This window comes from Henckelia pumila, chromosome 1 (assembly GCF_033568475.1).
Source record: "Henckelia pumila isolate YLH828 chromosome 1, ASM3356847v2, whole genome shotgun sequence".
NCBI classification, from domain to species: domain Eukaryota; kingdom Viridiplantae; phylum Streptophyta; class Magnoliopsida; order Lamiales; family Gesneriaceae; genus Henckelia; species Henckelia pumila.
This window is the reverse complement of record NC_133120.1, coordinates 139,214,876-139,286,964: the sequence shown is the minus strand read 5'-3', so window position 1 is coordinate 139,286,964 and position 72,089 is coordinate 139,214,876. Positions and strand designations below refer to the sequence as shown.

The following is a 72,089-nucleotide window of genomic DNA, read 5'->3' as shown; positions in this document are numbered from 1 at the left end:
TTACGTCAAAACGACGCCCTCTTTGCGGTGATCGTGAATCTCAACTCGGAATAAAAATCTAACGGTCGGATTGTGCGAATCAGGCGGAAGAAAAGCTTGAAATGTCGTTGGCCATGGCTTCTCTCGATTCTGTACGTACGAAATGGAGAAGGAAGGAGGAGAGGGAGTGATGTTATGGTGAGGGCAAGTTGCAAGGATAATATATAAAAATCCAACTTTTTCATTTTAGTCCCTCAACTCTTCAAAGTTTGCAGAATGACCCCCTGCAAAATATCAAAACGGACCTCAACTACTGAAAACTCTGATTATTTCAATTAAACTCAATTATAATAAAATCAGGGCATTACAGGTTTGTTCATGCTTTCATGTGACTCTTCAGAAGAATAATTTCCATACGACCCGGAGATAGAAAGAACTTTTCATAGGCGAAGGAGAAAAGCTCGTAAGAGACTAGAAGAGGACGAGCGCGTGGTTGAAGATCTGACAAGAGCAATGGCTGACAACGCCAATCTGAGTTTGAGACAATTGGTCACTCTTGATCCAACCAGCAGCCTTTATGCATTACTTTTCCTACTCTAGAAAATAATGCTACTTTTGAGCTTAAATCTGGACTAATACATTTGTTGCCTGCTTTTCATTGTCTTGCAGGTGAGGATCCCCACAAGCACTTAATGGAATTCCATGTGGTGTGCACAAGAATGAAACCACATGGAGTAACAGAGGAGCAAATTCAATTAAGAGCCTTTCCTTTTTCTTTATAGAATGCTGCTAAGGATTGACTATACTACCTACTTTCTGGATCCATTACCTCCTGGACAGAGATGAAGAGGATCTTCTTAGAGAAGTACTTTCCAGCTTCAAGAGCAGCAAATATCAGAAAGGAGATCTATGGCATTAAACAGTATACAGGAGAGTCACTTCACGAGTATTGGGAGCGGTTCAAGAAGCTTTGTGCTAGCTGCCCGCAACACCAGATAAGTGAAAATCTCTTAATCCAATATTTCTATGAAGGTTTGTTGCCTCATGACAAGAGTATATTAGATGCGGCCAGTGGAGGAGTTTTTGTTGATAAAACTCCAGCGCAAGCAAGTAATTTAATTGAGATCATGGCTGCAAATTCTCAGCAATTTGGTACCAACAGGAGTGATCATGCGCCCAGACGGGGCAATGAGGTAAATGTTTCTTCCCTTGAACAACAATTGATTGAACTGACAAATTTTATGCGTCAAATGGCTATAGGGAATGGAAAAACTGTAAGAGCATGTGGAGTTTGTGCTAAAGTGGGACATGAAACTGACATGTGTCCCACTCTTCAAGAGGGATCTGCTGAGCAAGTAAATGCAGCAGGAGGATTTCCCGGACCACCACAACAGAAGTATGATCCTTATTCCAACACATACAATCCAGGTTGGAAGGATCATCTCAATCTCAGATACGGAAACTCTCCGGTACAACAACCGCACCATCAAGCTTATAGGCCACCGTATCCTCCACAACCACAACGTCCTCAAGTTCCAACGCCTGGTGAGTTTCTAGAAAAGATTGTTAAGGATCTTGCTACTAATACTGTAACTTTTCAACAGGAAACTCGAGCAAGTATCCAACACTTGAACACTCAGGTGGGGCAGTTGGCAACAACAATAAACAGGTTGGAGGCACAAAATTCTAGCAGCTTACCATCACAGACAGTGGTGAATCCAAAGGAGAATGTGAGTGCAATCACCTTGAGGAGTGGAAGAGAGTTGAAGGTCCATGAGGAGGAGGTACAAACACCGATAAAGAATGAACATGAGGAGAAATCTGAGGTAGAGGAGGAAGAAATAATTCAAGAAGCACCAAAAGTTAAGTTTCCCCCCTTTCTGAGTATAAACTGGTAGCCCCTTTTCCCTTAGCATTGAAATTGTCTAGAAAGGATGAAGGAATTAAGGGATTGTATGAAGTTTTCCGTAGATGTGAGGTCAATATTCCCTTGTTAGATGCTATTAAGCAAGTACCTCGTTATGATAAATTTTTAAAAGAGTTGTGTACTGTGAAGAGAAAACACAAACTGAAGGGGTGTCAGTGAGTTGAATTGGGATAACAGGTTTCTACTGTGATACAAAGAAAAATACCTACAAAATGCAAGGATCCAGGTATGTTTTCTATTCCTTGTAGGATAGGAGATATTCAGCTTGATACGGCCATGTTATATTTAGGAGCATCGATTAATATTATGTCATACTCTGTTTATGCTTCCTTAAACTTAGGGCCTTTGACTGAAACTGCAATTGTTATCCAGATGGCTGATAGATCTACTATTCATCCTAGGGGTGTGTTAGAGGATGTTCTTGTGCAAGTTGATAAATTGGTTTTTCCTGCTGATTTCTATGTGCTTGATATGAAAAATAATGATATGAATAGCCCAATTTTGCTAGGAAGACCATTTCTGAAAACTTCGAAGTTTATCATAGATGTTAACAATGGCACTCTCACTATGGAGTTTGATGGGGAGATTGTTAAGATTCATATTTTTGACACCCTGAAAATTCCTGGCTGTGAAAGTGTTGTTAATAATATTGATATCAATGATCACTTGTCACAAGAACACAAGACATTTGTGAAGAAGAGTAATTTGAAGGAAGTTATTGCACAACCTGCTAAAAATTCTATTGCTGAAATTTTTCTCTCTGATTTGCAGGTACCTAAAACTGAGCCAAAACCTCCTCCAGATAGAGCAAAAGGAATGTCTAAGAAAAAAGGAAGAAATCATCAAGAGACGGGGATAGGCAATAAATCCAAGAAGTCCAAGGAGAGAAAGAATGGACAGAAAATAACTGGAAAACTGTTCAAATGGGTGAAGGTGGACAAGGAAACCAGATATGAACCACAATGATGAACTGAAGCATACAGTTGGGCCGACGACTGTAAACAGAGGCGCTGCTTGGGAGCAACACAAGGGGAGTTTTTTCTTTCATTCTTAGTTTTTCTTTATTTTTGTTTTTCATTTTTTTCTTACATTGGGGACAATGTAAGATTTTAAGTATTGGGGAGAGGACTTAGCCAGTCATTGAGTGAATTTAGCCATTTTTTTGAATTTTTTTTTTTTTTGAGCTCATAGTTTGTGATGAATTTGACTGTTGAAATTCACTAGCCCATGATGAATTCTAATTGATGACATGCATGCTTTTGAAAATAGATGATTTGCTAACCTTGGAACACTTTGATCTTCAATGCAAATTAGACTTTGATATGGTTGTTGAATATTTTTTAAGCACGCATGAGTCATGGCTTGTGAATTGTATATGACATAGTGAAGGTCGTGTGAGCCTTGTGATAGTCTTAGGAAGTCGCTAGCCTATCAACCTCCCTTTTGAGCTTAGTCGAAAAAAGAAAAGAAAAAGAGTAAAGAATGGAGTTAGTAAGGTGAGGGGAGGCATGAGGATTGAGATTCTAGTCCTATAAATTCTAAGAGCTAAATATGGAGGAGAATGTACGGAGTTGAGGATAACCGGGTTCAATTACTCGGAAAAGTGAAAAGACTATAAAATTTCTCAATGGTTTAATTTGATTTGTTGGTGTGCAACTTGAGCTATTGTGGGGTTTTATATTGAATGGATCTGTGAAGTGTGCATGACACTAGCTAATGACCATACACACACACACGTTCGGGGTTATATCTCGAGTTGAAATGTTTGGATATTGAACTTGTTCCGCTGTTAGCATTTTAACGCCTTTCTTAATCATGCATTGAGTTTATTCCCGAGGCACAAATGTGAAGATCATGGTTATTTTTGTTATGGATTATGAGTTCGAACTTATTTTTGGTTTTGTGTTGCTCGAGGGAGAGCAAAGATTAAGTAGGGGGAGTTTGATGTGATGGTATTTTCCTATGTTTGATTGAGTTAATTTGTGATGATTAGGTGTATTTTGATTGGCTAAATTCATGTTATAGTTCCTAATAATTGTATGTGATTTGATATAGAAAAAGAAAAGAAATGAAGCTAAAGATGGAAGGAAAGAGTTAGATAAGAGAAGAATTACGAAGCAGCAATGGTCAGAAAATCATTTTTAATTTTAGGAAACCCAAATCCAATCTTCACCGTTCATAATAAAGTTCAAGATGTTTTGAAGTAGCTGTCCAAATTTCAGCTCAATCCGACGGCTATATCTCTGGATATGAATTTTTCAAAATTATTGCTCGCGGAATAAAAGTCGCGCTCGATCCATCCAACTCAACGGATCGAGCGCGAGAAATAATTTGCAAACAGTAAGTTGGATATTTTTGTGCGCTCTATCCATCCAACTCAACGGATCGAGCGCGCCCATGAGAACGTGCAGGCAGTAGGCTCGTATATTTTCTGGCGATCGAGCGCGACGACTTTTCCGGGAAATTTTAGTAAATTAGGAAACTTATTTCTTTAGGACTCTTGTCATATTTAAGGGTTTTTATCTCGACCCCTCTCTCCTCTTTTTTGCTCATTGAATAGATTTATTTCTATTGGTATTGGTTTTAACCGGATTGGTATCAGAAAAAAAGGGGAATGGCTCGGCTATCCCACCTAGCCAAGCCAGAAAAAATAGAAAAAATTTTTTCGAGAATTCTGAATCAGATTAGACGGCTTAGAAGGCAGAGAACACTCTTGGTGGCTAGGTTTCTTCTCTCTTTTCTTAGATTTAATTTTTCTTTCATGAATTTTGATGTAAAATTCATGAATCGTTGTGGCTAGTTTTTAGTACTTGGTTGAGGAAGACGAACCCTTGAGTTATTTTATTTGTGAGATTTAGTTTTCTATTGTTTAATTCCAAATTTTGTATCAAGAGTTGTTTTGGATTGATTGTCATGCTTGTATGTGAGATTTTAGGATTGATCACCTTAGAATTTTGCTATACAATCTATTGATAAATTAGAATTCAAATCCGTAATTGTTTGAATCATCTGATTTTTGAAGCAACTATGATTAATATTTTCCGTTGGAGGATTTGTTAAATCGTATGAACAACAATTAACTAGATTAAATACAATCGTTGGTATTGTGTTGTCTAGATTCATCAGTTTTACTCATTTGAATGCTACCGTGGATTTAAATCTAATCGCTGGTATTGGGTTAATTTATGGGGTAAGGGTTAATTTAGAACGTTGGTGTCTAGTTAACTAAAATTAAGGTAAAACGGGAATTAAATTTCCAATTATGAATATTCAATGTGAATTAATTATTTTTATGGAATCGATGATCGAATGAATAATTTCAAGGGTGTAGTCGACCGATACCAAGTCTCGTTAGTTTATTAATCTTTCTTATTTTAATTCTTGCATAGTAGTTAGTAAAATCTCAAAAACCCCTTTATTTTATTTTAGAACACTTTTAAATTTCACTTTCCTCGTGGGAACGATCCATACTCATACTACTGCATATTTTTTTATCTGATTTGAGTTGGGTAATTTGGGCATGATAAGACTTAGCGCTACCAACTATGCACTTTTTCACCAACTTGCCCATGACCTCTAGACAATGTGATGCTATCTGGGTCGTTGTGGATCGATTGACTAAATCTGCACACTTTATTCCTTACAATCGCGAGTACTCATTTGATCGCGTGGCACATTTATACATCCACAAAATTGCAAGATTCCATGGTGTTCCATTGAGCATTGTCAGTGATAGGGACCCGTGTTTTACCTTACGTTTTTGGGGCAGTTTCCAACAAGCATTAGGCACCACTCTGATTATGAGTACAACATATCATCCTGAGACGGATGGATAGTCAGAGAGGAAAATACGCACTCTCAAGGACATTCTACGAACTTCTGTTATGGACTTTGGTTTGTATTGGCAAGATCATTTAACTCTGGTTGAGTTTGCCTATAATAACAGTTATCACCACAGCATTGGTATGACACCCTTTGAGGCATTGTATGTCCATTGTTGTTGCACACCTCTTTTCTAGGATGAGGTTGGTGAATGACTGGTGGAGGGACCTGAACTGGTGCAACAATTTGCAGATAAGGTGGACTTGATCAAGAGACGAATTAAAGCTACCCAAGACAGACAAGAAAGTTACGCCAACACTCATCGAATGCCATTGCAGTTCGAGCCTGGAGAACATGAGTTTCTCGAGTATCACCCTTTCGGAAAGTGATGCGATTTGGTTTGAAAGGAAAGTTATCAACCCGGTATATTGGACCATTTGAAATACTGGAAAAGATAGGAGATGCGACTTATCTCTTGGCTTTACCACCATATCTATCTGGTATCCATAATGCCTTTCACGTGTCATTGCTTCAGCAATATATAGACGAGTTGCATGTGATATATCCGAGTGATGTGCAGCTTGAACCTGATTTGTCATACGTGGAACGACTACACAATATTCTTGATAGAAAAGATAAGGTCCTCAAAAACAAGCGTATACCATTGGTTATGGTAAAGTTGCAACGTCGAGGCATTGAAGAGGCAACTTGGAAACTTGAGAGCCAGATGCAAACAGAATATCCCAGTTGTTTGCTTTATATTCTGTCCATATGTATGGAATGTATAGTATCTTTTGATGAAATAAACTTAAGTGTTCTTGTGTAACATAAGTGTTTTTGGTTCTTGATTTATTACCCATACTTAAATTTTGAGGACAAAATTTCTTAAGTTGGAGAGAATGTAGTAACCCGTACTCTGTTTGAGGTACTTAAATATTAAACATGATTAAGGTTACTAAAGAAATAAATCGACGGATTAAAAAGAATTAAAATTATGAATTCTGGAATTTGGAAATATCGGGAAATTCGGAAGATCCAAACTTGATACTCTTTGGGAGCAGCGAAGTAACCAAGGTCAACTTTGGAAGCAAGAGTGCAGTTCGGAACGACTGAACTGAGGATGGGAACGTCCGAACTCCTGCAGCCAAGTTGTCAATGAATAGTCACGAGGTGAACTGACACGTGGCACAGATCGGACCATCCAAAGTGACAGATCGGACCATCCGATGACATGGAACGATGACTAAGAAATGAAACTAGACACGTGTGAATTCAAGCAGAGATCGGAACCACTGAAGTCATGATCGGAACGTCCGAACACTAGCGTTCGGAAATGTGGCGAGCATGCAGAGATCGGAAGATTCGAACCCTAGTTCAAAAATATCGATCTCCGTCTATAAATAAGGGACTTTAGATGAGAATGTAGGAATAATTCACAAGTTTCCTTTCTTAAATTCAGTTCATGGTTGAGGGCCCGACGATATAAGTGAGGTGCTTTGATAATAGCATCCAGCTGAGAGTAGAAACTAGGTTATCAACATCAACGGACTAACGACGGATGAAGGTATGGTTCAAGAATCCTATTTAAATTATAGGAGTATATATTAGCTGAGTTAAGACTTTTAGAACATGATTAGTGATACGATGAATCTTTGACTGTATGCTTTGAACCTAGACTCTGCTATGATTGATCTACTAATACTATAAGTACGTAAATACTGACTCAAATTGTCATCTGAGTATGCATACTTATTTGTTGCATTTATGTGCCATGATACATGCTTACTGCTTCATATACATATTGCATGTGCACATACACGTTGAGTCATATCTCCTTCGAGATAGTCTTTTTCGTAGGTCGGTCAACCCTACATTAGATTATGCTGTCTGACACCGGGAGTTACCGCACTGAGCAGAGACATATTCAAATGCTTATAACAAAAACACATACTACATCAATCTTAATACAAATCTTACAATCTGACTAATTGCGGAAATCTTGCATTCCGTCTACTGATCTTGAACGTGGGCTTTTCGTCTGTATCTAGTCAAAAGTTCACATAGACTGCTGTCGGACCCTTTTCCTAACAAGATCTAAAAGATCTTACTAATCTACCGGATCTTTCCAATATTGTAGGGTTCCTTATCTGGTATATGAGGCAAGATCTTCATGAAAATATCTTCAACTACTTGTGGATAATCTTCAGGGATACCTTCCTTGGTCAAAGCTGGATGGAATACAGCATCCCATGCGCTCCAACCAATCGTCTGAAGTACCTGGAGTTCAAAAATGGATCATCCATTCCAGCTCAATCTTGTTGGAATCCATATAAGGTGAATCTCTGATGCAAATCTTGGTGATGACAATCTCTGGAAAGCCTAGATGCTTTGCTATCCCAACTCCCATCGTTGCTATCATCATCGAATCCAACTCTTAATTTAAAAGGATAACCTATGTATCAATACTATGTCCCAAAGAATTCAATTGCATGCTCTGATACTATAAATGTAGTGACCCGCTCCGTGATCACCTACTAATCAAATATTTAAACATGCATTTAAACTTAATTAAGCAAAATCAGAGTAACTGCGAAATTAAACCAAAATACTGAACTGGCAGAATACAACCGGTAATAAATCCAAATAATACAGCACAATCGAATTAACTTAATACAAATGAAATACAACCTAGCGGCTAAACCTGCAATCCTGCCTTGGTCACCGCTTAATCTCAAATCTCTGAGTGAACTACCTGAAACTGTCCCGTCGAATTGGGGTGTCCAAGAAACATAGAAACATGAACGTGAGCAAACTACGCTCAGTACAAGAGTATGAGTATACAAATACTATATGAGCATGAATGCAAGTGTACGGGTTATCAAGACTCAAGGTCAAGAATACTATTCAAAAGACTCGGGCCCAAGGTATGTAGCACTCTGTGTCTTCGCACCAGGAGGTGGCTCACACACCCTACTGTGGATATCGGTGACCTGATCACGAGTACACGTGTCCAACCATCCACTAACACATTAAAGTAACCACCCTAATACAGGCTATTTCAAGGATAAAAGCTCCATATGATAATGCGTGAAGCATAATATCGTTTCATAATATATGCAGATAAAATCATGTCATATAAATAACGCTACGCATAATACATGCATACTCAGTCAGGATATTTCGAACAGTACTTTCGTACCTCAAAAATAGTCTTAGATGTTCAGGCATCTACAGTCCATCTCTACATTCCAAAATAATAATACATCACTAAAAATCATCTAAAATCCTTAACTAAACTAATAGATACTCCTAATTATTTCTAAAGGTCTCGGACTATAGCTGTGTAACGTCCGAAAATTTGCTACGTAAATCCGCATGCATAACTAGGGGATTTAATAATTTTAAAATAAATAAAAAGGTGTTAAATGACTTTTATGTGTTATTATGTGAATTACGTGATTTATCTGCATTTTTAAATGTTATTACGACATTTAACCCGTTTTTTTTATAAACTCTCTAACGATGAAATAATAAATATAAATATATATATATGCCCATACATATATATATCATACTTAAAAATGACTTTACTTAATTTAGAATACATAAACACAATAAGTACAATAAAAGTACAATAAAAAAAAGTACAATAAAAGTACAAGCATGCAATTAAATACTTAAAATTAATTACTAAATAATAATTTATAAAAAATTCCATAATAAAATTCATAAATAATAATTATACACAAAAATCCATGCAAACTTAAAAAATTATTACTTAAATCTAAAATCCATGCATACTCTCAAAAATCTAAAATAATGAAATGTGTGCGGAAATACGTAATTTAAATCTCAACATAAATATCATAATAGAGCGATGGTCACGGGTACTAGCCGCTTAGATACTCATACGTCCTCGCCGCCAGTCGGAAACACATTAACTTCATTAACATTATGCTCACCTGCACCATTTAAATCTAGTGAGCCTAGAGGCTCAGCACGTTCTATTTTTACATAACAAAATGAAATCACACACAAGCACACATCATATAAAATACGTGAATATAAATATACGTGCATGACCTTAAAAAAAACACATGCATATAAACATAAATAAATAATTATATTGCATCATCATCATGTTAAACATAAACATCATATTTAATGAATCTCATAAAATTACTTATCATGATTTCTTAGTTCTCAATAGGTCGTATCCATGTCGGTGGTCTCATACTAAGCGATTGATCAATCTTAAACCAACGTACGAGGCGATGGGGTTTCCACCTCTGTGCTGCCACTTCACCAGCCCTCTCAGCTGGATCCATAAGCTCATCATACATAAACATCATTAGGAAGGTCACCGGACCCAGGTATCCCGGCCTCCAACCATATCACTTTCCACCTTCACTTCAACTTTCATAAAAATATATTTTTCTTAACATGCATTTAAACTTATCATAAAAATTCTTGCATGATGCATGAACTTGAAAATTCTCACTTATTTCTTTATTTTCATGAAAATTTTCCCAACAACATACATATACATTATCATGCACATCATAAAAATCATTCATGATCTTATTTTTTTCATAAAATATTGCCCGTAAACATATATTTAATTATTTAATAATAAATGTAAAAATAATACTTTTTCATACTTAAATTATTCATGCAATAATTAAATATATATTTACGGACCATGCATAATTTTCATGGATTGGTTCAGGCTGCTGACTCCTTAGACTTAAGCCCATTAACTTTTAGACTGGCCCAATAACTTAACTTAAGCCCATTAAATTATATTTAAGCCTAAATAATTAATTCAAGCCCAATAAGACACATCTGGCCCAATAACCAAGCCCAAAACCATTAATCACCTAGACTGGCCCAATGGGCCCAATATCCCAAAAACCGACCCAATAAATTCTACGGACTCTAGGCCCATAAAAATTATTGGACTTACTTAAATAATTATTTAAACCCAATTTATTCAACTCATGAAGCCCAATTAATTAATTAACCAAAAATAGGCCCATAATCTCACTTAAACTATTAATTAAATTAAAAATAAAATGCCCGAGCCCAACTAACATAACCCAAACCCGGACCCATCTAACTCAACCCATGACATAACCGACCCGGCCCGGACCCGTGATGACCCAAAACTGAGCCCATCCCGAAACGTGCCCAAAAAAATAGTACTTTCCCTCTCCTAGCTTCGGCCGGCGGCCGCCCTTCTCCGGCCACCACCGGCCGGAGCACCCATACCTACACCTAGCCCACTTCCAGACGTTTCCAACAAGTCAAAAACCAGACCAAACCATCGACTATGGAGTGAGAACGAAGCTCTGCAAACCCGACCATCTGCAGCTCACGCGCAAACGCGAGCAATTGCAGCGTTTTCTCTCGTGCCGATTACTCAGACCACCAATGACCATGAAATCACTTCCTAGACCTAGCAAACATCCATGAGGTTCTAACCCTTCAACCCTTACTCCAAGTCGTGGCCTGAGGAAGGAGAATGAACCCCTCTTTCCCAAAACCCTAACCTGCACGACTTTGGGGCATAGCCAAACCAGCTTCGTTTCTAGCCCATCCCAGACTCTAACGACCTCATGGCTCAACCCTAGGGACCCTATTACACTCCTTAACCATGAGCCAGCAGTCCCTGATCAAACCATGCCAGAAAACATGAAGAAAACTCATGAAGGAAGCATGAAAAATGTGAATAGCTTATGCATACATGAAAATTCATCATAAAAACCGAACACACATGCTAGATCAATGGATATCATGCAAGATCAGAATATAAAACTTAAATGGTGGCCAAGGAGAGAATTCAAACGTGCCTTGATGAATATTTAGATGAAACGACGCAAACGACGCGTATCGGGCTCGTCGGGACGAACGGATCTTCCAAAAACTCCAAAAACTTTAACGATCGGCTATGGGGTGGGTTTTCTGTTGAAGGAACGATGAAGGGAGTGGGAGAAGATTGAGGAGGCGGCTAGCAACAAGAAAACGTGAATGGAGGTAGGAGGATTAGGGTAGATTTTTAAGATAATCTAGGTTTAATAAATAAATAGATAATTAGGATAATTAAATACTCAAATTTTAAACTTTAAAATACATTCTAATTTGCTAAAACTAAGTAAATCCCGAAATTATAATTAATTGGATTTTTAAAACTTAATAAAAGTCATTAAAATGACTTATTTTGGGTAAAAACGGACATATAAATATACATATATATAAATACCATAATTTTCTTCAAATTATACCTTAAAATAATATTTTAAGGCTCCTAAAAATTTCATAAAATATTTTGAGTGAAAACAAACATCTAGTTCTGTCACGCCCTGGCCCTCATCCGACTATGCGCGACTGCACACAATGGGCACCTATAGCAACAACTTCGTATTCGTCCTCGCTTTACGAAAATGATTAACCCAAGTTGATATAGAAGTCCATTGTAGCCCATTATAAACTCATTTTAAATCCTTCATTTTTCCCATGTGGGACAGGAGTATCACAATCACCCCTCCTCGCAAGCGCGACTGCACAATGGGCTCTATAGCAACTACTTCATATTCGTCCTTGCTTTACAAAAATGATTAACCCAAGTTGCTATAGAAGTCCATTGTAGCTCATTTTGAATCATTTTAAATCCTTGATTTTTCCCATGTGGGATAGGGGTGTCACAAGCTGCATCCGTCGTCAGCCCGTTGATGTCGAAGGCCCTAACTCTTGGGCCAGCTCCGCTATGACCCTGACAGCGCCTCGCTATCTCCCGGCCCTCGGCTATAGGCTAGAAAATGCCCCAAGAAACACCATAATATGAGAGGTAATACTTGTAACTTGGCAAAAAATGAGGCTCTCGGACCTCATATTTATAGGTGGATATCGGACGATCCGATCTCCACTTTGGACGATCAGATCTCTCATGCAGGCCACGTTGCAGCAATGCACAGTTCGGAAGTTCCGATCCCATCTTCAGACGATCCGAACTCCTGCGTGTCCAAACAGCTATGACACCTCAAAAAATGCATGGCCTAACTTCGATCGGACAATCTGAACTCGTTCGTAGCTTCCGAACTGATTCGTTGCCTCCGATCTCTACAGGGCTTGAGTTCGGACCATCCGAACTACCCGAGCCCAAATGAGCCCATTAACCATTTTTGGACATTCTGGATCCGATTTCTTGATCTGTTTGATCATATAAAAATCCCATAACCATGTTTTAAGTAATTAAACATGTTTAAATCATTTAATCTTGTAAAATGAGACTGAGTTACTACATTCTCCTCTGATTAATAGATTTCGTCCTCGAAATCAAATCTTAAGTACTTAAACACAGAATAAAACGTTCTTTTATTACATCTGAACATTTTACAAGATACAATACTGAAACTTAAAAGAAAAATCCAAATAATTCAAGATGTTCTAAATGCTCATGACTTTTTAATTCGTAAGTGGTTTCTTCAGTGCCTCAGCGCTGCCACTGAACTAAAACCAAAAGGAAAGATATTATTCCTCAATAGTAAAATCTACTTTTACTCTATTATTAAAACTGAATACAGTCTATCTAGAATTACCTAACTGTATTCCAAAAGTTGTTATGAGATCTTATCATTTTTCTATGATAAGAATTACAAACTCTGTTGGCCAAGCCACAAAATTCAATCATCAAATCTTCTAATCATCCAGATGAATTCAAATGACAGTCTAATAACTCCAATATCTAGCAGATACTCAAAATTTGAGTCATTTCTGAATCCTAATAAATCATACTGAAGTTACATCGAACTAACAAGCAAAATCTGAAAATCCACAAGATTCTCACCAAATATCACTGTCAACTCATTAAGTGATTTTCCTGAAATCGTAACAGATCTCCAAGAACTGTCAATTTATCACAATAGTTGTTATCTTTCTATTTGAGATTCCTCTGATATCTAATCCATACATAAATAATCAACAATGGTACAATCTCATCCATTCTTTGCCAACTATGGCTAAACATTGTTTCTTAGCATCTTTAGATAATACAGGTAGTGTCTTTAAACTACTCACTAGTTATTCCCTCATACTGGGAAATTAACACTGGCTTGCATATCTTTGAGCTAATTGTTGTTCTTCCAACAACTAACTACTTCTCGTAGATATACTCGATACAACTCCATTGTATCACTAATCTATTCTGTCATTAATCACTATATTCCCAATGTCAAATCACAATTGACACCGTCTACAATATATTGACAAGCCATACCAAAATTCAATTCAATCAATTCCAAAAGAGAAAATCAAAATTTCCCTTATTGTTAAAGGTTAAATCTTTATATCCGAAAGGATACTATTAATTCAAAAATATCCAAATCTCTACTACTTCCTAGTCTTGTAACAATGTCATTGTTCACAATACTTGTCTTCCAGGAATATTTAATTTAATACTTGAGAAATAAATTTCCAACCTATTGTACACTCAGTTTGATTAATACCACTCTTGGTGCTAATAATCTGGATTAAACAATTACATTACCAAATGAAATTCAATGATTTAATTTAATACTTGAGAACCAAATTTCCAAATTTTTGGACACTCAGTTTGATTAATACCACTCTTGGTGCTAATAATATGGATTAAACAATTACATTACCAAAATGAAATTCAATGATGTTGATTATCATCTCGCTGATAGAAATAAACCTTCATCGAATCCTGACTAACTGGTCCTGAGAAACATAAACCCAGTCACTCGAAATTGCAAAGTCTTATTACCCTGCTCGAATTGAATCTATCTATTTATTATTACAAATGATCTAACGCATCCTAAAGACACCCCGGTAAAATCAGTGACATATATCACGTCAGACCCGAAAACTATAAGTCTCAACTACTATCCTTTTCCCATATGCAATCACTTGATACTATCCTGCTAGATCAAAGTCTGTCAATGATAATCCCAAAAAGACTGTAGATATTCCTGAGTACCATGTTTAATATACTATTCTTTGAAACTAACACTCTAAGATAAACTCGTAACACTTATCTAGTCTAGTCTCAGATCATTGAGTTAACAACCTCTAGTACCAAGCTAGGTACAAAATCAAGTCTGCTTTTACCTGATAAGGAATACTTACCTTAACCATTACTGGATTCCAATTATCTGTAATAATAACAGATCTATACAAAAATATTTCCTGACTGAACCATATCCATGGTAAAATAACTTCAAACTGTTTGATCCAAAAGTCTTGACCGTACTGATCTGTTCATCTTATTGTTGACCAGGGTTAACATTGCCAACACTATAGAAAACCAGGGTTAAAATTTTTATGTTAACAAAAGTTGAATCTCAATTATTCTCCTTAGCTAGAAGACAATTCTGAAATCTTTGGCATAAGAATTTATGATAGATTATCATTGTTTCAGAAATTTTGAATGTCAACAATCCATGTGAATCTAAATATCCTTTTGAGATATCATCATCTGATTAAGTCCCTAAGCATGACAGGCTTACAGTACTATCCCAATTTACCTCGGGATTCACAATCTCCCATTACCGAACTACAAGTCGATGCTCATCATACTAAACGGTATTATCTATTGGAATTGATCCATTGTGACATCACAATTATCCTGGAATGAACAATCAATTAAGGCAGCCATTTATTGGTTCTTGATCACTAAAACTTTACACTGCTGATCAACAAACTCCGATCTCTATGTTACAACTTCTCAAGAAGTCATCTAATCCCAAAACACTTGGAATCACAGAATTTCCAATACCTAGAAGATTGAGACATTCATTTGATCTTATGAAAATTAATTAGGTATGTTTATTTATTTTGTTAGCAGCTAGTCTTGCTTATCATTTTTAACAATGTCATATGCTTATGGTGAAAGAATATGTACAATTAATTCATAATATTATTTTTTTTAAAAAAATGGCTCTAATGACATCACAATTATCCTGGAAAGAACAATCAATTAAGGCAGCCATTTATTGGTTCTTGATCACTAAAACTTTACACTGCTGATCAACAAACTCCGATCTATGTGTTACAACTTCTCAAGAAGTCATCTAATCTCAAAACACTTGGAATCATAACTCCGATCTATGTGTTACAACTTCTCAAGAAGTCATCTAATCCCAAAACACTTGGAATCACAGAATTTCCAATACCTAGAAGATTGAGACATTCATTTGATCTTATGAAAATTAATTAGGTCTGTTTATTTATTTTGTTAGCAGCTAGCCTTGCTTATCATTTTTAACAATGTCATATGCGCATATTAGAGCCAATTTCTTTTTTAAAAAATAATACTATGGATTAATTGTACATATTCTTTCACCATAAGCACCTACCATTTCTCCTTTGTTGTACGAGGCTACAACATCAGTGAAGGTAAAAGTTTTCATGATTCATTATTTGAGTTTGCAATGGATCGGAGTGATTAGTGAAGGTAAAAGTATTCTTTTTCATTCCAAATTTGGGTAAGACAATATTAAATTCAAATTTTCTTCTTCTATGCAAGTTCAAATTCATTTTTGTGAGCATAAGCAGATCCAGGATTTTATGTTTGGGACTTCTAAGTGACGAGGCTGTGCGACAGTGACAAAGCTTCCAATTTCCAATGAGAGTAGCCAATTTAGCTCTTCAAACTTTTTTTTGTTCATTAGTTTCTTGAAACTTAGTATTAGAGTGTGAGAAATATAGAAATAAAAAAAATTTAAAAACTAGAGGACACAAACCTTGAGGCGAAATGTAAAAGAAGAAGTTATTCAACACCAATAAATAAATATTAGAGTGTCAATAATAAATATGTATATATATACATGTTTTTTGTATACCAATAAAGTTTTAAAAATTTTCGAGTAGATCCGTCAATATTAGCGAAATCAAAATTTAACTTAAATAAAAACATTGGTGTATCTTACACTTTATATTCAAATTAATTTAAAATCCATTAAGTATTTTTTTTACTAATTTTAAAAATAATTTTATATATAAAAGAGAGAGAAAAAAATTAGCTAGGTTTTGATTTTATAGGAGATGTTAGGCAGCCACACGTAATGTCACCTAAGAAAAGACCCAATTTGAGTTCAATAATATAGATTGAAATTGATGTGATTGAAAAAATTATAGACATAGCAATTAACCTAATAAGTCCAACAGAGATAAATAAGTTCAACCAAAGCACATTTATTCTAGTGTACGAACAATCTATAAGTGCACAAAAAACTCAGCTATATCACCAATTATAATTTTCTTCTTAACTTGTTTATTAATAAATATTAGATGAACAAAAAAAAATATAAATTTGTAAAATAATTTTGATTATTTATTAATTTTCAAATATATTTTTCTTATTGTGTAGTGACTAAAATTTTAAAAAATTATCGGGTCTAATCAAGGGTGGTTCCTCTATTTGGCCAAATCTGTGCGGCTGACAAGCATCCCTACTCACACACGAGAGCAACTAGTAGAAAATAACAAAGACTCGAGGGTGCAACTGTATTTATATTATTCAGCTGATTCAATTGAGTAATTTTTCAATCCAACACGTCATTTTCTAACTTGTAGTTTTAAATTACTGTATATTATTTCAATTTCAATATCACGCATGCAATGCAACAGATGGAATAATTTGAATTTTTTCACCATATTAAATCATATATAATTTATATTTTATTAATTTAAAGAAAACTATCGACCAAGTTAGAATTCAACGACCACCACATTTCCTCCACCACCACCTTGTATATATACACATAATTTGAACAATTGTATATATATACAAGATTATAATGCACGAGGGTGTTAGAGTAACCATTTTTGGTCATTTTAATGGTTGTACCAAATTACCCTTACTATTATTAACTAAATATAGCATATAACTACGCCACTTTCTCACATTCTTCCCCATATTTTTTCTTAACCACTTTTTTGTAATAGTGGAAAATAAACCATGTTAATATATATATATAAATTTGAAGATTTGGAAGGGGGAGGATTTGAAGGGAAGAATACGAATGCTTTGTCTACATAAATTTGTCCCAATTTGGGCCCAATTTTTTTAATGGGGAGGATTTGAAGGGAAGAATACGAATGCTTTGTCTACATAAATTTGTCCCAATTTGGGCCCAATTTTTTTAATAAAAAATTAAAAAAAAAAAGAAAAATGATGTGGGCGCCTTCTAACTAATAAAATTTCAATTAATTGGTGAAGCTTGATTTAAAATTACCATTATCTCTTAACTTAATTTTTAATAAAACCAAAATTATTGGGTAAAATAGTCATTTTTACGGTTTTCTCTTTTCTACCCATTAAAAGCTCACTTTGTGTCATTTGATATTATTTTATTTATAAAAATGACAATCATTTTATAAGATATATATATATATATATTGTGAATATTTGTTTAGAAAAACGTTATATTTTTATTATTTTTTAATTTTACAATTTATTATTTATTTTCTTTGTTAAAAAAATAAAGTGTACGAGCACGCAACTCGTGCAGAGAAATACTAATATATATATATGTATGTATGTGTAAGATTTATATATTATATCACACACTTAAAGCGTGTGCTTGGATGCTAGTATATATAAAAATTAATAAGAGTATACATAATCTTGACCCTTTAATTAATGAAAACATTAGACCAGCTTTCAGGGTTGCAGCACAAGATTTGAAATCAATGAGGTAATTACACACAATTTATATATATTAATTAAGGATGATATATTAATGCGAAATTCTACAAATAAATCCAAGTTTGTTGACGTTAATGACAATGGGGCCAGAAATAAATCTTAATTCAGTTAGTCTTTTATAAGTAACCAGAAATATTATTCAGTGTTGTATGAATTACAAGAGCAATATGAATTGGGATCTAACAAATCTCGTTCAACAGCTGTTCCAAATCCAGTTTATCCCAACTCTCCGACTTCGAAATTCCGTTTCCCTCATTCATCAACTTTTCCAATTCCAACTCATCCCAAGTCTCCAACCTCGAAACGTCGTTTTCTTGATTTGTTGGGACAGAGTATTCCAACGGAGCTGTATGATTCTGCTGTTGCTGATGTAGGAGATGGTGTTCATGTTGTGGCGGTAGAATCTGTTGCTGCTGCACTGGAAGATTGTATCGTTCCTCGAGTTCATATCTTGCATGTTTGTGGGTTGCATAATGATCTTCAGGGCACTTGACAGCTTCTCGTTCCTCTGTTATTTGACAATTAGAAACAGAATGGTTTGAAGCCCCGCGGGTTCTCTTGTAAATTCGGCACAAGACACAATCATCAAGCTGCAAGAAACACATGCATGAATTTAATAACAAAAATTCATACTGCAAAAAGTTGATCGAAACATATTATATATAATATATTACCAACATGCCCACATGTTGTCCTACTCCAGAAGATGGCTGGTTAACTACGTACTCGTGCATGATCCAATCTGTCTTTTTGCTTTTAAGAAACTGTCCTTGGCAGAAGACTAAAGTTTTCTTAAATCCAATGCGCACATGAATATGAATGTCGTCATATATGGGTTTATCAGCTATGGTGGCCTTCCAATACACATTACCAGCTGCTCTATTCGGGCGCTTGCCGTTTTTTATACTTGCGATCTCCTGGGGGTAAAGAAGTATCATACATTCTGATCTCCAGAACTCGGATAAAGATCTTCACATGCATTCATTCAATAATATATATGATTAACAAAGGATTTAAAAAGAAACAATTAACCGAAGGCAGGGGATCGAATCGAAGTACGTACCAGCCAACTCCTCATGCGGACTATATATGATTGTAAATATTGACATAGGGGATGAAATCGTATGCGATGGGTTGTTTGTTGAGCTTTTTCTTCAAGTAATGTTGAATGAGTTCTTGGTCCGTCGGAGGAAGCCATACCCCAAAGGAAAATCACCAAGCGGTTCCATGGAATTGAAAGTAGCAAGGGAAAACTAATTACTTTTCGAATTGTTCTGAAAAGAAGGCCGCAAGTGAGTGAGGGAGAGTGATAGATCGTAAACTTATGTAGAATTGTATGTGTTTTCAGAAAACAAGGCCGCTCTACGTATTTATATGTATAATCTTCAGGCGTAATATTCATGGTTGCAATCAAGAAAATATCAAGAAACACGCGCATTATCCTATATAATCTGCTGTTTAATTTTGTTTTTTATTCTATTTTTATTTTGTTAATTGGTTAAATTTTTATCTATATATATATATATATTAGATATTATCATAATTATATATCATGCAATCAAGGGTATAATATCGATGCTGGCATGTGGGTACTACCCATAAGCCAGATCCAACGGCCTGTTTTTTTATGCAAGCGAGATGTTCATGTGAACATCTCGCTTGCATTAAATCTGGGCTATTGGATATCCCATTGGGCACTACCCCAATGAAATAGCATCGACACAATCGCAATCAAGAAATCAATATGCACGCGTTTTATACATTCTATCTTGCGTAATATTCATTGTTATTATAGTTTCCGCAAACTATTTTGTAATTTGAGAAAAAAATAATAATATTTTTTGATTATCAAAAAATAAACCATTACACCAAGTTAGTTATTATGGTTGTCTCTAACTTTAAAAACTAAGTATATGGAAGAAAGATTATTACTGACGCATGCATATTCTAAAGTATTCTAAACAGGTACCCATAGAAAAATTCTAAATGAATATATGATTGCTTAGTTTACACAAAAAAAAATACTTGAAAATATATATAAAAACATTAAGTAGTTACGCTTGAAAAAATTGTGCAATCCAACGTTTAAATGGTTTGGAGGATGCAGAGGAGGGATTTCTCAATATTTTAAATCATAAATCACAGTTTACTATTAATTCACCAAGTCATGAGTTACAACTTTGTATAGCATTCAAAAACATTGAGTTTCTTTTTGTATGCAAACTTCAATTAATGATTAAAAAAAATACTATTTTCACTTGAGTAGACATGGTTTTCATAATTAGCGTAATTAATAAAAAAAATTGACTGAAATTAAAACAAAAAAAAATTGATTTAATTATGGTTAGTTCATCATAAACAAAGGATTTAGATATCCGAAACAAATTAATGATAGATAAGAAATGACCACTGGCAGAACCTGCAGCATAGCTGTCCACATTGGGCCCAAAAAAATAGAGTATATATATTTGTATTTATATATATATATATATATATATATATATACATATAGTTTGTATGTCCAAAATTTTAATTTTAATTTTTTATTATTACATGTTTAGTTGTCTATATTGGACCCAAAAAAAACAACAATTTTTCCTATTATAATTTTTACCCTGAAATTTGGGCTTAAATTTTTACATGTAATTACTATATGGCATATGTGTACATTTTATAACTTTTTGTACAGTATTTTCTCCTCACGAGTCATGAATGTCATACACTTTGATTAACAATCATTTTAATTCATAGTAATTATTGTTTCATGTTCCACATTCTCTACAAAATCCAGAATTTTACCAAATTTTAAGTTCATTTTTTCTTTAAATGTTTGTCGATTATTCAATTGTTTCAAAATTTTGTGCCTTTTTGGTAATCGGGAATGATATCATTCTTATTTTTCGAATGTAGAGTTTATTTTTTCTATTAGATTTTGTTTTTAATTTCGGATTCTGTAAGCGCTATTTTTCGTCATTGTTCCTATGTTTTTCCATTAATTAACATGTGCTACTAGTTGTGCTTATATTCGAACCTTAGGACACATATTATTTCTAGCTGTTGATTAACAAATATCGTTTTTATGCTTTATTAATTATAGTATATTGTTGCCTACACTAAAACCAAATCCCAACTCCGCCCCTGGAAATGACTATCAATTTAAATTAGTATGATCAATATAAGTATTGTAATGACCCTGCATTGAATCACCTACTAACTGGTAATTATGACATGCATTAATCTTAAATAAAACATAATTACTTAACAGAGTAAAACATGCGGAAACATAACCCGTAAATTACATATCAAACTTAATACATTAGTTCAAAGCTTAAACTTAGTAGTGATACAACAATATCGAAAAAACTTAAAATAGAACTGTCTGAAATATTATACAGATATATCGAATCCTGCTGTATAAAATATCCACTCATAGTTTCTGTCACCTAGTCCTGCCTCGAACTCTCAGCTCCATCCATCCTTCGACCTGCCCTGTGGAATGGGGTGTCCAAGATAATAACTAGGACGTGAGAAACTAACACTCAGTACATAAACATGAGTAAATATATGTATATGATGCATGCAATCGTGATGACGGGTAATAAGTCATCTGAAAGTCATGCTAATAACCGGCGTCAATGAGTGCTATGACCGCTCGGATCAAACCTCTGGGTAGAACCACACTTGCCTAGAACCCCCACTATAACGGTACATCCGGTTCTAGAATATCTCCTAGAACCCCCCCGCTATAATGGTACATCCGGCTCTAGACTAAATACAGGTATATCAAAGGAATAAGCTCAACGTGTATGCACACATGATATATGATTATGGAAAGCAATAAACCATACATCATGCCACATAATAATGCCACAGAAATGCAACATATAAACATATATACTTGCTGAAAATCTCAGTCAATGTGTACGTACCTCTAAGCTTGTTCAAGTCTAGTAGGATCTAAGTTCCAAGCCTATATTCAAAAGTTCACCGTATCCGTACACAAGTTTTATAAGCCTTAACTAAGCTAGTAAATACTCCCAAACTTAATAATATTTCCGGACCATACCTTTGTCCGTAGTAAGCCCTTTGGATTCGCTTGTTTTGGAGGACTATAACAACATCTTTGTTATTCCAAAACCTCTCTATTAATCGATAGGGTCCTCAAGTGTATACCTTACACTATATATATAACTGAAGAATGAAACTCGGGAATTCGATATGAAATTCTGGATCGAATGTCCCCTATTTATAGGCCAAGGTTTGGCCACGTTCGGAGCCTTTGTTCCGGGTTCGGAGCGTCCTAATTCTGCATGCATGACACGTGACGATCGGACCGTCCGATCTGCTGACTCTTGGACACATGTCAAAAATCATGGCTTAGTCATCATGTATTGTTGGCAGAGGGAGTTCGGAGCGTCCGATCTTGCGTTCCATCCGAAGTAATCGATTCAAAATCGGAGCTTCCGATCATGCCGGGTTCGAACCGTCCGATCAGACCCAAACTTTGGAAGTCCAGTTCTTACTTATGAAGCCCGATTAAGCCCTTGAATTGGTTAAATACTAACTCTTAATCATGTTTATCATATTATTATCTTAAAACGGACTTTGGGTTACTACATTCTCCCCAACTTTAGATATTTCGTCCACGAAATAATTCTAAAGTAACGATCAAGATAATAATAAAAATAAAACCATGTTTTATTACAACAAGCTGTAATTATACTGATACTTGATAATCAATAATACAAAGCAAACAGCTCAGGATATTCTGCTCGCATATGGCTTTTCGTTTCCCAAGTTGCTTCTTCAACGCCTCGGCGCTTCCATTGTACTATCACAAGTGGTATAGTCTTATTCCAAAGCACTTTCTCCTTCTTGTCAAGGATACGGAGTGGTCGTTCAACATAAGATAGATCTGGTTCTAGCAGAACGTCAGTAGGATGGATAATATGTGACCCATCAGCTATATACTGTCGAAGTAACGAGACTGAAAAACATCATGTATACTGGAAAGATATGGCGGTAACGCCAAATGATAAGCAATGTCTCTAATATTCTCCAGTATCTGGAAAGGCCCAATAAAACGAGGTGATAACTTTATTTTCAAACCAAATCTCATCACTTTCATGAAAGGTGATACTCGAAGGAATACATATCCACCAGACTCGAACGAAAGTGGCCTGCGGTGAATATTTTCATAACTGACTTGCCGATCTTGAGCAGCTTTGATCCTTCGCTTGATCAAATCTACTTTTTCTACAATCTGCTACACCAATTCCGGGCCCTCTACCTGTCGTTCTCTCACCTCATCCCAGAATAATGGAGTACGACATCGGTGACCATAATGCCTCGAAGGGTGCCATATCAATACAGCGATGATAACTGTTATTGTAGGCAAATTCGATCAAAGATAACTGATCCTACCAAGTCAAGCCAAAGTCCATCGAAGAAGCACGCAACATATCTTCAAGTGTACGTATCGTCCGTTCCGACTGGCCATCAGTCTCCGAATAATATGCAGTGATCAAACTCAGAGTGGTATCCAAAACCTGCTGAAAACTACCCCAAAAACGTGAGGTAAACCGCGGATCTCTGTCACTGACTATGCTCACCAAAATCCCATGTAATCGCACTATCTCCTGAATATATAAGTGTGTCATGCGATCATAAGAATAATCTCTGTTGTAAGGAATAAAGTGTGATGATTTCGTCAAACGTTCAACAATGACCCAAATAGCATCACACTGACGTAAAGTCATAGGCAAGTGGGTGACAAAATTCATAGTCACATGCTCCCAATTCCATTCGAGAATCTCAAGATTCTGTAGTAATCCACATGGTCATCGGTGTTCAGCCTTGACATGTTGACAAACAAGACATCTAAAAACAAATTGATAGACACTCCGCTTCATCCCATTCAACCAGAATCTAGTTCGCAGGTTCTTATACATTTTCATTCTTCCAGGATGAACTGACAATCGACTCCTGTGAGCTTGAGATAGAATATCATTCCTGAGCTCCGCATCATCAGGTACAACCACTTAATTCGATAAGCATAATAAACCATTTGTCTGATAATGGAATCCAGATGTATTAACTCCATTGGCTAGATATGCCAAAAGCTGAGTCTTAACATCAGATATCTGAGCTTCTCTGATCCGAGAGTATAATGCTGGCTCAGATAGAACAGTATACAAACGAATTCCATTTCTTCCTTTCTTGTGCTTGAGTGTAAAACTCAGTGAACAGCATTCCTGAATCATATGAGATAAATCACTAGTCTGAAGTGCAAAAAGTATCACCTGCCGACTCAGGGCATCAACAGTAAGGTTGGCAGAACTTGGATGATACTTAATCTCGCAGTCATAATCTTTTAGTAAATTCATCCAGCGTCTCTGTCTCATATTCAACTCCGCTTGAGTAAATAAATATTTTAGACTCTTGTGATCCGTAAATATCTCAAACTTCTCACTATATAGATAATGCCTCCAAATCTTGAGCGCAAGTACAATGACGGCCAACTCGAGATCATGCACTGGATAATTCGTCTCATGCGTCTTCAACTATCGAAAAGCATAGGCAATAACATGTCCATGCTGTGTCAAAACACATCCTAGCCCCTGAAGCTCGTGAAATGATTCCTCACAATCCGAGGACTATGTGAAGGTAACATCTTTCCGTGTAAGCTATGTCAAAGGTCTGGCCAACTGTGCAAAATTCTCGATGAACTGACGGTAATAACTAGCTAGACCCAAGAAATTTTGAATCTCAGCAACCGTTGTCGGACGAGACCATTTCAGCACTGCCTCGATCTTACTTGGATTCACAGATATTCCTTCACTAAAAATCACATGACCGAGAAACGCGACCCGATCAAGCCAAAACTCACACTTGCTCACCTTCGCATATAACTGCTTTTTTCCCGTTACGTCTGTAAAATAATTTTTAGATGTTGTGCATGCTCATCCCTGTCGTGCGAATATACAAGAATATCACCAATGAAGACGATGAAAAATCTATCCAGATATTCTCGAAATACTTGATTCATCAGATTCATAAAGACTGCCGGTGCATTCGTCAAATCGAATGACATCACCAAAAATTCATCATGCTCGTATCTGGTTCTGAAAGCATTCGTAACAATATCTGAGTCTCGTACCCGCATATGATGGTATCCTGATCTCAGATCTAACTTGGAATAAACAGAAGTACCCTGTAATTGATCGAACAGATAATCAATTAGTTGCAAAGGATACTTATTCTTGATGGTGAAACAATTCAACTGCCTGTAATCAATATATAATCACATTGATCTATCCTTCTTCTTGACAAACAAAACAGGTGCTTCCCCCGGAGAAACACTCGGGCGTATATATCCATTTTCAAGCAGATCCTGCAACTGCTGTTTCAATTCCCTCATCTCTGATGGTGCCAGACGACAGGGTGCTCGGGATATAGGTGTTGTTCCTGGTACTAGATCAATACCAAATTCAACCTCTCGAATCGAAGGAAAACCAGGAATCTCGTCAGGAAATACATCATGAAATTTTCTGACCACAGGTAACTGATCAATATGCTGACTACTCGTGGACATATCAACTGCATATATGAGGTATCCCTCCCCACCTTACTCTAAGACATGACATGCCTTCAGAGCCGACACAAATGGCATCGGAGGTCGTGCTCCCTCACCATAGAAGTACCAGCTATCACCCTCATCTGGGTGAAACTGTACCAGACGCTGATAAAAATCCACAGTAGCGTGATATAAAGTCAGAAAATCTATTCCTTAAATACAATCAAAATCTGTCATCGCTAGAATCATCAGATTAGCAGACAACACATGACCCTCAAACTCTAGAAGGAAACCCATCACTAAATGCTTAGTTACTACCTCCTGCTCCAGCGGAGTAGATACAAATAAATTCAGGTTTAATGATACATAAGATAATCTATGTCTCTTAACAAAACGGTTAGAAATAAAGGAATGTGATCTCCAGTATCAATTAAAATAAGTGCAGGAATACCACATAATAAAAAAGTACCTGCTAACATGTGATCGCTTCCCTCTGTAGCCTGCTCCTGAGAAAGAGCAAATACCTGCCCTTGAGTACGTGGGCAAAGACTGGAAGAACTAGGTGGTGCTGGTGGCTGACATGGATAAGTAGAAGCCTGTGATCTAGCCTGTGATCCAGATCCACTAGCAGCTCCCATATGAGTAGGACAATCTCTCCGTAGATGCCCTTGCTCGCCACAAATAAAACATGCACCAGATGCCCTTCGACAGGCTACAGTAGGATGCTTCCCACCACAATGATTACAATGTTCATTCTTCTTCTTATTCCCAAATTGTAACATGCCTCAAGAACCAAAAGAAGTAGTAGAAGAAGAAGACGTAGTACCTGATTGCACAATAGATTGAGCCCTTGGCCCAAGAGATCCACTAGGCTATCCTGACATCATCAGTTGTGCCCGTCTATTGCTGTTCTCCACTTGACGGCACCGATTAACCAGAGTCTCATATGATGTCGGATCATAACAAACAACCACCTGTGAATAAAAATCCTGATTGAGGCCTTGCAAAAATATATCATACTTGGACGCATCACTCTCATTGATATGGGGACTGTAAGGTATCAAATCAATGAATCGCTGCTGATACTCATCAATAGTCATGGATCCCTGCCTCAGTGTAAGAAACTCCATCAATCGTGTCTGGCGGACTGTTGGAGGAAAATAAAGTTTCTGAAACTGCTGATGGAAATCCTCCCAAGTCACCCGTCCTCTCTCAGTACGCGCATGAGCAGCCTTGGAGTCCCACCATAAGCATGCTCGTCCATCGAGAACAAAATCAAGAACTTCCAGCTTCTGCTCCTCAGTACAATTGAAAGCTCGAAAAGCAATTTCGATCATGGCCATCCAGTTTCTTGCCTCCTCAGGATTCTCGCCTCCCATCAAGGGTTCCGGTCCTACTTGTAGAAATTTATTGATAGAATAGAGACGTCTACCCTCGTGGTGATGATGACGACGATGATGGCCTCCTTCTTGACCAACACTGCCATGGCTCTCGTCACCTGTTTCAGCCATATCTGAAAAATATTTTCACATTTAAATCCCAAATGCGCAATAATTATTTAAGACTAGACTAAATCCCAAAGTCTATGCATGCTCTGATGTAGTAACCCGTATCCGTGATTAACGATTAATGAGTAATTAATCATGTAATCATATTTGGGTTAAGTAAAACATGATTAAGAAAATTCTAGGAGGATTAACGGAGCCTAAAAATGGATCCAGGACACTCGAAATTGGTTTAGAGGGTTCCAAGACTCGAGTGGGATCAGAAGCAATGATCTAGGATCGGAGCGTCCGATCGACGATCGGAACGTCCGATCAAGAACGGAGCTTCCGATGGCTTTCGGTGACAGGTGTGTGGTTGCATGTGGATCGAATTGACACGTGGCGAACGGAGCGTCCGATCGAGGAACAGAGCTTCCGATCTGTCGGAACGGAACATCCGATCGAGGAACGAAACTTCCGATCGACGTCTATAAATATAGGGTCCGAGCTCCTCATTTCTTGCCAATTCCGAATTCCTCTCCTTCGCCCTAGTAGCTCAATTTTGGGCTTTGGGTACTTTTATTTTAGAGTTGGAGTAGGAAATATATTTTAGTATAGTCAGACAGTGTCTGACATAGTAGCGGGGCAGTGCTCGTGTAGCGGGGCAGTGCTCGTGTAGCGGAGCAGTGCTCGAAGCTGTGAAGCTGCAGCAGGGGTGTGCCCCTAGTTGCGGGATAGTCGCCATCAGTGGGCTGACAACGGACGCAGGTATAGCTATGGTCTCCTTAAATTATTTAGGAGTATGCAATAGCTTAGTTAAGGCTTTTAGAGCTTATTGAATGATGCATGAATATTTGCATTGTAGAGTTGATGATAGGCTTGGAACCTAGAGTGGGACTGCTAGGATTTGCCTGTAGTGAGGTACGTAAGTACTGACTGAGATAGCCAGCATGATATATATTATATGTGTTGCATGAGTATGTGCTATATGTTTTACCATGTTTTACTGTTTTAGCACATGCATATGTTTTTACGGAGACTGCATCGAGATGATGTGAGTCATGACAGTTTCCATCAGTCAAGGCGATTCTTCCTGAGGATTCGTGTCTTGGGAATATACGAGTACCATGCGGAGTCGCACTCTAGCCCGGTACTGTGTATTCCAGGCGCCCAGAGAAAGTGATTTAACCCTGATTTTTAAAGTCACTTATGTGTTGCATATATATATATCATTGCTTTCGTATTGAGCTTAGAGCTCACGTCCAGTGTTTCTGTATGTCTGGACACCCCATTCGACGGGGCAGTTGTAGGTGCATAGTTGGGCACCAGGAGCTTGGAGTAGCCAATGACCAGTGAAGACAGCAGGATTTAGCTGTAGGTTTTGCCTTTAGGGTTATTTATTCGATTGGGTTGTATAAATCGAATTTATTTATCCGATTGTATTCTGCCGGTCTGTTTTAATTTAAGTATTCCGCAACGATTTATTTAATGCATGTTTAATTATGCTCCTAAACTCTGATTAGGTAGTGGATCCGCTTTGGGTCGCTACATCTGATACCACAACTATAGTGATTCTGCATTGAATCACCTACTAACTGGTAACTATAACATGCATTAATCTTAATTAAAACATAATTACTTAACAGAGTAAAACATGCGGAAACATAACCCTTAATTTACATATCAAACTTAATACATTAGTTCAAAGCTTAAACTTAGTAGTGATACAACCATATCGAAAAGGAATAAAATAAAACTGTCTGAAATATTATATAGCTATATCGAATCCCGCTGTATAAAATACTCACCGATAGTTCATGTCACCTAGTCCTGCCTCGAACTCCCAGCTCCGTCCATCCTGCGACTTGCCCCGTGGAATGGGGTGTCTAAGATAATAACTAGGACATGAGCGATTAACGCACAGTACATAAACATGAGTAAACATATGTATATGATGCATGTAATCATGATGACGGGTAATAAGTCATCTGAAAGTCATGCTAATAATCGGCGCCAATGAGTGTTGTGACCGGTCAGATCAAACCTCTGGGTACAACCACACTCGCCTAAAACCACCCACTATAACGGTACATCCGGTTCTAGAATATCTCCTAGAACCCTGATATGAATCTTGATGTGTAAGATTAGCAAACACGATTACAATTTGAATCGCACTCTCTAATCAATAAACAAAAGATCCAAAGCTTTGCCCGATCTTTGAAACAAGTAAAATTGATAGGATTTTGGATTTTCACCTTTAATCGACGGTATTATTAACAACAGAAATCACGACAATTGAAACCAATAAAACCTTCACATAATTTGTATCTGACAATATTCAGTGAGAAATCAATTGACAAACGCTTCCAAGTAATTAAACTAAAAAAGTTTGATTTGAAGAACAAAGCAAAGCTTTGAATAAAATTCTTGAGAGAATTTCAATAATTTGTGTATAAACTGAATCTGAATTATTATTAATGAAATAAACAAAAGTATTTATACTTTACAATAAAAGATAAAAGATAATGCAAAATATAGCCTAAAGATATCAAATATATAGTTCCAAAGCTATATTCAAAAGTTTACCGTATCACTACACAAGTTCTATAAGACTTAACTAAGCTAGTAAATACTTGCAAAACTTAATAAGATTCTCAGAACATACCTTCGTCCGTAGTAAGCCCTTAGAGTCACTTGTTCTGGAGGACTATAACAACACCTTTGTTATTTCAGAACCTCTCTATTAACCGATAGGGCCCTCAAGTATATACCTCAAATTATATATATAACTGAAGAAGGAAACTTGGGAATTCGATATGAAATTCTGAATCAAATGACCCCTATTTATAAGTCAAAGTTCGGCCATGTTCGGAGCCTCCGTTCTGGGTTCGTAGTGTCCGAACTCTGCATGCATGACATTTGACGATCGGAGCGTCCGAACTCGGGATCGGACCGTCCGATCTGCTGACTCTTGGACACATGTCAAAACTCGTGGCTTAGTCATCGTGCATTGTTGGCTGAGGGAGTTCGGAGCATCCGATCCTATATCGGAGCGTCCGATCTTGCCTTCCCTCCGAAGTAATCAAGTCAAAATCGGAGCTTCCGATAATGCCGGGTTCGGACCGTTCGATCAGACCCAAACTTTGGAAGTTAAATTCTTAATTATGAATCCCGATTAAGCCCTTGAATTGGTTTAATACTCACCCTTAATCATGTTTATCATATTATTATCTTAAAATGGACTTTGAGTTACTACAAGTATGAAAACTAATTAACTAAAATGGTTTTGATAATAGACGCGTGTTATTGATTTTGTCATCAAGATGAGACAATAAATATTTAAATCTTAAATCTTGGCAAAATGATTTATCAAAGAAATTACACATATTGATTAAATAAATAATTAGTGAAGTCAAATAATATGACCAAGTGATTTAGTCAATTGTGAGGAGATATATCTGATAAGGATTTTAGTTTTGGTGATGAATATTGCACCTGTAGATCGAAACAAAGCAGTAGAGAAAGTCACAGAACTTTAGAAAATACGCTTAGTCTAAAAACAGTAGACTAGAACAGAATCAGTAAAACAAAACCAGTAGAACATGAACATATTAGAACCAGTAGAATGAAGATATTCAGTAAGAAATGTTCAACACGATATATAGTTGTTCCAATATGATGAGATGTTACATTTAATGCATCGTACCAAGCAATGAATGTGCATTTATTGCACGTCCCTTTTAGAACACATACATCTGATACAAATATTTTGTGTTGCAGGGATAATCATTAAAAAGCAAATAAAGCCGTTTATGGACGTTGGAACCAACAACTATAAAAAGATGATCAGACACTTCAAAAATAGAGAGCCAAGAATCAGAGAGACAACAAGAAAAGGCTTACCAGTAACATTCTACTGCTTTCCAAGAAATACACTCAAGTTTCCACTCGAAAAGATACTCTCGCACACACACTCATCGATATATCAGATATTTAGGATCAATATTGTGTGTCAATCCTTGTAAGCTCTTGTGAGTATCTAGTTCTGAGAAGTGTAAACTTTTGAACGAAGTCGATTCAAAAGATAGACTGTGTGAATTACTAGGAGTTTCAGTGGGCAGTAGATAAGTCCTGCTGAAATGGGTTTGTATTAAAAAAAGTGTACAAATCAAAGCTTCTAGTGGATACCTTCTGGAAACAGAAGAAGGAGAGACGTAAAAGGTTTTATCCTTCGAACTTACATAAAAAAATTTGGTGTCACTCTCCTTGTAATATTTAAGCTTCAGTAGGTGATCAGTAGTCCGTTTCCGCACTAATTTATTAGACTACTGCTTCTACTTCGATAGACAGGATACACTTGGTTCGCTGCTAACTCCAGCTCCTTGCAAAAATTGTTGAATAATTTGGAGTGTTCATTCAACCCCCCCCCCCCCCCCCCAATCTAAACACTCCACCGATTTTAACAAGTGGTATCAGAGCGGGTTTATCCTGTCTCTGAGAATCACACATCTATCGCATCCTTTAGTAAGATTCCTATTTTCTCTCGAGAAAACTTCGATGACTGGAAGATCATAATGAAAGCCCATATTGCTGCACAAGATGATGATATGTGGTACGTGATTACTGATGGACCACTCAAAATCATGAAAGCCAACACGACAGTAGCTATATCAGATGTCGCTCCACAAATGATTGAAAAACCTAGGAGCGAATGGACAAATGAAGACAAGAAAAAGGCAAATCTGGACAACGTTGCAAAAGATATTCTATACAAGACACTGGACAAGACGACATTCAGCAAAATAAAGATGTGTAACACTGCCAAATAAATTTGGGAGAAGCTGATCCAACTCTATGAAGGAAATGAGCAAACTAAAGAGAACAAACTTTCAGTAGATATTCAAAAATTCAAAAGAATCAAAATTAAGACTGGCGAATCCATGAGCGACTCTGGAGAAAGATTCAGCAACCTAGTTAATGAACTCAATGCTCTTGGAAAAGAATACAACAATGAGGAGACAACTCTGAAAGTAATGCGAGCACTGCCAAAGGAATGAGATGTCAAGACCATATAGCCATGCGAGAGGCGAAGGACATGAACAAGATAGAGGTACATGACCTATTTGCAGGTCTCAAGGCATATGAATTCGAGTTACAGATCAGAAGTGGAGAAGCAACAATATTAGAACCTCCTATTAAAGCTTCTGATCACTGTCCTTACTAATAATGCTTTAGGAAAAATTGCTGCCAACCCGGATGCATCAGGGAGATTTATCAAGTGGGTCACCGAATTAAGCGAGTACGACATAAAGTTTGAGCCCCGCACCTCTATAAAAGCCCAAGCCTTTGCTGATTTTTTTGATGGAAACCGTCCAATTAGAGCAAGAAGAGCAGTGGGAAATTTTCGTGGATGGTTTATCTTGCCAAGCAGGAAGCGGGGTCGGAATTGTGATAATCTCATCTTGGGACGAGGAAACCAACATCTCAATAAGGATAGATTTCCGAGCATCCAATAATGAAATGGAATATGAAGCACTCTTGCTCGGACTCAAAGCTACTTGGAATCTTGGTATTTCTTGAGCCGTTCTCTACTCAGACTCCCAATAATTGTGGGGTTCCTTATCTAGTAGATGAGCCAATATCTTCATGACAATCTCTCCAACTACTTGTGAAAAATCTTCAGGGATACTTTCCTTGGTCAAAGCTAGATGGAATATAGCGTCCCATGTGCTCCAACCAATCTTCTGAAGTACCTGGAGTTCAAAACTGGATCATCCCTTCCAGCTCAATCTTACTGGAATTCACACAAGGCGAATCTCTGATGGAAATCTTGGTGATGACGATCTCGGGAAAGCCTAGATGCTTTGCTATCCCAACTCCTGTAGTTTCTATCGTCAACGAATCCAACTCTTAATCTACAAGGATAACCCAAGTATCAATACAATGTCCCAAAGAATCCTATTGCATGCTCTGATACCATAAATTTAGTGACTCTTTCCGTGATCACCTACTAATCAGAAGCTTAAACATGTATTTAAACTTAATTAAGAAAAATCAGAGTAGCTGCGAAATTAAACCAAAATACTGAACTGACAGAATACAACCGGTAAGTAAATCCAAATAATACAACTCAATCGAATTAACTTAATACAAATGAAATACAACCTAGCGGCTAAACCTGCAATCCTGCCTTGGTCACCGCTTAATCTCAAATCTCTGAGTGAACTACCTGCAACTATTTCGTTGAATTGGGGTGTCCAAGAAACATAGAAACACGGACGTGAGCGAACTACGCTCAGTACGAGAGTACGAGTATACAAATACTATATGAACATGAATGCAAGTGTATAGGTTATCAAGACTCAAGGTCAAGAATACTGTTCAACAGACTCGGGCCCAAGGTATGTAGTACTCTGTGGAGTCGCACAATGAGGTGGATCACACACCCTACTGTGGATATCGGTGACCTGATCACGAGTACACATGTCCAACCATCCACTAACACATTAGAGTAACCACCTTAATACAAGATATTTCAAGGATAAAAGCTCAATATGATAATGCGTGAAGCATAATATCGTGTCATAATATATGCAGATAAAATCATGCCATATAAATAATGCTACACATAATACATGCATACTCAGTCAGGGTATTTCGAACAGTACTTTCGTTCCTCAATAATAGTCTTAGATGTGCAGGTATCTACAGTCTATATCTAAATTCCAAAATAATAATACATCACTAAACATCATCTAAAAGCCTTAACTAAGCTAATAGATACTCCTAATTATTTCTAAAGGTCTGCGTTCGTATTCAGCCCGTTGATGTCGAAGGCCCCAACTATTGGGCATGGCTACGCTACGACCCTGGCAGCGCCTCGCTATCGCCCGACCCTCGGCTATAGGCTAAAAAAAACCCCAAGAAACACCATAATATGAGAGGGAAGACTTGTAACTTGGCAAGAAATGAGGCTCTCAGACCTCATATTTATAGGTGGAGATCGAACGATCCGATCCCCACTTCGGACGATCAGATCTCGCATGCAGGCCATGTTGCAGCAATGAACAGTTTGGACGCTCCGATCCCATCTTCGGACGATCCGAACTCTTGCATGTCCAAACAACGATGACACCTCGACAAATGCATGGCCTAACTACGATCGGACGATTCGATCTCATTCGGACGATCTGAACTCGTTCGTAGCTTCCGAACTGATTCGTTGCCTTCAATCTCTTCGGACCATCCGATCTCTACAGGGCTTGAGTTCGGACCATCCGAACTACCCGAGCCCAAATGAGCCCATTAACCATTTTTTAACATTCTGGATCCGATTTCTTGATCCGTTTGATCATATAAAAATCTCTTAGTTATGTTTTAAGTAAGTAAACATGTTTAAACCATTTAATCTAGTAAAATGGGTCTAGGTTGCTACAGAAATGTCGGTTGTATTCTGCCGGTTTATCTTTTAAATAGTTGGTTTTTAAGTTTCTGTTAAGTTTGAATAATCTCATGATGTTTTTATATTAAGCTAAATACATGCTTAAGATTGCTAGTTAGTAGATGATCCGGATATGTTACTACATGAACACTCCGTTGCTTAAGTCAGCGAAAGGATGGGAGCATGAGAAATCAGAGAAAAAAATGTAGAGAGTCTTTTTTGTGAGATTAGTGAACTCCCTGTTATACCTTTTTGCGAGGTATTAATAGGATCCTTGAATGGAGAGCTCTTCCGAAATTCTTGGATAATGGCCACAATAGTGGATCGTGGCCCATGCTAGAGGCATACTTGGAGACGTGGGGAGGAAACGCTTCTGAATTGTAGGTGATGTCAGTTTAAGGTATTTTGACTTAGTCTTCGAATCTCAGCGGAGTACCTGATCAGCTTCTTCTTTGCTTACCATCCCTCAGGCCAGACACCTCTTCTTGCAGTCGGGCCCTTGCCACCCCTTTCCTGGGCTGTTCGTGACCGGGGTCATCCACCCTTCCTCCCTTGACTCTCCATCTCGGTTCGGGTTTGGTGATAACCTGCGAATCCAACAATATATCATATGATACAAATTTCAATATCGGTGGTCGGAGATTTGAAGATGACTGGAAATTAGGTGAAAAAATTTGCAATTTTCGATCATCTTCACATTTTCGACCACCGAGATTGAATTTGTATCATATGATATATCGTTGGATTCGTATTTTCGAGACGACCCTACAGTGAAAAATTTCAAGACAATCGAAGTTGTTTTAAGCACGAGTGCAAGTGAATCCTCGCATCCTATAGAATGAGTGTGATCAAAATTATTTATATATATATATATATATATATATATATATATATATATATATATATATAAATATATTGGTTATGAGGATTTATTTATCATTTCTCATATTGTCAATTGATCCGTAATATGCTTCATTTATGTATTTTCAGTGAAAATTAGTCGCAATTAGGCTCTCCCTCTCACAAAAGATTTATCTGTCAAAATACAATAAACCCCTCGTGAAGTTCTCCACTTTCAGCTCCCCCTTATCCCCGCCGCCAATGGCGTCTTCCGCCGCCGCCGCTTCTCTACTCCCACCCCGAAGCTCGTCCACCGCCAGCCGTCGACGACGGAATTCCTCCTCCATCATCCCGCCAACTCAATTTCGATTTTCTGCCTCGCATTCAACTATCCAGTCGAATCTATCCTCTGTCGACGCTTCTTCCTCCAAAAACCCTAAACCCTCGAAATTTATCCCTTCTGCGGGCGATTCTATAATTTCGCCCAAATTCATCGCCCTCTCCGCCGCCTCTGGCGTTCTTTTCCATTTCGCTGTCCCGATAGTCAGTGGAGGCGGCGGCTCCAATTTCAATTTTTGGGGTGGAGGTGGTGGAGGTGGTGATGGTGGTGGAGGCGGAGGTCAAGGTCATAGTTTCTGGTCTCGCATTTTTTTAGCCTTCGCGAAAGACGATGATCCTCAACAGGAATGGGATTCCCACGGATTGCCCGCCAACATTGTGGTCCTGTTGAACAAGTTGAGCGGTTTCAAGAAATACAAAGTCTCTGATATCTTGTTCTTTGACCGCCGCCGTGGCTCCACTGTCGGCACCGAGGACTCATTCTTTGAGATGGTGTCACTCCGCCCAGGCGGTGTTTACACCAAGGCGCAGCTCCAGAAAGAGCTTGAAACTCTAGCCACGTGTGGGATGTTTGAGAAAGTGGATTTGGAGACGAAAACAAACCCGGACGGCACCATCAATGTAACCATTCCATTCCTCGAGTCAACATGGCAGTCTGCTGATAGGTTCAGGTGCATCAATGTGGGTTTGATGGCTCAGTCAAAACCGATAGAAATGGATGCTGATATGACCGAGAAGGAGAAGTTGGATTACATGAGGACTCAAGAGAAGGATTACCGAAGGAGGATTGAGAAGTCAAGACCCTGTATGCTACCACCGTCTGTTCAAAGAGAGATTTTGCAGATGCTGAGAGAGCAGGGGAAGGTGAGTGCGAGGTTGTTGCAGAGGATTAGGGATAGAGTGCAGCAGTGGTATCATGAGAATGGGTACGCCTGTGCACAAGTTGTGAACTTTGGTAATTTGAATACCAAAGAGGTCGTGTGTGAGGTGGTCGAAGGTGACATTACGCAGCTTGTGATTCAGTTCCAGGATAAGCTAGGGAATGTTTGTGAGGGCAACACCCAGTTTCCTGTGATAAAAAGAGAGTTACCCAAGCTGGTGAGGGTGCTAGTCAATCGTTTCCATTGCACAATGATTAAATTTGATGTCTTAATGTTGTTGAACAAATTTATGATTTAGTTTATGAGAATTAATACATCTCTTGATGTAGAATTACGGTATGGTGAATTGGTTTTGCGATGAAATGTCAAAGGTCCTGTTCTAAAAAGTTGAGTGGGCAACAAAATTTATCTTTTTTTGTCCAAAAATTACTCATGATTTTAAATATGATACTAGTGCAACGTGTTACTTATCTTAGATCATATGATAGGTTTTTCATTGTTTAGAGTGAATTTTCTTTATATGGTGATTTTCTATGTGATTTGGTTTTTATTGTTGGTTGTTTTAAATATTTGTTTTAATTGGTTTTCAGCTTCGCCAAGGACAAGTTTTTAACATAGAGGCTGGGAAACAAGCTTTGAGAAATATAAATTCGTTAGCTCTCTTCTCCAACATTGAGGTAAATCCACGCCCAGACGAGAAAAATGAGGGTGGTATAATAGTTGAAATCAAGTTGAAAGAACTGGAGCAGAAGTCTGCTGAAGTTAGTACAGAATGGAGTATTGTCCCAGGTCGTGGTGGCCGCCCTACTTTGGTAATTTGACGAACAATGAAACTTCATGTTTTAGGTTTGCTTTTGAACTTGGTTGTCAAGTGTTTTTTGTTTGTGCATGCTCTCAGGCTTCAGTTCAGCCAGGTGGAACTGTTTCTTTTGAGCATCGGAATATTCAAGGGTTGAACAGGTCACTTCTTGGTTCAGTGACCACCAGCAATTTCCTCAATCCGCAGGTGAATTATTGTGATCTTTACCATCAGAAATATGAAGTGCCATTTGTTCCAAGTGCCTTACTCTATAAACACTTTTTATCGGCAATGTACAGGATGATCTTGCTTTCAAGCTTGAGTATGTCCATCCTTATGTGGATGGTGTGTACAATCCTCGAAACCGTACCTTTCGTGCTAGCTGCTTTAACAGTAGAAAATTGAGTCCGGTTTTCACTGGAGGGCCTGGAATAGAAGAGGTTCCACCTATTTGGGTTGATAGGGCTGGTGTTAAAGCCAATTTTACAGAGGTAGACTTCAAAATCTTGGTTATATACTTGTATTAGGTTGGATTGATGGGAACTTTCTTACCTGATGATTTTATATATATTTTGAGCTATACTAATATGGTTTTACTTGTCAAGTGTTATAATACACAGATTGGATTATAAAATTTGGTTTATACCCACGATTGTGTTGGTAACTAGAGATGTTAGCCAATCTTTTTTCTTCTTGTTTTTTTTTTGGCCAGAACTTTACGCGTCAAAGCAAATTTACTTATGGACTCGTGATGGAGGAGATAACTACACGTGATGAAAGCAGTCATATCTCTGCAAATGGCCAAAGGGTATTGCCAAGTGGAGGAGTTAGTGCAGATGGACCTCCCACAACTCTCAGCGGCACTGGAGTCGATCGTGTGGCATTTTTGCAGGCAAATATCACACGAGATAATACCAAATTCCTGAATGGTGCTATAGTTGGTGAAAGAAATGTGTTTCAGGTGAGGACCTTACATTTTTTGTGATACTTTTATCATGTGCTGCGCGGGAATCAACTTAGCCCCATGCTTAATACTGTTCATAGAAAAAAACATTTTTTTTCTCCCACAGTTACTTCGATAGAGGTGAAACAAGTCACAATTGGTTTCTGAACCTGATCCCTGATTGAATGGATTACTTCACTTTTATGATTTAATTATACTGCTCTGCATGGTATCAGTTACACAAGAAGCTCATGTTGTGCTCAAGACTTATTAAAGTATATACCCACAGGCTTCTTTATCGAGGGTCGATTTACTGTGAAATGCCTTTGTTGGATATTGACTTATCTGTTGTGCAACTCTTAGAAGCATGCGAATTGGTTTGGAGCTAACACATATCATATCTTATTGAGAGTAACCATATATTTTTTGCAGGTTGACCAAGGGCTTGGCATCGGTAGCAAGTTTCCATTTTTCAATCGCCACCAGTTAACAGTCACTCAATTCCTCCAGTTGAAGCAAGTAGAGGAAGGTGCTGGGAAGCCACCACCTCCTGTTTTAGTCCTTCATGGCCATTATGGTGGCTGTGTAGGTGATCTTCCTAGCTATGATGCATTCACTTTGGGGGGACCTTATTCAGTTCGAGGTTATAACATGGGAGAGCTTGGAGCTGCAAGAAATGTACTTGAGGTATATCTAAGTAACAAGAACTATGTTACATGTTTTTTTCTGTTGAATGTTACGAAATATTTTTTATTAAGGGAAAGTTACATCTACATACGAGTGATAAAATCAAATTACACAACCTTTCCATACGAAGTTAATTATAACAGTCATTTTGTATGAAAGAGTAAAAAATATTTGCATCATCTCCTGTCAGCAGAATATACCAAGATGTGTGTATCTTCTTGATAAATATTTTTGGATGGGGTATATAGGCTTGTTAGATGCAATTTTTCCATCGTAGTCATCTTCTTGATAAAGATTTTTGGATGGGGTATATAGGCGTGTTAGATGCAATTTTTCCATCGTAGTTTTCTTCTCAACTGTATAGGAAAAGTCCGTGATTCATTCCGAGCTTGCATTTACTTTAACAAACTGATTGACATTAAAGTCTCAGCATTTGTAATTTGTTATAATTGTGTTTGCAGTTAGCTGCTGAGCTAAGGATACCTGTAAGAAATACACATGCTTATGTTTTTGCTGAACATGGCAACGATCTTGGTAGTTCAAAGGACTTGAAGGGAAATCCGACTGCAGTTTACCGGAGAATGGGCCATGGATCCTCATACGGTGCTGGGGTAAAGCTTGGATTAGTACGAGCAGAGTATGCTGTTGATGTTAACTCTGGAACCGGTGCCATTTTCTTCCGATTTGGAGAAAGATTTTGAGTTCCTATCCTTGGTTAGTCATTAAATTTTCTTGAGGCGTCCGGATTTTTTTAAGTTTTGCAGCTAGGCGTAGCTTTCTAATGTCTGGTTACATTTTCTTGTTTTAAATGGAGACATGAAATCTGGTGTAATTTTTTTCCCCTTGATCCATTTAGTAGATTGTGCTATGGTTTTGCCAGAAACTCCGTCTCATAATTTTTTTTCTTCATAATTTTCATTTCTGCGTGCGAGATTAGAGAATTGGTATTATAAACACTGACTTGAATCCACCTAAAAGAATTTCTTCCGCATTCTTCCATCATGCTAAAATAATTCCAACGAACTTATGAAGTAACTCATATTCTAAAAGTATATTTCATTTTTTTATTTCACACAATGAAAATATATTGAAATTATAGGTAAAAACACTAAGATCTCGTTAGGCAAGTAATTGTAAAATATTTTTATAAAAGTGTTTTTAAAAAGTTTTTTTAAGAATAAGTATTGTTTGGACAATTATTTTGTAAAAATGTTTTTAAGTTAAAAATAATATGTTTTTTTTTTATTTCCATCAAATATTCAATTCTAAAATATATATAAAAAAACACATTTTAATTGCTCTTTATAAAAATATAATTGAATAACAATTTCTTAAAAGCATTTTACAAAAATCTTATTTAAACAATATTTTAAGTTTTTTTTATTAATAAAATATTTAAAATATTTTAAAAAATATTTGTCCAAACAGAAAATGTACAATGAAATGAATACTCTTGTTACCTATCAAGCTTCTAACAGAACTACAAAGCTTATCAAAGTACTCCATCTTCGTGTGAAATGGATTGAGTTGAACCTATTTGATCATCTTTAAGATAGATTCAATTATCACTATGGATCCAAAACTCTCCTTTTTTCTTTTTTCTTTTCTTTTTTCTTTTTTATTTTTCTTCTTTCCACGAGATCAAAACGTTAATTCTATTCCAAAAAAAAAAAAAAAAACATTCATCCGATTCTTTTTTATAGATGATATGATAATTTGATGCGTAGTAGATAATAGCATTATTATAATATCTCGTTAACGGTCATATTAACGTCCAACCTGCAACGTAAGTGAAAAGCTTGAGCGTAATGTTTATTTATTTCTTTTAATTTTTAGTGAAAAATTAAAGAATGATATTTATAATTATAAATAAATATTTAAGTAATCTATGACTAATGCAAAGTAAGAACTCAATTATTATTTAAATAACTAAATTATGTTATAAATTTAATATAATGATATATTTGTAAATTTAGAAGTTACATGAACAAATGCCTTAATTTTAAATGAGTGGTTTCCATATTTTCATCAACTTACGGTCTTTATTCTGATCTCATTATAGGCCCCCTTTTTGGCGAGTGGAGTTTGCAATAATTTGAATTATACCTTGAGACGTGCATAAAAGAGCTAATTGGTCGGTTTGGTTTCAATTTTGATTCCCACATCGAGAGGATTAGAAACGAGGCGGTATGGAGTGAGCCATTAAAAATGAGTGTTTTTGGGTTTGGAAGGTATCTTTGCGCTTGGGGCAATGACGCAGCTAGTGAGGTTCTAACCGAGGCGCGTCTATTGCTGGTTGAAAACTATTTCCAAACCCCCTCTTAGGCCTGGGTTCGCCCCTGGCCTTTGAGAATTTCTGGAAGGGCTTCCTGTTAAGGGTAAAGCCCTACAACTCTTAGTTTATATTTCTTGCTTCTTCTTTTTTGGAAATGAGATGCTAAACTTATCTTTTAAGTAATTTCAAAGGTACTTGTCATAAGGTGAAAATGATCCGAAGAGATTGTCCATATCATTCTCTCCTTAGACCAGTCAGCCTGCATTGTACCGAGTTAGAAGATAGCACCCCAAGTGAACAAATGCCTACAATGTTTTATGACTTCTATATGACTTGTATTTCGAAGCTCTCACTCAAGGCCTAATTCTTTCTTTAGTCGGGCTAAGGTTTCTTCAATCTCATCAATACTTTCATCAATACTGCTGGCTTTGTTCGACCCCTTTTGATCGGCACTCGCAGCCTCAGTTCCATTTGGCGAAAACCCTTTAGGAAACCTTTCACTGTTGTTCTCTTCAGCTGCTTCTGTATCTGTGATGTTCAGCTCTTTTTCCAAGAATTCAACGAACTCTTCCCCAATTTCCTGTCATACACCGGGTAAGAAACTACACGTTATCATCAACCTGGTGTAAGTTATATGCCCAGCCTTTTAGGTTTGTCCTCCCCTGGTTTAGATAATAAAAATGATATCCAGAGATTTTGTTTATTTCACTTTTTACACACCCCTCAAAATAACTACACTGAACACTACGGACTTGCATAAAGTTTAGTACTCAAATTTCGATTCTTGCTCTCCAAAGGGGACACTGAAATTATTCGACCTCAAAGATATCATTGGACTTATTTTGGAACATAAGGTCGATACTTTTTTAGTGCAACTTAAGGGTATCTCTTTAGTCTACCATGATGTTTAACAAATATATTAAAAAAACTATTCAAACAAAGAAATATATATTCTCATGAATGCTATGTATTTGGAAGTAGTTTTTGGTCTGCAAAGGTGTCTCACCGCCAATTCCTCCCACAAGCTCTTCGGTTTTGCTTGTGAAATGTCACTTGCCTCCCAGTTACGAAATTCTTCCTCAAGATCTCTGAAAAAGTCCCCTACAACAACATGTGATGAATTAAAAATCTAACATGCGGTTTTACCCACTAGAGAATAAAAAATGAAATAGGCAAATACAAGGTGACAGAAAGGTAAGAAACCGGTTAACCCTTGTGGTGCTGCAAGAAGTATAAATCTACCTAATGTTATTTGAATATCCATCAAAAAGTTGCCTGCACCATCGAGGGGATAGATATAAGATTATGTATCAAAATTAGGAACTTCTCATGGGGTCCAAATTAATAAATTAAAATTTTAAAACAAACAAACACCATACGATGGAGCATTTGCCTTTTATGCTTTTAACAAAACCAATAATGGACAGTCCAGTGCAATTTAAAGTTTTTAAACTGAATAGGAGACCAAAAACCAAGTTTTGTATTGCTGTGCCACAAAAGCAATGATACAGAACTATGGGCCTATTCTTGTTCCTCCATAAATCCAATGCAACAATTACTTCGACTTACACCTCTTAAGAATTGAATACCTTTCCTTGAGTTCAATACAAATGTAGGATGGAGCACCAACACTATATGAAAAGCCATATTTGATAGTAACATTGCAACTCAAACGTATCAAGCCATACAATGTTCAAAACACCCATGTTCCAATCGAACAACACTTACACAGCCACACAAAACAGTGGAGCAATTGTCGATATAAATGATATTAAGAAACTAATGTGGTTGCTTATGGATTAATAGAGTAAGGAAACATGGTACAAGGATAGAGAATAAATGGATAAGGTACAATACTTTGCACAAATTTGATAAGAGTATTTTATGTTGTATCTTAGAAGTAATTTATTCTTTTGCAACAAAATAAACTGAACTTGCATTGCACAAACAGACTCAAAGATCACAAGAATTTTAACAAATTGTCAGAAGTGGATTACACAGCAAATAAAACCATGATCAGTGTACAAAAATAATTTAAATACTTGATAGGTAACAAAAGTCATTTTATATGAGAATTAGCAATACATGAAGTATGAACTCCCTTCTCGTCAACTCTAGGCACGTTAAAGTAGATCTAGTCAGAGGAGTGCAAGCATCTATTCTATTCCTGTGCATATATTGGGCACCCACAAATTGTCAATACAGTGAGCATTCTTTTTAAAATTGTAATTCCAAACCGATTCAAATTTAACGAGACAGACTCCATATATTGGTAACTTGCTTACTTTTTAGGCATGCACATGTATTAGATTATCCTTTTACCAGGCCAAAAAAATTGTGAACAAGTTATTACAACAATAATCAACAAGATTCTCCTGATGACTGAAATACCTTGAGATGTGGGATAATTTTTTTCTTTTCTTTTTTTTTTTTTGTTGGATAATGATATTAAAGGCTGATTGGCCAAAGTAATTTTCCTGGCAGAAACAAAAGGAAACTAAAACACTTGAAAAAACAGACAGGAAAAAGTTTCAGTGGGCAATGCTTTTACCAAAGCCGTAGAACTCTTCTTCGGCTTCTCTAGTCCTACGCTGGTATGTTCCAGTTGAATAAGAGAAACCAGAACCCTGATTTCCAGCATCATACTTCCCTCGGGATTCAGAGGTCAGCACAGAGTTGTATGCATGCTTAATCCTCATAAACTTTTCCTGAGCACCAGGCTGTATGCAAGACAGCACAATTAGAAAAAATATTGTTACGAAGGCATGATATAAATGCTGGAACACAAGATACTCGGATTATATTTGATAACGTGAGACCTAGTCGATCAAATATTAAACAACGAACATGATGTAAAACATGGGGTGTCAAATAGGAAAAACCTTGGTCTCAACTCTCAAGCGACAAAACGAAAGCAATCTGCAGGTTACGAGAACATAAGTTGCCACATCTTAGTTGCCTTCACTACATGTTAAACATTTTGTCATAGTAATTAACGTGTAAAGCACACATAGGTTGTGCTAGTGATTACAATGGATCGTTAATGATCTTGATTCTTGTCAGTAAGATCTGGCTGAATCTTCAAGCTTGAATAAAATGGAATATTAGTTCTTTTTTATATCACAACTAAAACTCACATTCCTTTCTCCCATTATTAGCAAAGGATTTAAGAAGCAGGATCCAGTTATAACAAAGAATGCAGAGTAATAACAATGTGCACTTCTCCATTTCTTTTTATCAGTATATCACTTTAACTCTCCGACAAAACTATTATTTAAGATGCCAATTGTAGAATCTCCTTACTGATCAGATTCTGGCATATATCCCGCCTAAAACTCACACAGAGTTAGTATAACAGTTACACTGTTCAAGAAAATATTACTGAATGCAAATGAATTCAGGAACCATACAAGGAAAATCCATTCAGACATTACTACTAAACATTAAGCTAAGAAACAATAAAAGTAACCAAAATTTGGACAACCGACAGATTCCCACCTCTTTATTTACATCAGGATGATACTTGAGAGCAAGTTTTCGGTAAGCCCTTTTAATTTCTTGGGTAGAAGCAGTGGGAGACACCCCCAAAACCTCGTACGGAGACTCCCTACGACTCGCTCTCACAAGGGTATTTCTGTGTTTTCCAGCCTCCCTCCGATTGTTGTAATAACCATAGTCCTTTATGTAACTGACGAAAGAGGGATGAGATTTGTGGGCAGAATTAGGTGCAAAAAAGCTGAATTTGGATGGAGTTCTTAGCAGTGTGGAAGAAATGGGGAAGTTGCGTATTCCGAGAAACGATGTTGAAGTTAAAGATTCAGCGAAAAAATCCATACATGTTATTGAATAAACTTGGGTTGGATTTTCGTATGGTTTAGCAAATTCTTGATGAGGAAGCTTTAACACCATTCGTCCGTTTCAATTGAATCACCAAAATGCCCACATTTTCGTTTTCACTGTTCATTACAAAACTCAGAAGATGGCAAGTGGCAACAAGAGGAAATTTACCAAAATTTGATAATTGGTTTTCTAAAGTGACATTGATTTTAAACAAATGTAATAAACATTTTATAATGAACTGTATAATTTTAAAAGTTTTGCATGAGAATTATATTGTTCAATATTCTTAAAAAATAAAATAATGAATTGGGAATGCTATCTATTATTAAAAGAGCAAATAAAAGGGTTAAAATTCTTGACTATGAATTTTCGATTGAGCACTTTATTTGTTTTTGGTGTGTGCTTTTAGCGTGGACAATGTGTGAAAAAAATGAGAGCAAAAATAGGGGTAACTTTGAATTATTGATTTATTAATTAGTTTAATCAATGTTTTATTTTTCCGAGTTGCATTGATTATATTTAATTAGATTAATCAATTTACACAAATTACGAGTTGTCATCTTTGTTGTTTGTGTTGCATCAGTTGTTCGTGCTGAAATACCATCAAGAACTAAGGAACCCAATCTTTTTGAAGCAGTTACCAACCACATGATACATGGACCGTGTGGATTATTCAATCCTAATAGTCCATGCATGTCAGATGGTATTTGTAAAAAGAAATTTCCCAAACCATTTGCGCCATACATTACTCGAGGAAATGATTCATACCCTGTATATCAGAGACGTGAAGGACCTCCGGTTATGAGAACCGCTAATGGTCATGTAATGATTGATAATGGTTGGGTTGTTCCATATAATTCTTGGCTCTTGATGAAGTATGATTGCCATATAAATGTTGAAGTATGCGGTGAGATAAAATGTGTGAAATATATATATAAATATATTCATAAAGGACCTGATAGAGTCGCATTGGAATTACGTAATGTACAGAACTCTGACGAAATACAACAATACGTAGATGGAAGATGGATTTGTGCACCTGAGGCATTATGGAGACTTTATTCCTATGAGCTTAGTAGGATGTATCCATCAGTAATCAGACTGCAAATACATTTACCAAATCAGCAGACAATTAGTTTCAATTCACAACAACACGTAAGTGATATACTTGCAAATGATGGTAACTCAATGACTATGCTCACAGAGTTCTTCAAAATGAATTGTTCTCCAGAGCTGAGGGGGAAATATTTGTATCATGAATTCCCACAACATAGGTGGATACAAAATCAAAGGAAATGGGTTCGAAGAACTGGATATAATAAGGTTGTAGGAAGGATATATGTCGTGTCACCATCTCAAGGTGAAAGGTTCTATCTACGTATTCTTTTAAATCATATTAGAGGTCCGACGTTTTTTGAAGAACTAATGACCATCAATGACATCATGTGTCCAACATTCAAAGAGGCAGCTGAACGTCGAAGACTACTTCAACATGATGATTATGTTCGTCAATGTATGCAAGAAGCGTGTTCTATAAAAATGCCATCATCATTACGAAGATTATTTGTCTCCATATTGGTCTTTTGTCAGCCGACACGAGTTCGAGAGCTTTGGAATGAATTTCATCCATACATGTCTCAGGATTATGGCCGATCGACTTCATCAAATGATTATTTCATCACAAATAAATTGTTGCTTGAAATACGCAGATTATTACATCAGTACAATAAAAAGTTCGAAGATTTTGACTTGCCATCAATAAGTGTAGAGTTTTTCGATGACTTTCCACTTCCTAGGATAATTGAAGATGAGCTTTCTATTCAAGTCTCAGATGAAGATTTAAGATCTATCCAGTTTCTGAATTCTGAACAAAGGTTGGCCTTCGACTCTATCGTTGGATGTATTATGTGCAATCAATCAAAACTTTTTTTCATCGATGGTCCAGGAGGAACTGGGAAAACTTTTTTATATCGTTCTATATTAGCTCATCTAAGAAAGAATGGTAAAATCATAATAGCCGTTGCAACTTCTGGAATAGCTGCAACGTTGTTACCAGGTGGAAGAACTGCTCATTCACGTTTTAAAATTCCACTTAGACCAACGGCTGAAACCCTTTGCACAATTGAGAAGCAAAAAGATCTTGCTGATTTAATAAGACGTTCGTCGGCTATAGTATGGGATGAAGCTCCAATGGCCAATCGTTTTGCTTTTGAATCTGTGAACAAAACTTTTCAAGATATCATGGAATGCATATTGCCATTTGGAGGAAAAACCATGGTTTTTGGTGGAGACTTCCATCAAGTGTTACCGGTTGTTAAGAGAGGCTCGATACGAGAGCAAATTGCAGCAAGCATTTCAAAATCAACATTTTGGAATTCAGTGAATATTATACACCTACAACAAAATATGAGATCCGCACAAGATATTGAGTTCTCACAATTACTGTTGTGCATAGGTGATGGCTTGCAACATTCTGTGTGCGGTGATTTTATAAAAATACCGGATTCCATGATCATACCTTGGGAAGGTGAACAATCGATCAATCAGCTGATTGATTCAATTTTTCCAAATATGGTACAACATGTGCATGATGCAAACTATATGGTCAGTAGAGCCATTATCACTCCCAAAAATGTTGACGTGGATAAAATTAATGAGATCCTCATTTCAAAGTTTCCTGGAGAAGAAATAGAGTACACATCTTGGGACACTGTTGAGGAAGATAAAAACAACCTTTTCCAAGAAGAGTTTTTAAACTCCCTTAATCCAAGTGGTTTGCCACCGCATAGAATTGTATTGAAAGTTGGTTGTCCTATTATGCTTTTGAGAAATGTGGCACCCGAACTTGGACTGTGTAACGGGACGAGGTTAATTTGTCGCAATCTAGGGAGAAATCTCATCGATGCAGAGACTATAACAGGACCTCATAAGGGTACAAGATATTTTCTGCATCGAATGCCTTTGAAAAGTGAAGATAATTCCGGATTGCCGTTTGAGTTGACTCGCAAACAGTTCCCTGTAAGATTAAGTTTTGCTCTCACAATAAACAAAGCTTAGGGTCAAACAATTCCAACTGTCGGTATTTTTCTGTGTAATCATGTCTTCAGCCATGGTCAACTATATGTTGCAATTTCGAGAGGAGTTTCGAAAGATCGCACAAAACTACTGATAAAAGATGGAAAGTTAGAGCGGCGTTCTGGTGTATATACTAAAAATGTTGTTTACAAGGAAGTACTATTACCAAATAATCCATAAAAAATTGTGAGACATTCTTATTTTTTATTTCGTTGCAAATTATTTGGTGTTTAGAGTTTTACGATGCTCATATACATTATGTTGTTGTGCAGGTATACACCTCAGCATTTTCACAAGCTTCAATGTTGATGCAACAAGTATCGTCACATTAGAAGATCCCAGAAGTGGATTGTATTTGAATTATCCGATACAAAGAGTATATTTCCCACATTTTATTTTATTTCGTATTTTTTTATTGAAGTATAATTTATAATGTTAAGTTATATTAAATTTAACACGTACTTATAAAATTTGTAGCCTCGAAGAATGCAAATAATTTGTTTGGGATGAAAAACCACTCTTCAAATAAGTGCTTATGACTTCGGTAGATGGATTTTAAGATTTCTTCGAAAACAAAGAAGACATATGTAAGTTCATAAATGTCACATAAATTTCAACTTCAGTAGAAAAAGCTTATGATAATTTTTATATGTTTTAACTTTTAATAGCGCGAAAAGAATTGCTTGGATTGAAGGATGAGATCTAACAGAGGTATTGTCTGTTATTTTATTTGATCTTTTACTTGCATTTCACTACAACTATCATGATTAGTTGAAAATTTATTTTTGCATATCATGTAGAAAGGCATATCAGCGAGACGACAGATCGACGAAAGTTCACTATTTAGGTATGACATTATTATATAGTAAGAATAACAAATGATTGGACTGTTCAAAATAATCTAACTCACTACATCATATTATACATTCATTGATATTATACATTCATTGACTGATAATTATTCATGCATGTAGAAAAAAGACAAGATCTGCCAATGATGATGATATAAAAGTGGTATGAATAAAAAATATTTGGCTAAACAATTCTATGCAATAAATTACTTTTTTACTTTCACATGATTTTATAAAATATCATACTTTCAGTTCTATAAACAATACGAGTCAAGAAAGACCAAGGAACAATGTAAGCTTGAAATATAGCAGGTAATACTCCATACATTTTAGATAGCAAAATTATATTTAACAAAAATTTTATGTCTAATCTCATTTTATTTTATGCAGAAATTATTTTTGATACTTCTTTGCTCAAATAATGTTCTTCAAATTTTACTTGCTGGCTCAAGATATATTAGTGAAATTAGTTACGTTTATTACCTGTATAAATTAATTACTTTAATATATTGGGGTTGAGAGATAATGATTTGTTAGATTTTGTGTAATATGTTTTTATATCCTAAAATTAATTAATGTAAATGATCTATTGTATTTCATGTGCATTAATTATTGGCTTTAGCTTTTACTTACATGTTTGATATTTATATTTTAATGCATATAATATTGTTCTTTATTTATAAAGTATCATATTAATAGATTTATATCATTACACGTTAACAATATATTATGTTCATTTATTATGTTACACACGCAACGCGTGTGCGTGGCCGCTAGTATATATTAAGAGTCAACTTTAATATGATAATATTAAATTCAATACAGAAGACCATATGGATAGAAATAAATATAAATAACGACAATAAATTTACTGGAATAAAAGTAAAACAAAGGATAGAAAACCAAAGTTCAGAAAACCAATAAATACTTATGCTAAAATAAACGTGTTAAATAAAATATAATTTTCAATGTCATTTAGTACTTGAGTTTTCAAAGTTCATATTTTTATTCAAATTTTGTGGTCATCAAATGAGAGAGATTGTTGGGAACGGAAACACAATCAATCTTACTTTGATGGTAACGAACCTTGTTTAGTGTTTTTAACATATTTATGCAACTTTGTAGTTGATAGATCAAATTTTGGATGTTTTGAGAATATGAAACTCAAATTCAGCTAAGATGAATTTCTGGCAATCTGAAGTAATTTGATGATATCTCATATATCGATAATCTAAATGATCAACAGTCAAGTCGGTTGAACAACCAACTCAAAAATCTATAAATAATAGTTCATGTCGGCAGAGTGCATTTGTATTTTATCCAGGCGAAATATTGGTCTCAATATCTACCTGGGTCGAATTAAAACATCAATTAACCATCTTAGTAAAACCAGCTCTGGTATTTTGTCCGCATCTCTCAGCTCGATTATCGAAATGGAATGATTCAACATGTGTTACAAAGACAAACAGTGATCTACAAATTATTTTGACAAATCAAAGTCTGAATTGAACCTTACAAAGCTAATAAATAACATTGAAGTTTCCGGTTATGTACTCAAATTCAGCTAAATTGAATCTCTAAAACAACCAAGTATTTTGATATTTTACGTGAGAGATACGCTCATGTATAAAACAATATAGCTATGGTAATTATGTTTATAATTCAAAACTATCGTTCTAATGTTTTGTTATAAGTTACATGATTGGATGCAAAACGAAACAGTATATCTTGGTGTAAACATCAAACATAGGAAGAAAACAAAAGAAATCACAGTAAAACTTCAAGAATTTATTGATTTATTAAATTTCTTGGTTTTGTGATATATATATTTTTTCATATTTTGTTATTCATGAGAGAAAAAATAGGGATAAATTTGGATTATTGATTTATTAAGATTGGTCAATGTTTTTTATTTTTTCGTGTTGCATTGTAGTTGCTTAAAGTTATATGTGATACTTTATTATAAATAAATAAATAAATAATAATTTTTTATTATTTAATTTTAAAATTAAAATAAAAGCTAAATATTTTACATTGATCTAATTGTATCCCCAATATGCTTTCAACGATGAGAGCATGCTTGGTTATGGTTGCCAAATTATGAATCAAAATTAATGCATTCAAAGTTGAAGAGAAATTAACTAGATTAAACTTTATTCTTATTATATATATATATATATATATTTATAAAATAAGAATATATATTTAAATTTAAGAGTCAACTTTAATATGATAATATTAAATTCAATACAGAATACCATATGGATAGAAATAAATATAAATAACGACAATAAATTTACTGGAACAAAAGTAAACCAAAGGATAGAAAACAAAATTCGGAAAACCAATAAATACTTATGTTAAAATAAACGTGTTAAATAAAATATAATTTTCAATGTCATTTAGTACTTGAGTTTTCAAAGTCCATATTTTTATTTAAATTTTGTGGTCATCAAATGGGAGAGATTGTTGAGAACAAAAACACAATCAATCTTACTTTGATGGCAACAAACCTTGTTAGTGTTTTTAACATATTTACGCAACTGGGTAGTTGATAGATCAAATTTTGGATGTTTTGAGAAGATGAAACTCAAATTCAGCTAAGATGAATTTTTGGCAATCTGAAGTATTTCGATGATATCTCATATATCGATAATCCAAATGATCAGCCGTCAAGTCGGTTGAACAACCAACTCAAAAATCTATAAATCATAGTTCATATCGACAGAGTGCATTTGTATTTTATCCAGGCGAAATATTGGTCTCAATATCTACCTGGGTCGAATTAAAACATAAATTAACCATCTTAGTAAAACCATCTCTGGTATTTTATCCGCATCTCTCAGCTCGATGATCGAAATGGAATGATTCAACATTTGTTACAAGGACAAACAGTGATCTACAAATTATTTTGACAAGTCAAAGTCTGAATCGAACCTTACAAAGCTAATAAATAGCATTGAAGTTGCCGGTTATGTACTTGAATTCAGCTAAATTGAATCTCTAAAACAGCCAAGTATTTTGATATTTTACGTGAGAGATACGCTCATGTATAAAATAATATAGCTATAGTAATTATGTTTATAATTCAAAACTATTGCTCTCATGTATTGTTATAAGTTACATGGTTGGATGCAAAACGAAACAGTATCTCTTGGTGTAAACATGAAACATATATTGGAAGAAAACAAAATAAATCACTGTAAAACTTTAAGATTTTATTGATTTATTAAATTTCTTGGTTTTGTGATATTTTTTTGTTTGCATATTTTATTATTCTTGCTTTTGTAGGAAGCTTAGAGATCCTTTGAAACGAATGAAAATGTTTTATGCATATTTCATTTTTTTAATGAGTGTCAAGAAGTTTTGTCAGCGGAGAACAATAATATTTTGGAGGTAATTAAAGATGATGTCACTTTTGTAATCTTTTAGATTTATTACTCGATCTTCACAATCCTTGTATTATATATTTTAAATTAAGATTGCGAAAATTGTGGGAGAGGAATGAAATAACGTGATAAAGAAACAAATAACACCATATATACGAACCGGTAAAATTTGATGGATGAAATCTCCATTGCCACAAGAAATCAATTTATTTTTTTAATATTTTTTCGAGTTGATATCTGACCAAGGTCAGTTATGTTTTTCTGCCCGACTAAGTTTTAGCTTCCAATTCTTCAATGTCATCAAAGACAAAAAACAATATGGTTGAGATAATTTTTTCCCTTTGATTTCCTTCCCTTTGAGGAAAAAAATGTTAATAAAATTAATGCTTCTGGTTTAATACATTATTGTAGATTCAATGAATGACAATGAATTATTTTTCAAATCAAAGATATAATGGTGGGTTGCGACGGGTTGTATGTCGTCCCTTCCCGCTAGCCCTTTTGACACATCTAATTTTGAGCACACTATCCTATAAAATTTATTTACGGACAAAGAGGATGTACGGTCAAAATTTTAAAAAATGGAAATATATGTGCACACGACTTAAAAACACGGGAATTTAATAGAATATTATTCTTTTTTCATAGGTCGTTTTTAGAAATTTTGAAATTTCATAGAGGTATTATATGCAATTAAATTTTTTTTATTCTTGATGATCTGTTTGTGATTCTGATTTTCAAATATTAAGCATCATAACTTTGTTCGTACATGCTTTTAGGGTACATATGCTTAAGATTTGAAAACACATAGAGTTAATAAATAATTTTTTTGCAAAACAAAATAATTTTAACCCTTTTATTGTCAGTAGTTAATAATATTTGGTCAAATGTTAAATAAATTTTTTTTATGGAGAGTTATCGAAAATATCGATATAGGGATAGTGTATGCGATTAAATTCACATGCTAGGTATATTAGAGTGAGGTTTGGTTCAAGAGTTAAAAGGACATCAGCATGTCAGAATTATTATTTATTGGTTAAATATTAATGGATGAATATATATATATGATTTTGGAATTTATGCATAATCAGGTGTATTTTATAAGGTACATATTCCCTTGTTGATTTTTTTGTTTTATATTTGAAAGTTTTACGCCACACCAGATAAAATTTATGGTACAAAACTCTTTTTATTGGAGTATACAAGAAGAAGGTGAGTAAGCGAAGTTAAGATTGATAGATTAACAATCAGTTAACAGAGAACAAAAAATTATATATATTATTTGAAGGATGATTATTCAATGAGTGAGAGGTATAATGACATGAATTGATATTGAGAAGTCAATAACTGTTTTCTCTAATGTGAAAAAATATTTATAAATATAAAATTTCATAAATCTATAAAATATATAACGTGATAATATCTATATCTATAAAATTTTTCATCTTTAATTTGTTTTATCAGTAATTGTACAATTGAACCAATATTTATAAATATAGTTTGTCAAACACGAGATGTAAACAAAGCAAAGAAAATAGATTATGGTAGGGTTTATTACTTGTGTGATATCGAACTAAATCATTCTTCTTGAAATAATGTGAATTAGATAGTGATGTCGATGAATATTTGAAATTCATACCACGTTTTGCAACATATAAATAACATATATATATATAACTATTTAAAAGCAATTGTATGTAAATTATATATAGAATAGAAAGAATAAATGATATAAATGCATTTAATTATTTGGAGCAATTACTGAAATAGAAGATTAACATATTGATGTTAAAATAAGGAAAACTCGGAGATAATTGGTGATTAACACGTCATAAGCATTGAGCTTTAAGATAATAAAAAAAAACAGGTATATAAGCAACATGACCGAGAAAAAGAGATAAATAAACAATAAGAAAGATCAAGAATTGCAAGTTTGTGATTGTTTTTTTTTAAAAAATAATGAATTTATGAATATTGTTAGCCATATTTGTCTTACTATTATTATGTTCCAAATTATTTGACATAAACGTCCTTTTTTATTCAATTGAATAACTAATATGATACAAGCGAAGTTCTCTCACGTGCGAAGAACGTATTCTTTACTAGTTATATTAAAAGAGGAAATGATCAATAAATCCCTAATAGAAACTTGAGATTTGCTCTCAGTCCCCGCGTCAGAATTGTTTTGTTGCAACTCCCTGACAAAACACTGTCATGTGTTTAAGCTCTCCATTTGAGGTAAACTATGAAATTGCCTTCAAAAAGTATGAAAACACATTAATGCCCACTTGAACAATAAATAATATTTTAATAACAATTCTCTCACCTTCCAATCTTCCGTATCCCCAACCTCATTCTACTTGATCCATTCCTTAACAGCTAAACTAGCAATGAATTGTACATTTAAGTCGAATTTTGGTGCCAAAAAATGAGGCAAAAGAAGTTCAAAGTGAAGAACTGTCGGATTTTGAAAATCTTTGTGAAGAACCGCCATCGAAACAACAACTTCAAGGTATGATTATTATTTTTTTTTGGAAAATTAAGAAATTTTTTAGATGCAATTCATCTTGATGAATTTTTTTAATCTTTTCTAATTTAGTGATTCTTTGATGATTTGTTTCTTTTTTTTAATCTTTTCCAATAGAGCGATTCTTTGAAGTTTGTGTTTATTGTGCAGTGAAGTTTCATACATCGTTTGAATTATACATATTTGATGGTCAATATTTAGGTTTTACGTATCTCTGTGGGTTTATGATTCATCTCAACCAATTATAGATTGATTATCTGAAATTCGTTATTGTTCTTGATTATAACGATTTCATTTCCATTTTTTATAGTTTAGTACTGATTATAAAGATTATATAGATAGTCTTTATAGTATTCGAATCTGCTACTTAGAAATGTGATTTTGTGATATTTTTTGTTGCGGAATGGGTTATGAATAAAGTCACGATCTTTATTTTTGATCTTATTGTACTGAATGCATGTTTTGTTTTTATTGATTATGCTAAAAATTAAATCTGGAAGTGGTTCTTACAACCTTGCACTTTTTGTTGTTATGAATACAATAACATGTAGCGTAATTGTGTTTATCCTTTGCAATTGAGCTATTCTTAGAGATTTGACATGATTTTAGTGATTCTATTAAATTTTCGTGGTGTGAATTGTACATATTTGTTCGTCAATCTCTAGTTTTTCGGTCTGTGAGTGGAAATGAAGCTCATTTATTGCAATTTTGGGATAGAGTAGCTGAAATTCTTTGTTCTCAATTATATCGATTTAATTCCTAATCATAATGATTTTAGCTCTACATTATGACTTAGATATTGATAATTTTATTATTAAAATAAAAATGAACCGATTGAATTTGTTATTGTGTGTTTTTTTGTGTGTAATGTGTTACATGAAAAAATGTGAATATTCTCCAATTTTATTAAAATTTTCATACACGATTTTATATTTTAAGCTCAATGTAAATTATTTTGGTTTTATTTTAGGTGTTGAAAAATTACCACCGACATAATAAAAAAATATTGGGCATCCATAATCAAGAAAGCGACGTATGCTCCATCTTTACACTTGCACATGAGAAAGCGGTTATTGAAAGTTGGCTCAAGCATGACCTTACCTTCGAGGAGATATACATGTTCCAGTGGAAACATTGTTGGTTTAGTTTAATTTGATGATTTTGTGGAACACACTGTTGTTTTATATTAATTTGAGTTTTGGTTGTAGTGTACTCTTATGTATTGTGTTATCTTGTGTTGTCGTATCGTGTGAAGTGATGAGTGCATTTTGTATGCATTATTTTTTGATATTTTTATATTTTGTGTGCACTCATATTGTTTTATGTGTGTTTTTATGTGATTTATTGCTTACATGTGCATTTCACTCTCCGGGTTAATTTTGTAGGAAAATGAATTTTTGAAGAATGAATTACGGAGCAGCCATGATACAAAAATCATATTTTATTTTAGAAAGATTCAAATCCGATCTCCACCGTTCAAAATCAAGTTCAAGATTTTTGAAGTTGCTGTCCAAATTTCGGCTTGATCCGGCGACTAGAACTTAAGATATGATTTTTTAAAGAAAACTGCGCGCTGGAAAAGACACATGCACGGACCCAGGAACGGACCTGGCACGGGGTCCAAGCATGTCGCGAGAAAAAAATAGTTTGTGGCAGAAAGTTGCTCGCTCGAGCGCACTCTTCCTGCGTGTTGAATCCGATATTTTGGTGATAACAAACAACAACTCATTGTATAGGAATGTGCTGCCAACCATTGTATTTCAGGAACCTACTACAACTTCTACCGAAAGCTTGTCAACCGCCTTTGCTCTCGACCGGCTGAAGTCACAAGCCTATCAACTGGCTATCAAAACCAGCAGAGGATAAATCTATCTACCGGAAGCTTGTCAACCGCCTTTATCTCTCGACCGGTTGAAGTCACAAGCTTATCGACTGGTTATTCAAACCAGCAGAGGACAAATATCTCTACCGGTAGAATGCCAACTGCCTATCTAGATATCTCGAGACAAGTACCTGTGACAAGATGTTCTTTGCAGGATCTTTTATTAAAAGCAGAACCGGCGTTTCAGAAGATTTGTTGACCCCTGCAAATCAAGACAACAGGTTGTACCAAAATGGCAAAAACACAGAATGACTGCAGATAAAGCATTCGACCGTTTATTCCAGTTTTGGATCCTGGAAGTTGTCTGCAGTGTACGATCCTCATGCAGAATCATCAATGCATTTATGAGCATTAAATGTGCATTCAATGCAGCATCAGAACGTTCAAAATAAAGACGTTGATGATTGACCTATATAAAAGGAAGATTGCTCAAACAACAATAAGAAGTGAGACGAGACAACGAAGAGAGACAAGCAACTCAGAAAAATTTCAATCACTTGACTAATATCAGAAGTCCTCATCTGATATACTTGAGCACACTTACAAGATCATTCATCTGCTGCTCAAATAAACCCTCGCCTACAGTTCACATATCTGATCGTCAAGGATCATCCTAGGGTTTTCAAGCCTCTCGACCGCTCTGCAGTCTGAGAAGCTCAACTCAACTATACTCAGTGTTGAAGAGACTTGAAGCTGCTCTGAAAGCTTCCACCAGTCTGATAAGAACTGAGAATCTTATCTGTGTAAATCTAGGAGTTTCGGATTAGGCATTGGATAAGTCCTAAGTCTGAAGTGGGTGTATTACAAGACGTTGTAATAACCAAAGTCTTCTAGTGAATTCCTTCCTAAGTGGAAGAAGGGGAGACGTAGAAGGATTAAGCCTTCGAACTTCCATAAAATCGTGCTTTAGCATTTACTGCAACTTATCTCACATCCTGCTCATACATTGCATTATAAACTTTGCATCACTAAAACCTCTGAACTATTTCCGCACTATTTAAGTTGTTCAAAACATTTTAGAAGTTGAGAAAACTGATTAAGTGAACTAAACCTCACTTGATCATTCTAAAGAAGTAGAAGAAAAGTTTCAGAGTGTATTCACCCCCCCCTCTACCCTCTGAACCGATCCCAACAAGTGGTATCAGAGCGGGTTCCTTTCTCAACTGCTGATCTGAAGTTTTCAAATCATGACTTCTTTCAACAGAATTCCTATGTTTTCTAAAGAAGAGTATGATGATTGGAAAATTCGCATGCAGGCACATCTTGCAGCACAGGATGATGACATGCTATATGTCATAACAGACGGTCCTATCAAAATTATGAAGGTCAACCCAGCTCTAGCCGATGGAGCAGGACAAATGATTGAGAAACCAAGAGCTGAGTGGACCACTGAGGACAAAAAGAAGGCCAATCTTGACAATGTGGCCCGGGACATCCTATACAAAACACTGGACAAGAATATGTTCAGCAAAATCAAGTCATGTTCCACAGCAAAGGAGATTTGGGAGAAGCTCACTCAGCTGTGTGAAGGGAATGACCAGACAAAGGAAAACAAGCTCACTCTGGCCATTCAAAAATATGACAACGCCAAAATGAAGCCAGGGGAAACCATGGCTGAATTTGATGAACGGTTCAGTAGTATCATCTGTGATCTTACTGCTTTAGGTAAAACTTATACTAACCGTGAAATTGCTGTGAAGGTTATGAGAGCTCTGCCCAAAGAATGGGAGATCAAGACAGTGGCCATGAGAGAGTCAAAAGATTTGAGCAAGGTTGAACTGCATGATCTCTTTGCTGATCTCAAAGCCTACGAGTTCGAGCTCAACATGAGAACAGAAGATGAACCATCCACATCTCAACCAACCAAGGCCTTAACCTCAACCGTGATACGTCCACCGGTCGAGGAACCTCCAAAGAGATCAGCTGAGCAAATCAGCAATGAAGCCATGACACTCTTTGTCAAGAAATTTGGTAAATTTATGCGTAAAAACAATTCTAAATTTAAAAATTATCATAAATCGGACCATACAAACGATGGTCCTACTTGTTTTAACTGTGGAAAGCCAGGCCATTTCATTGCAGACTGCACCAAGCCTAAGAACAATGATCAGAAGCAATTCTCCGAAAGAAGAAGGGGTAAGGAGGATAAAAGGACGTTTAGAAAAGGAAAAGACCAAAGGGTTCTAGTAGCAGATGAAAGCAAAAGCAAGTGGGCTGAGTCTGACTCTGACAACTCCAATACCGGAAGCTCTTCAGATGACAGCGATGATGAAAAAGTGGAATGCCTTATGGCCGACATCGAAGAAGAAGCTGAGGAGGTATTTGACTTTGGCTCACCTGAATTTACTCACAGTGATTTAGTTACTGCTTTACACGAAATGGCTAATGAATACAAAGCATTATCCAAGGAGTTCGAGGAAGTAAAGGCAGAAAGAGCTAACCTAAAAGATAAGTCAAGCAAATCAAGCTGCATGCAGCAAAAAGAGCTTGATGGTCTTAAGGTCAAGCTAAGTCTGCTGGCTACTGAGAACGACACCTTGAAAAGAGTATTCCAAGCTACCTTGATTGAAAATAAAAAACTACTTGAAACCATTAAGGCTTGGAATAAATCTTCGGTAACCATTGACAAGATTCAAGAAATCCAAAGACCGGTGCATGATAAAACCGGTCTAGGGTTTGGAACAAATGAACAGTCTATGGAATCCTGTATTCAGTCAAGCCTGGACAAAGGCAATCTTAACAAAATAAGATTTGTCAGGTCCAGCACGATATATGAACACGATAAGTGCAGCTTTGACAAAAATCAGAAAGTATCGAACGAACGAAGCTCTAAGCATAGAGGGCTGGGATATGTGGATCCCCAGACCTCTAATCAAAGAGGAACTTGGATCAAACCAAAACCTAATGAAAGAAGAAAGGGAAACCAATCTAATTTCAAAAGGCCATGGAATGAGTCTAACTACTCTAAGAAAATATGGTCAAAGGAGAAGCCTTACCAGTACTTTAATTGCAGGCCAGTTCAAAAGAGGTACATGCTAACTGATGAAAATAAAAAAGGCAAGCAGCACACAGCAACCTCACAAGCACACACATTTACTGCCTATCGACCGCACAGATTTCTGGACACACACACGGGCAAACCTGTAAGGGTGTTCCAGGTGTGGGTCCCGAAAGGGCTAATCCGACCTGGACCCTACTAGATATGGGTACCAAAAGTTCTTCACTCTTTGCAGGTACTAAAAGTCCAAACGGGCGAGAAAACCACTTCTATCAAGGACACTACCTGGTATTTAGATAGCGGTTGCTCACGACACATGACAGGGAATCCAGAACTTCTAACAGAAGTGGTGTTGTGCAAAGGACCAAAGATCAGCTTTGGAGACAACTCCAAAGGTAAAACCGTGGGTAAGGGTAAGATCATCCATGGTAACATCATTATTAAAGATGTGTTACTTGTTGACAAACTATGCTATAATTTGATAAGTATTAGTCAACTATGTGACAATGATCATTCGGTCGAGTTTCACAAACACACGTGCCTCATAAAAAATGACAAAGGTGAGACTCTTATGACCGGTGTACGAGACCTAAACACCTACAAGGTAAACTGGTCTTGCTCACATATTTCTTCACCCACTTGTCTTACTGCTCATCATGATAAACATTGGTTGTGGCATAAGCGGTTAAATCATCTAAATTTTAAGTCCATTTTTAACTTGAGGAAGCATGATTTGGTTTCTGGTCTGCCCGAAGGAGATTTTGTAAAAGACAAAGTTTGTCCTGCTTGTCAACTAGGAAAGCAGGTGAGAGCAACTTTTAAAAATAAAGGGTGTATGTCCTCTTCCAAATGTTTAGACTTACTTCACATGGACCTATTTGGTCCTATACCAGTAAGAAGCATAGGGGGAATGAGATATGCTCTTGTTGTTATAGATGACTTTTCTCGATTTACTTGGGTCATCTTTCTCTCTTCAAAAGATCAAACTGCACCTCACCTGATTAAGCTTTTTAAACGCTTGCAAAATGAACAATCTACTGTAATAGATAGAATCAGGAGTGATAGAGGGACTGAATTTTTAAACATCACTCTTATGACTTATCTAGATGATCAGGGAATCAAGCATGAGTTGTCAGCTGCTAGATCCCCACAGCAAAATGGGGTGGCTGAAAGAAGGAACCGTACTTTAAAAGAAGCAGCCAGAACTATGATTGCTGATTCAAATGTTTCTCAAAGACTTTGGGCAGAAGCAGTTAACACAGCTTGCTATACTCAAAACAGATCTATGATTAATAAACGATTTAACAAAACTCCATATGAGATCTGGAATGGCACAAAACCTGACATTTCTTATTTCAAAATTTTTGGGTGCAAATGCTTTATCCACAACAATGGCAAAAACCATTTGACAGCCTTCGATGCCAAAGCAGACGAAGGAACTTTTATTGGTTACTCAGCCGTTAGCAGAGCTTATCGAGTGTTCAATCAAAGATCACTAACGGTCGAGGAAACCATTCATGTTGTTTTTGATGAATCTACTCTATGTACAGAACAAACTCAAGGGAGCATAAATGATCTGAGTCACAGACTGGAAAACACAAATCTACAGGAAGAGAGTGACAGTGATCTATATCCTCCAAAGAAGGATGATCCAGTTCCCTCTACCGGTGTGATCAAACAAGGCCAGAAGTGGATCCACCGGTTGATAACAATCCTCCAGCCAATGATGATCCAGTAAACGAGGACGTTCATCAACCAATTGATGACAACCCTTTAGGGAATTATTTTAGGTGGAACAAAGATCATCCACCTGGGTTGGTCATAGGTGACCCTTCTGCTCCTCGAAAAACACGTGGTCAAATGATTAATGAATTCTTGCATGCCGCTTTCATATCTCAGGTAGAGCCCAAGAAAATAGATGAAGCTCTATCAGATGCCAGCTGGATTGAAGCTATGCAAGAAGAGTTGAATCAATTCACCCGCAACAATGTTTGGCATCTAGTTCCTCGACCGAAAAATCAAAATGTGATTGGAACTAGATGGGTGTTTCGTAACAAGCTCGATGAACATGGCACTGTTGTGCGTAACAAAGCTCGACTTGTTGCTCAAGGATTCAGACAAGAAGAAGGCATAGACTTTGAGGAATCTTTCGCGCCAGTTGCAAGACTAGAAGCAATCCGCATCTTTCTTGCTTATGCAGCCTTCAAGAATTTTAAAGTTTATCAAATGGATGTGAAGTCTGCATTCCTCAATGGTCTACTTCAAGAAGAGGTGTACGTTGAACAACCACCAGGTTTTGTCAATCCTACTCATCCTCAATATATCTATAAACTTGACAAAGCTCTCTATGGATTAAAACAAGCACCGCGTGCTTGGTATGACACTTTGCTAAAATTTTTACTGGAACATGATTTCCAAATTGGAACGGTCGATAAGACCCTGTTTAAATTTGTAAAAGGTGATCATGTGTTACTAGTACAAATTTATGTTGATGACATTATATTTGGGTCAACTAACCCCAAGTTGTGCTCAAAGTTCTCTAAACTGATGAAGGAGAAGTTTGAAATGAGCATGATGGGCGAGCTAAACTTCTTTCTTGGACTTCAAGTAAAGCAACTTGAAACTGGAATATTCATCAATCAGTCCAAGTATGCCAAGGAATTGGTAAAGAAGTTTGGAATGGAACAATGCTCAACTGTATCTACCCCCATGAGTACATCAATTAAGCTTGATAAAGATGAAGGGGGAATTCCGGTTGAGGTAACCATGTATCGAGGCCTTATTGGTTCACTGCTCTATTTGACTGCCAGTCGACCGGATATCATGTATTCAGTTTGTTTATGTGCTAGATTTCAAGCCGCACCTAAGCAATCTCATTTCATTGCTACCAAACGAATACTTAAATATATTAAAGGAACTACTAATGTGGGTCTTTGGTATCCCAAAGATTCAAATCTTAATCTTATTGGCTATTCAGATGCAGATTATGCAGGTTGTAGAATTGATCGCAAAAGTACAAGTGGCACATGTCAATTCCTTGGAGATAGACTAATTTCGTGGTCAAGTAAGAAGCAGACATCAATTGCTACCTCGACCGCCGAAGCAGAATACCTTGCTGCTGGCAGCTGTTGTGCTCAAATACTCTGGATTCAACAGCAGCTTAATGATTATGGGATTCGGTCGAGTGAAGCTCCAATCTACTGTGACAATACAAGTGCCATAGCCATCACTCACAATCCAGTGATGCACTCTCGAACAAAGCACATTGATGTCAGGCATCACTTTATCCGAGATCATGTCTTAAAGAAGGAAATTAGGCTGGAATACATCTCTACCGATCAGCAAGCAGCAGACATATTCACCAAGCCTCTACCGGACGCTAAGTTTTCATATTTTCGAAATATTCTTGGCTTAGTAGATTTAAGTTAGTATGCATGTGTTTAGGGGGAATGATTGTCAATATGACATTAATAGATTAGCTGTTACGTTGCCATTAATATTGGCATATCATCCGCCTTTAACTAGTCTCTGACAGACTTCGTACTAGCAGCTTGGTGCTTTGAACCAAATGACATTAATTGGGCGCCGTGATTATGCTCTTCAAAACTTTTTGAATTTCAAAAATACTTTTCATGACATCACCCTATGGCCCATAGGTTCCTATATATACTTCTTTACACTCGTATATCAATCTTTCACCTTTGCTAAAAACTTTCATATTGTATTAAACGCTCCATCGAATTACTCTCAAGCTTTTGCTTACTCTTTGCTCGAGTTCTTATCTATAGATATCATGTCGATCCAGAAGACTTGCCTCGCCATCAACTTTGATTCCGTTGTTAAGGCAAACAACGCAGGAATAACTGAGGTCTTCACCATGCTTGAAGCCTCTGGACTGAAGAAATTTCTGGAATGCAGCGCCATCTGCGATTTGCCTGTTTTGAAGGAGTTCTTCGCAACCGCTCAAATCGAGCATGGGACTATCAAATGCTTGATCAAGACAGAGGTCTACTCCTTCAATCAGAAGTTCTTCGCTAGCACATTTGATCTGCCCTCCAGGGGTTTGACAAAATGCACGGATCTTCCAGATGGTAACTGCTCTTATTGGTTGAAGGAGTTCTCAACTACTGATGCTCCGATCAAACTGCCGGCCCAGAAGACATCTCTCAAAGCTCCATTCAGGCTACTGACTAATATCGTGGCCAAGAATCTTCTGGCCAAGGCTGGATCTTACGACAAGGTGACGCTGGAGAAATTTCAATACATGGCTTGTATTGCCTCCAAGATCAACATAAACTGGTCAGACATTCTGTTCAATATTCTATGTGAAATGATCAGGGGGAAAGGGCAATCCGAGGGATTTGCTTTGCAAATCTGCCACATCTTGGGCGTCCTTGGAGTGGACTTTTCCAAGACTGAGCCTCTGCATCCCACCAAATGGCTCAACAAGTCTACGATTCTCAAATTCCTGAACAAGAAAGAGACTGCGGTCGACACCTTGCCCTCAACCGCAAAGGCTATTGCTATCCCTCAACCGCTTTCAACGGTTTCGGTCGTGGCCAAACCAGTCCATACCAAAAAGTCTGCCAAGCGTCAACTGATCATCGAATCTGACTCTGAAGATGAATCACGTGAGAATGTTCCACTGATTCAAGCTTTCAGCAGGTCATCCCTTTCGGTCTCCAAAGCAGCTGTGTCATCCACGCCTGCAGGCGAGAAGAAGAGGCAGCACAAGAAGCTAAAGTCTCTTTCTGGACTTGCTCCTACCCCGCCAACGGTCGAGACTACTACCGTTGTTGCTTCTACTGCTCCTCGTCCTACAAAAGGTGTGATAATCCGGGAAGGTGCCTCATCAGCTCCTGAGGTCACTCTAGCTGATCCCAAAGACAAAGGGAAAGGTGTGATGATCTACACACCCAAGGCTCAACCAGCAGCTACGATAGAACTCAATATGATCATCTCTCACGTACTCCGTACTGTCAAGCGTCATCTACAACGTTTTGACAGATGGCATCACTCCCGCACTCACTTGACACTCGCTCAAATATTTCCTAAATGGAAATCTCTAAACGTCATTGAGCAGAAGATGCTTCTATTTGCTGATACTGAAGACATCGTGGAGGCTCTGGGAAGAAGACATCTCATAGACTTGAAGCTTCGAGGAAGCCTGCTATCACTGCTAATTAATGAGCGTGTCAAGAATTTCAAATCCAAGAGTCCTACCGCTGCCGATGACTTTGTGATTTTGACTGGACTACAGGATAGTCTACGTCAAATCACTCAACTACTTCAGCACTTCCAAGCTCTCAACAATGTCAAAACACCAGCTTCAGCAGCCTGTTTGCAAGCTTATGTGCTGGAAGCACAAGTGATGATGAAAACCTTTCTCACTCAAGATCAGGGTGAAGAAGACGTCTATGCTCTTCCTTCTTCAGATGGGATTCTGACCGATCTCATCACTGCTGACCTCTTTCAATCATATGCTCTAAGATCGAGTGTAGCAGCATCTTCATCGGTCGACCCCTCCTCAACCGCAGTCCAAGCAGTTACTCAACCGGAAGCAGTTGTGATTGCTCGCTCCTCTCCCGTGACGACCGCTCTCACTTCTCCCGGTCATTCACAAGATGTTTTAGAAGTGGTTGCACAAGAGATACCTGTCACCTCTGTGACAAAGGCTCCTTGCAGTAGTGAAGCAACAGTGCCCCCAACGGAGATATCAAGCACTATTGTATCACCTGCATCTCCAGAACAGCAAGTGACTGATGCTGATCCAGCACTTCAACCGTCTCCATCTACTGAAAAGTTTATGGAAGATCTCATTATGGATGAACCAAGTGCTGATCCTGGTACTCCACCAACCATATTGGCTGCAGTCGAAACTATTACATCTCCAACTGTACCATTATTGGAAGGTCCATCGGGTAGCTCTCCAGCAAGTTCACCCGCACCACATCATCGTGAGTCTAGCCCTGTTTCACCAAGAAATGACTCAGAAGGGCAAATGATTCAGACTGATGATTCTTTAATTGAAGCCATGGCCGCAGCTCTAGATCATACCTTGATAAATCGGCTTCATGAGCTCATGCAAACGGTTAGGTCCTTCTCTCAAGACATAACAAACTCTTCCTTATCGGTCGATAATTCACGCCAGACGATGATTCGGCATTTCGAGACCGTGTCTCGAGACCTCGCTCGTCTGTCCACAGAGATCACTAATCATCATCGCACTCAAATCAACACGCTCTCTACCGTCTCCGAACAAGTTATCCGATCCGAAAATCGCCTTCATAAGCAGTTGAATGATCGGATGGACACTATGCAAGCCACTCTACTTGCTCAAATCGATGCAAAAATAGACACTATGCAAGCCTGCCTTGGCACTCAACTCACTGAGGTCATCCTTCGGCTCAACCAAGGTGATGCCAAAAAGGGGAAGAAGAGCAACGTAGAGCAGCAGAGGCAAGAAGACGTGAAGAAGAGTCCAGAAGAAAAGAAGAAGCCGACAGAAGAAGAAGAGAAGGCGATAGGTCAGGAGGAGCCAGTTGGTTCAAAAGATGAACAACTTATCTCTTCTTTACTTATCGCAGCCGCATCTTATTTTTTTTCTGTAGGTGTAATAAAAATGCTTATTGTACTTAATGAAATTCATTCTCTCAATGAAGTTCATTTTAATGCTTTCATATTGTTCTTGGAGCACTTAAGTTTTGTCATCACCAAAAAGGGGGAAATTGTTGAATCCGATATTTTGGTGATAACAAACAACAACTCATTGTATAGGAATGTGCTGCCAACCATTGTATTTCAGGAACCTACTACAACTTCTACCGAAAGCTTGTCAACCGCCTTTGCTCTCGACCGGCTGAAGTCACAAGCCTATCAACTGGCTATCAAAACCAGCAGAGGATAAATCTATCTACCGGAAGCTTGTCAACCGCCTTTATCTCTCGACCGGTTGAAGTCACAAGCTTATCGACTGGTTATTCAAACCAGCAGAGGACAAATATCTCTACCGGTAGAATGCCAACTGCCTATCTAGATATCTCGAGACAAGTACCTGTGACAAGATGTTCTTTGCAGGATCTTTTATTAAAAGCAGAACCGGCGTTTCAGAAGATTTGTTGACTCCTGCAAATCAAGACAACAGGTTGTACCAAAATGGCAAAAACACAGAATGACTGCAGATAAAGCATTCGACCGTTTATTCCAGTTTTGGATCCTGGAAGTTGTCTGCAGTGTACGATCCTCATGCAGAATCATCAATGCATTTATGAGCATTAAATGTGCATTCAATGCAGCATCAGAACGTTCAAAATAAAGACGTTGATGATTGACCTATATAAAGGGAAGATTGCTCAAACAACAATAAGAAGTGAGACGAGACAACGAAGAGAGACAAGCAACTCAGAAAAATTTCAATCACTTGACTAATATCAGAAGTCCTCATCTGATATACTTGAGCACACTTACAAGATCATTCATCTGCTGCTCAAATAAACCCTCGCCTACAGTTCACATATCTGATCGTCAAGGATCATCCTAGGGTTTTCAAGCCTCTCGACCGCTCTGCAGTCTGAGAAGCTCAACTCAACTATACTCAGTGTTGAAGAGACTTGAAGCTGCTCTGAAAGCTTCCACCAGTCTGATAAGAACTGAGAATCTTATCTGTGTAAATCTAGGAGTTTCGGATTAGGCATTGGATAAGTCCTAAGTCTGAAGTGGGTGTATTACAAGACGTTGTAATAACCAAAGTCTTCTAGTGAATTCCTTCCTAAGTGGAAGAAGGGGAGACGTAGAAGGATTAAGCCTTCGAACTTCCATAAAATCGTGCTTTAGCATTTACTGCAACTTATCTCACATCCTGCTCATACATTGCATTATAAACTTTGCATCACTAAAACCTCTGAACTATTTCCGCACTATTTAAGTTGTTCAAAACATTTTAGAAGTTGAGAAAACTGATTAAGTGAACTAAACCTCACTTGATCATTCTAAAGAAGTAGAAGAAAAGTTTCAGAGTGTATTCACCCCCCCCCTCTACCCTCTGAACCGATCCCAACACTGCGCTCGAGCGAGCCCGACGTGCAGAAAAGGAAAAAAATAAAATTTTGGAAATTAAACCTCTTATTTTGCGAGCTTTATTTTATGGGCTTTTCAACGCCATATATATAAAGCATAAAAGAGCAGATTTTAGAAGAGGAGATCGCACGCACAACGCAAAGAAGGAGGCATCTAGGCTTGGAGATTGGAGATCCGCTCCATCGTCATCAGAGTTTTTCTTTTTCTTTATATTTTTGAATTATAATTTCAATTATTGAGTAGTTTGTTTTCAACCAAAAAGGCGTGATTGGGCCGAAAAAATTCATGTAGAAAACTTGGATGTTTATTTGTGATTTTTTAGACTTTATTTTATTTTATTGATTGTTAGATTCATATTTGTCTTGTGGATAGTCTGATCAACTGTTTGCTTGCATGTTAATCGATTCCAAGTCGACAGTGGAGGTATTGATTTTGATCACTTTAATAATCAACACATGGTAAAATCGACTAGAAATAGAATTCGGTTTCAGTGTGCGGTTTTAGGTGAAAACTGAATTTTCACAAATATTTAATGCATTCAAATTTGATTAGATTACGAAAGATTAATCCGTCAATATTTGAGTAGGTTTGATTGTTTTAGAAATAGACCTTTGGACAAGTTAGGAGAATTTCCATAATCTAAGATTAAATCTGAGTCCTGAATCGGCTACATGTTACATGATTTGTTCGGTACATGCGTGTGTCTTGGTTGTCTTAATTTAATTATATTTATCTTTCAGTTATTTTAATTCTTATTATTTTTAGCAATTAAATTTTTATTTAATTCGTTGCATCCTTCTTTATTAATTTTGTCTAAATTAAGTAAAATAATTAATTCTTGAGAATTGACAGCAGTCCCTGTGGGATCGATACTTGGACTCTTTGTCCACTTTACTATTACTTGACCTAGTGCACCTGCTAGTAAATACCGAATTAAGCGGTCATGAAGCTATTTCGTAAGTTGTAGTTTATTTAGAAGTTATTTGGTCGGAACGTATTTTGTGTTTGTGGATGATGATATACACTTGAATAATGTGTACTTTCAGTGATTAATTTATGAAATGTGTTCCTTGTTTAATTTAGTTTTTATTTAAATTTTAATATTTGATTTATGATTTGAGGCGCAATCGATGTTTGATTTATGATTAAGACACATTTCATATATAGTGATGCAGTGCAGGTCATAATGATGTTATCTTTTGTTTGTATTGTGAATGTAAAATGTAATTTTATGATCGTAAATCATATAGACTTTTTGTATTAAATGTACGTACTATGAGTACCACATATTAGTACTTATGCGACTGATATATGTCTTTATATCCTAGAACTTGACACATTAAAACATAAATACAAATTGGTATATTGAATACTCGATATTTTAATTTTAATTCATTTTAACTCGACAATATGAATCATATAGTGCCAAAAAAGTGAGTTTCATACTACCTCAAAAGAACGAATCATAAAAGTGTGCCATATTGCCTAAAAAACGAGTATTTTATTCTCAATTGTCTATTTTTTTATTCCACAAATGTATGAGATTGTTCCAAATATATTTAGAATTATCCCAAATCAGGGACAATGCATGTGTCTCGTATATTTGACAAAGTTTGTGCATGTGTTAATGAGTATCACATTCCAAATTGTCTATCTGCTTATCCAAAAATTATCCGAGATTATTCCAAATATATTTAAAATTATATCAAATCAAAAAAAAATTCGAAACTAATTTACTATTACTTGGGAAGGTCAATCATAGTGGCCCGAAATTTTATCCTGAGAAGTAGAACATTATGTGCTCAATTAAGACGCATTTGTACTCTTCTAGCTCATGCATTGTGACCACATGATCACGCATATTCTTTTAATAGTAGAGTTCAAATACATGTATCGTATTACAAATTGAGGTAACTGATGTAAAAAATATCATATTCAACAGTTTTTTAAAGTTAGAATTACATTTAATTATGCAATTGTAGACATTGAGCAATGACTGATATCACCACATGTGATCTCATTGAATAATGAACAATTCATTCATCTCCTACATTTGACAAAGTAGTGCACATGATAGATTATAATGACCAACACAAATATAATTGGATGACAATTTAGAACAATCTCAAATATTTACGGTATAAACAAAGAAACAATTAAGTATGAGAGAGACTCATTCTCTACACACACAAAGATGTTATAATTTTGTGCATAACACATATTATAATGTTTATAATAAGTTTTCATTGTCGTATGAATTATCGTCAAATTACATTGGTGTTGGTCATATAATATCATGTGCACTATTTTGGCAAATGCAGAAGATGAATGCATTGTTCATTATTGAATGAGATCAATATTGGTGACATTATTTATTATATAATGATTATAATTGCATAACTAGATATCATTATAAAATTCAAAAGCCGTAAAATATAATATTTAGACATTTATTAGCTTAATTATTAAGATTAAACTTATAAAATCAACTATTAAAAGAGCATGTCTGATCATGTTGTTTGGCAAAACACATAAACAATTAGAGTACAAATGCGACATAATTCAGCATAAATTGTTTACTTACCGGGATAAATTTTTAGGCCACCAAGACCAACCTTTCCAAGTGAAAATAAATTAGGATCAAATTGTCTCGGAAACTTCAAATCAATATCCTATTCGCCGATGCTTTGCTACAAATTCCGAACTATGCCAAATTATTGAAAGATGTAATGTCTAGGAAGTGGAAATTGGAGGAGCTCGAGACAGTGAACCTGACTGAGGAATGTAGTGCTATCATGCAAAAGAAGATACCATAGAAACTAAAAGATCCAGGGAGTTTTACGATTCCTTGCACTATTGATTCTTTTAATTTTAATAAATCACTTTGTGATTTAAGATCTAGCATTAATTTAATGCCTTTGTACAATGAATAATATCATCATATGTGATCTAATTCAATAATGAACAATGCATTCATCTTGTACATTTACCAAATTAGTGTACATGATATTATATGACCAACACCAATGTAATTTGATGACAATTCATACGACAATGGAAACTTATTATAAACATTATAATATGTGTTATGCACAAAATCATAACATCTTCGAATGTGTGTGTGGAGAACGAGTCTCTCTCATACCCAATTGTTTCTTTGTTTATACCGTAAATGTTCGAGATTATTCCAAATTAATACGGAATGATTCTGAATACGGGACAATTTGATCTTAATTTATTTTTACATGGCAAGGTTGGTCTTGGTGGTCTAAAATTTTATCCCGGTAAGTTGAACAATTTATGCTAAATTAGGCCGTATTTATACTCTTATTGTTCATGTGTTGTGCCAAACAACATGATAAGACATGCTATTTTAATAGTGCAGTTCAAATATAAGTTTAATCTTACTAATCAAGTTAATCAATGTCTAAATATTATATTCAACAATTTTTAAAGTTTATAATGACATCTAGTTATGCAATTGTAGTCATTGTACAATGAGTAATATCACCATATGTGATCTAATTCAATAATGCACAATGCATTCATCTTCTATATTTTTCAAAGTAATGCACATGATATTACATGACCAATACCAATGTAATTTGATGACAATTCATATGACAATAAAAATTAATAATAAACATTATGTGTTATGCACAAAATCATAATATCTTCGTGTGTGTGCGGAGAATGAGTCTCTCATACCCAATTGTTTATTTGTTTAT

The 72,089-nt window shown here is 36.2% G+C and overlaps 6 protein-coding genes and 1 non-coding gene across 8 annotated transcripts; 5 read left to right on the top strand and 2 right to left on the bottom strand.

Moving 5' to 3' along the window:
• Positions 1 to 1,106: 1,106 nt before the first annotated feature.
• LOC140874107 (uncharacterized) lies at positions 1,107 to 2,872 on the top strand. The gene is made up of 6 exons (XM_073277386.1): positions 1,107 to 1,334; positions 1,408 to 1,524; positions 1,584 to 1,805; positions 1,913 to 1,990; positions 2,084 to 2,132; positions 2,247 to 2,872. The coding sequence occupies exons 1-6, from the start codon at positions 1,107 to 1,109 to the stop codon at positions 2,870 to 2,872; spliced, it is 1,320 nt and encodes a 439-aa protein (XP_073133487.1).
• Positions 2,873 to 6,116: 3,244 nt separating this feature from the next.
• LOC140874106 (uncharacterized) lies at positions 6,117 to 6,554 on the top strand. Its single transcript, XM_073277385.1, has one exon. The coding sequence runs from the start codon at positions 6,117 to 6,119 to the stop codon at positions 6,552 to 6,554; it is 438 nt and encodes a 145-aa protein (XP_073133486.1).
• A 20,352-nt stretch (positions 6,555 to 26,906) lies between these two features.
• Positions 26,907 to 27,545, bottom strand: LOC140874105 (uncharacterized). Its single transcript, XM_073277384.1, has 2 exons — positions 27,237 to 27,545; positions 26,907 to 27,140 (listed from the first exon to the last, which is right to left on the bottom strand). Exons 1-2 carry the CDS (start codon positions 27,543 to 27,545, stop codon positions 26,907 to 26,909), a joined length of 543 nt encoding a protein of 180 aa, XP_073133485.1.
• Positions 27,546 to 35,957: 8,412 nt separating this feature from the next.
• On the top strand, positions 35,958 to 40,354 carry LOC140880057 (protein TOC75-3, chloroplastic). The gene is made up of 7 exons (XM_073284147.1): positions 35,958 to 37,236; positions 37,610 to 37,831; positions 37,918 to 38,025; positions 38,118 to 38,309; positions 38,531 to 38,779; positions 39,194 to 39,448; positions 39,910 to 40,354. The coding sequence occupies exons 1-7, from the start codon at positions 36,061 to 36,063 to the stop codon at positions 40,147 to 40,149; spliced, it is 2,442 nt and encodes an 813-aa protein (XP_073140248.1). The 5' UTR covers positions 35,958 to 36,060; the 3' UTR covers positions 40,150 to 40,354.
• A 1,327-nt stretch (positions 40,355 to 41,681) lies between these two features.
• LOC140876714 (U4 spliceosomal RNA) lies at positions 41,682 to 41,834 on the top strand. The gene has a single exon (XR_012148952.1). It is a non-coding gene; the product is annotated as a U4 spliceosomal RNA (small nuclear RNA).
• A 49-nt stretch (positions 41,835 to 41,883) lies between these two features.
• Positions 41,884 to 45,714, bottom strand: LOC140874863 (uncharacterized). Of its 2 annotated transcripts, XM_073278318.1 has the most exons (5): positions 45,222 to 45,714; positions 44,275 to 44,443; positions 42,966 to 42,998; positions 42,730 to 42,824; positions 41,884 to 42,303 (listed from the first exon to the last, which is right to left on the bottom strand). In XM_073278318.1, the coding sequence occupies exons 1-5, from the start codon at positions 45,630 to 45,632 to the stop codon at positions 42,073 to 42,075; spliced, it is 939 nt and encodes a 312-aa protein (XP_073134419.1). In that variant the 5' UTR covers positions 45,633 to 45,714; the 3' UTR covers positions 41,884 to 42,072. The 2 variants fall into 2 exon arrangements, with proteins under 2 accessions (XP_073134419.1, XP_073134420.1); XM_073278319.1 differs by lacking the exon at positions 42,966 to 42,998.
• Positions 45,715 to 45,980: 266 nt separating this feature from the next.
• Positions 45,981 to 49,798, top strand: LOC140874104 (uncharacterized). Its single transcript, XM_073277383.1, has 6 exons — positions 45,981 to 46,011; positions 46,147 to 48,581; positions 48,671 to 48,764; positions 48,911 to 48,989; positions 49,613 to 49,652; positions 49,742 to 49,798. The coding sequence occupies exons 1-6, from the start codon at positions 45,981 to 45,983 to the stop codon at positions 49,796 to 49,798; spliced, it is 2,736 nt and encodes a 911-aa protein (XP_073133484.1).
• The last annotated feature ends 22,291 nt before the right edge of the window (positions 49,799 to 72,089 follow it).

Coding starts and splice junctions, on each gene's coding strand:
- LOC140874105 (XM_073277384.1), bottom strand. CDS start 27,545: ATGGCTGAAACAGGTGACGAGAGCCATGGCAGTGTTGGTCAAGAAGGA. Junction 27,141..27,236: donor CGCGTACTGAGAGAGGACGG/GTGACTTGGGAG, acceptor ACACTGAGGCAG/GGATCCATGACTATTGATGA.
- LOC140880057 (XM_073284147.1), top strand. CDS start 36,061: ATGGCGTCTTCCGCCGCCGCCGCTTCTCTACTCCCACCCCGAAGCTCG. Junction 37,832..37,917: donor GTGGTGGCCGCCCTACTTTG/GTAATTTGACGA, acceptor GCATGCTCTCAG/GCTTCAGTTCAGCCAGGTGG. Junction 38,026..38,117: donor GCAATTTCCTCAATCCGCAG/GTGAATTATTGT, acceptor GGCAATGTACAG/GATGATCTTGCTTTCAAGCT.
- LOC140874106 (XM_073277385.1), top strand. CDS start 6,117: ATGCGATTTGGTTTGAAAGGAAAGTTATCAACCCGGTATATTGGACCA.
- LOC140874104 (XM_073277383.1), top strand. CDS start 45,981: ATGTGTGAAAAAAATGAGAGCAAAAATAGGG. Junction 48,765..48,910: donor AGTTAGAGCGGCGTTCTGGT/GTATATACTAAA, acceptor GTTGTTGTGCAG/GTATACACCTCAGCATTTTC. Junction 48,990..49,612: donor GAAGATCCCAGAAGTGGATT/GTATTTGAATTA, acceptor TCATGCATGTAG/AAAAAAGACAAGATCTGCCA.
- LOC140874107 (XM_073277386.1), top strand. CDS start 1,107: ATGGCTGCAAATTCTCAGCAATTTGGTACCAACAGGAGTGATCATGCG. Junction 1,991..2,083: donor TGTTAGATGCTATTAAGCAA/GTACCTCGTTAT, acceptor TTGGGATAACAG/GTTTCTACTGTGATACAAAG. Junction 2,133..2,246: donor TACAAAATGCAAGGATCCAG/GTATGTTTTCTA, acceptor CCTTAAACTTAG/GGCCTTTGACTGAAACTGCA.
- LOC140874863 (XM_073278318.1), bottom strand. CDS start 45,632: ATGGTGTTAAAGCTTCCTCATCAAGAATTTGCTAAACCATACGAAAAT. Junction 44,444..45,221: donor ATCCTGATGTAAATAAAGAG/GTGGGAATCTGT, acceptor TCTTGCATACAG/CCTGGTGCTCAGGAAAAGTT. Junction 42,304..42,729: donor GCTTGTGGGAGGAATTGGCG/GTGAGACACCTT, acceptor GGTGTATGACAG/GAAATTGGGGAAGAGTTCGT.